Source organism: Barbus barbus, assembly GCF_936440315.1.
Source record: "Barbus barbus genome assembly, chromosome: 41".
Taxonomy (NCBI): Eukaryota; Metazoa; Chordata; class Actinopteri; order Cypriniformes; family Cyprinidae; genus Barbus; species Barbus barbus.
In genome coordinates, this window is record NC_136719.1 from 27,376,909 (window position 1) to 27,448,997 (window position 72,089).

Sequence of the window (72,089 nt, forward strand, 5' to 3'; positions counted from 1 at the left end):
TATGCACACATCATACACACGCACACACATCATAATGAAAACTCAGCTGATTAATTAGCAGCATTAACATGGCATGAATAGCGAGGAGAAGAAAACAGAGACGCTTTTGATTTGATAAAAGTCTTCATTTAAGAGTTATAATCCATGAATCAAACCAACCAGCTACGAGGAGAATCACAACATTACATATTAGATTTAAAGCAAAAAATGTTTGATAATCAGAAAGACAAAGATACAAAACTATAAACTTAACGACTTCAATGAGGGAAAAACTACAATCCCATGAAGCACTGCCGATGACATTATCAAATAAAAAACCATGGTCAAATATAAAACTGTGGATGGAGAAATCTAAAACTATAGATGCAAAGATGTTGATTATATGTGGAAACACTATATTGTAAGTTAATTTCAAAATATGTTTATATATAGAAATACTGAAGTGTTTTGAGAGGGTGGTTGGACTTGATAGGTTTGCTCTCTTTCTGATTGGTGGAATTTTCTGTAATGTAGTTTTTCACCGCAAAATCCACTGTTAAACAAAAATATGTTAAAATAATGTGAAATAACAGATGGCTTCAACAAAAGCATATTCCATCGATTAACAGCCTCAGAGCTCACAGTTGCTCTGTCTTTAAAGGTTTAGAAGTTAAAGTTGCCTAACAAGGAAAACTGAATGGAGTTTTTACTTCCAGAACCTAAACTGAGCAGGAACACATCTGCTTTCCAGCCGTTGAAATAAATGCTCAGCATATGACAAACCCCTTCTCCAGTCTCTTCATGGAATGAATGTGGGAGACTCAGGGACGCGTTTGTGAAGACAGAAACTGCAGTAATGATCCGCCTGTTTCTCTCTCAGGTACGATAGAGCCATCGATTTATTCACACGCTCGTGTGCCGGATACTGTGTGGCCACATTCATTCTGGGCATCGGCGACAGACACAACAGCAACATCATGGTGAAGGAGAACGGACAGGTACACACACACACACACACACACACACACATCGCATTAGAATCAATTACAATGGGAGCCAGAAATGACAACATTACAACAAATCACGTAAATACAAAGTTCTGGCATGAAACTCTAGATGGCGCAGTCCATTAGATCCAACTCAGTATGACATAATGACATCATTATCACGTCACAGCTGATTGGTTCTCTCCTGTATCGGTAGCCAATGAGCTCGCTGCTCAACATTCAAATACTTGGCAGTGTTTGCTGTAGCAGTAGCAGCACACTTCTGAAACCCTCCACCTTCCCCAGCTCCACCTGTATTGATCTGCTATGATCATTTATGCTATGGAGATTATTCCATCTGTGTCCCGGGAGCAAAAAAGCAGTCATAAGTAGTACAATACATTGTATGGGTCAAAACTATTGATTTTTTCTTTTATGCCAAAAATCATTATGATATTAAATATAGATCATGTTCCATGGAGCTATTTTATAAATTTCCTACTGTAAATATTTTTGATATTTATATACAACTTCATTTGAACAACTTTAAAGGAGATTTTCTCAATATTTAGATTTTTTTGCTCCCTCAGATTCCAGATTTTCTAATAGTTGTATCTCAGCCAAATATTGTATATATCTATCATAACAAACCATACATCAATGGAAAGATCATTTATTCATCTTTCAGATATGTTATATGTGCAGCAGCAGTGTTTCTTACGTGCTCACAGCAGCATGTTGTGGATGTATTGGCAGCAGAAGCAGCGTAACAGATCTATTCCGCCAAGACCAAACACATTAACATTGTCATGAATATTACCATACAAATCACTCCGAGAGTCGTCATGACAGAACTGTACATAATGCTATTGGAATGACCAACAAGTCACCTTTATTTCTATTATAGAATACAGATTGATTCACAGCAGCTTCACAGTAATGAACAGGAAAATAAAAATATAAGTGGCCATTCACAAAAAGCGCATCTTTGTGTCTAAAAATGCGAGACAGTGCTCAAACATGTTTTTTAGAAAAGCACAGCACTGAATGCGAGGGTCTCGATACATGCTTTTGCAAAATGATGCAATAGCAGTTAACATGCAAACTCGCTACTGTAAGAAAGCTATGCTTGCCCCGCCTCCAGGGTCTTCTGATTGGTCCTCTGTTTTGGAGCTGACATTGATGAGTGGCACTGCGTGTAAAAGTTGAAATTCTTTTAACTTGACACAGCGTCTTAAAAACGTGGCACTGCAAAAGACATAAGACACGAGCGCAGCAGTCATGCACATCCATCTAGTGCGTTTACATAGAAAAACAATGGAAAAGTGAGAATGAGAAATGTGTTCTGTGTGAACAGCCCCATAATATTATAAAATTCATCAATTATGAAACTAGTTCAATTTCAGCTGTAAAGCAGCTCTACAGAAGACAAAAGAGTCATAATTCAGATCAGTTCAGATCAAGTTTTGTTCTCATCTGACAGTGTCAGTGCATTAAATCGATGATATTAGAGAATATTAAGTGTCTTTTGAACCCAGAGTGTGCTCAGACTCATCAGAAACTGATCGTGTGATGGTGTTTCCTGCAGCTGTTCCACATCGACTTCGGTCACTTCCTGGATCATAAAAAGAAGAAATTTGGATACAAGCGAGAGCGAGTTCCTTTCGTTCTCACGCAAGACTTCCTGATCGTCATCAGTAAGGGTGTGCAGGAGTGCACAAAGACCAAAGAGTTTGAGAGGTGTGAACATGCGCACACACACACACACACACACGCGCGCGCACACACACACACACACACACACACACATTGAGAGGTGTGAACACGCGCACACACATTCTTGTATTTGTGGCTCACAGGGACTCTCCACAGGCGTAATGGTATTTCTGCTGTAGAGACTGTATTTTAATATCCTCTTTCCCTAAACCTGCACCTCACACAAAACTACAGGCACTTTGAGATTCTCAAAAACTTCTGTATGATTTATAAGCTGCTTTCCTCATGGGGACCTCAATTTAGGTCCCTACAGTGACATGAGTCCCATTGAGTCTGTGTGTATCCAGGTTTAAGTCCCCACTGGGATATATAAACAGGTACATACTCTCTCTCTCTATTACACACACACACACACACACACACACACACAAACAAACAAACACACAGGGTTCCTACACAGTTTGGAAAAGTATGGAATTTGATTTCAGTCATTTCCAGGTCTGTTAATGTATGGAAAAAATAAAGCAGAGTTTGAAAAAATATTTGCATTTCCAGACTTTTGCCCCCATTTAGTTTTCTATAATAGAAAATAAGATTTTAATGAAAATAAATTTATCATACAAGAAATCCTTTTAGAGCCTCTAAAAGGAATTTTGCAAAAAATAAATAAATAAAAAATATATATACAGACTTTGGTGTGCACAAGAGAAACTGAGCTTAACTGTGCCATCGGCCCATCTCAGTCATTGTTTCTCGGCCACCACAGAGGATGCATTACATTGAACATTATAAAACTAGAAATTGTAATGTGTAAGCATGCAAACACAATTCCCATGTGCATGTGAATAGTTTCCAGGTGCATGCAAAAGTCTGTGTTTTTTAGGGGCTTTGTGTGTTGTCACTTTGAGAAAATCAACTTGTACAGGACTTGTACAACATACCAAATATAAAGCCTCTATGAACCTTATACAATCACCGGCCACTTTATTAGGTGCACCTGTTCAATTGCTTGGTAACACAAATTGCTAATCAGCCAATCACATGGCAGCAACTCGATGCTATGTGTGAAGATGTGGTGAAGACGACTTGCTGAAGTTCAAACCCAGCATCAGAATGGGGAAGAAAGGGGATTTAAGTGACTTTGAACGTGGAATGGTTGTTGGTGCCAGACGGGCTGGTCTGAGTATTTCAAAAACTGCTGATCTACTGGGATTTTCATGCACAACCATCTCTAGGGTTTACAGAGAATGGTCCGAAAAAGAGAAAATATCCAGTGAGCGGCAGTTGTGTGGACGAAAATGCCTTGATGATATCAGAGGAGAATGGGCAGACTGGTTAGAGATGATGGAAAGGCAACAGTAACTCAAATAAGCACTCGTTACAACCAAGGTATGCAGAATACCATCTCTGAACACACAACACGTCTAACCCTGAAGCAGATGGGCTACAGCAGCAGAAGACCACACCGGGTGCTGCTCCTGTCAGCTAAGAACAGGAAACAGAGGCTACAATTCACACAGGCTCACCAAAACGGAAAAACATTGCCTGGTCTGATGAGTCTCGATTTCTGCTGCAACATTCAGATGGTAGGGTCAGAATTTGGCATAAAGAACATGAAAGCATGGATCCATCCTGCCTTGTCTCAATGGTTCAGGCTGGTGGTGGTGGTGTAATGGTGTGGGGGATGTTTTCTTGGCACACTTTGGGCCCCTTAGTACCAATAGAGCATCGTTTAAACGCCACAGCCTACCTGAGTATTGTTGCTGACCATGTCCATCCCTTTATGACTACAGTGTACCCATCTTCTGATGGCTACTTCCAGCAGGATAATGCACCATGTCACAAAGCTCAAATCATCTCTGACAATACCTTGCTGAATCTATGCCACGAAGAATTAAGGCAGTTCTGAAGGCAAAAGGGGGTCCAACCCGGTACTAGCAAGGTGTACCTAATAAAGTGGCCAAAGAGTAAATATGGTCTGAAAATCTATTGAGAAGTTGAGTCTGAAATCTGAGTCTGGAAAAGTATGGGATAGTCAGATGGAAGATGTGTAGGAACCCTGCTCACACACACACACACACACACACACACACTCACTCTACAGCACCTGTGTGTTCAGTGTGATGTGTCTCTCAGGTTTCAGGAGATGTGTTATAAAGCATATCTGGCCATCCGTCAGCACGCCAGCCTCTTCATTAACCTCTTCTCTCTGCTGCTGGGCTGCGGGATGCCTGAGCTGCAGAGCTTCGATGACATCGCATACCTGCGCAAGACGCTGGCGCTGGAGAAGAACCAGCAGGACGCTCTGGAGTACTTCACCAAACAGATGAACGACGCTCACCATGGAGGATGGACCACTAAGATGGACTGGATCTTCCACACCATCCGACACATGCCCAATGAGCACTGACACACACACACACACACTTCAGTGTGCTCAGATCGCTGTGATGTACAGCTGCCGACATAAGTTTACATCCCCTTTACTGAATATGCAAAATGTTAATTATTCCTTAACTGTGAGACTCTGTGAGACTATAACTGAGAGAAATAGTCTTTTTTCCCTTCAGAATTGGACTTGGATCCGTACAATTGATCAAGTTGAAAATGGTTATACCCCTTCTTTGGGTAAAATTGTAACATATTCTTCAAACATAACTCATAACCAAACAAATATGGCCACCAGCAGCCAATCAAACCTCAGCAGCTCATAAAATCAGATTTGTGATTAAGAAGTGTTAAGAAGCATGGCACACACGTGGAAGGTGTCTCGATTAAGCTGTATGTTAAATTTAGTAAGAATCAGCCAAAAGGTGGCGCTATATTTACACAAAAGACCCAGAAGTTTACATAGCCTTGAATATTAACACTGGTTGCCTGTTTGTATGTTCCAGCGTCTTCTGCACATTTGAGCTCTTCCCAGCAGTGACTGTATGATTTCTGAGAATGAAAGAGGGACTAAAGCACAACTATTATAAAGCTGCAAACATTCACCGATGCTCCAGAAGGAAGCACAATGCATTAAGAGCAGGGGGTGAAAACTTTTGAACTTCTTGACACTCACGCACAACTATCACAAAACATAAGTACAGTCACTGATCATCATCATAACGACACAGTATTAAGAATCAAGCATATAGAAACTTGCAAACAGGGTCATTTGTGTCAATTCAGTTATTATTTTTCTGAACATCAACATCTCCAACTGAAAAAAAACAAAACAATAAAACCATCACAGAAAATGTTAATGGTTTCCACTACAAATACGTCAATAAAATCAACTTTTAACCATTAAAACCATTAAAAAATGGTTTTCTGTAGTGTGTTTTGGGACATATTCCATTAGGATTTATTGGTTTTATAAAGCCACCAATAGAAGGTGACCAATTACCAGTAGAGACCCACAGGATCCATTACAGTTTCCAGTAAAACCAGTACAAATTTTGTGATGGTGTCTATTGTTTTTTTCAGCAGGGTGGTGTGTGAAATAGATTATTCAGGCCAGCAATAAATAAAACATGATGTTTCTATGATCCCTGTGATTCAGTACAGAGGGTGTGTAAACTTATGACCAACTGTATTCATATTCCACCCCACAGTCACAAGCAACACAGACGTTATATATTCTATAAAAACATTATTATATGTTTTACATTTTGGCATTATTACTGTCCTAAAACACAACTAGTCCAAATTCTCATTACAGTAGCATGACAAAAACAATGATAGGTAGTATTTATACACCACAGTAGTGTTTTTTATACTGTTTTGTATTTTTATTTTTGTAGTATTTATACAGTAGTGTGATTAATTAGAGTTGTAGATGTTTAAATGTGAAAAAAAATCCTTTTTCTTCATGCTAAATCTGATTGATTTGTTTTTGATTTTGGGGTGAAAGTGGTTTTCTCTGCACACGTGAATGGACACGCTAGCTGTTAGCAAGGTCAAATCACGACTCAAGATCTTCCATGTGAGAGTCACATGGCCTTCAGCAGGACGAGCGCTTTGATGTGTCCCAACTTCCTGTTTCAATAGGAAATACGTCACCACAGGAAAGAAACCGTGGGCAGCTGTGAAAATGAAGTGCACTGAACGCTAACCACACACACACACACACACACACACACACACCCCGTCTGATACTGCGACAAACCACCGAGACGCAACAGAAAGCTCCCAGAACAGTACAGATTTCCTCAGAAACTGTCTGACACCGCAAAGGCTCATGGGAAACCCCTACAGGGAGCTAATCTGATGATGATGATGAAGAAGATGAAGAGTCTGCGGTCGCTTCAGCAGAGTTTACAGTCCTCCTCAGGGTATCAAAGGTCAAAGGGCAAGCTTTGATTGGCACTGCCACCTTTAAACCAAACAGCAGGAGAGGTCATATCAAAGACACTACCCAGAATGCACTGCAGCTGACGGCTCTGGCCCTCCGCTAGTCTTCCACACAACTAAGAGCTTATGCATTGCTGGACAGAACAGTTAGCATGTTGGGAGAAATTCTATTGCAATTCTATTTTCTGTCTTGTTTTGATGTGACACTGAGACGCCAATCGAAATCTCTGCGAGTTTACAATCAATCAATCAATCAATCAATCAATCAGAAGCTGTAGAAACCAGCCAGTACAAATTCTGCGATATACAATCGACCAATCACTGCCGAGTTCATGGTTTCACTTGCTTTCACCTCTCATTGTTTAAAGTAAGCGCATGAGTCTGTTTTGTGTTTGTGAAGGAGCAATAACACTGATCTGGAGCAGTAGATGTAGGACAGAATCGCTGTACTGTAATCATGATCATGGACCAATCAGGAGTGTCTGTTAGTGATTGTTTAGTGTTACGGTCGTGAGTCTTTTAATAAACTTTTTCAAATATTAAGGGTGCTTGCTTATTTCTGTTTAACTCTTGTGCGTCCTTAGGGACATTTTTTCTTTTATTTAATGCAAACATCAGCATATTTTTTTCCAAAAATTTTAATATTTCACCTTCATTTCCTTTGATAAATCTATTTTTCATGAGGTAAAAAACAAATAGACACTCAGGACCTTCAGGACAAAAACGATACACATTAAAACAGCAATATTTAATAAACCCAGAGCCATTTAAGCATCAAATCATGCATTATCTGTTAATTCTGTTTGATTTTTTTTAGTGCTGTCAAATGATTAATCACGATTAATCGCATCCAAAATAAAGGTTTTTGTTTACATGTTTATTATGCGTATATAAATACACACATATGCATGTATATATTTATATATTAAATATATTTTTTCAATTTAATTTATATATAATATATTTCAATATAAATATAGACATGTAAATAAATGTAAATATTTCTACATATATACATGCATGTGTATAATAAAATACACAGAATACACACATATATTGTGCAAACAAAAACTTTTACTTTGGATGCAATTAATCATTTGACAGCACTAGTATAAAAAAATAATCTGACTGCAAAAAAAAAAAAATCAATAAAATTAAATGTCATAATTTTTTTAATATAAATAATGTTGCTTGATTGATTTGTGTGTGTGTGTGTGTGTGTTCTGTAAACTGACATTTAAAGGGTTAAAATGCTGAAAATGAAAGAATAATGTTTTTTTGATCATTTTTAGACAAACTGATTTTGTCCTCCAGGAATCTCAGTGTAATTGTTTAATTGTCACAGAAGGGTTAAAGGCCCTTTCACAGCAGCTGTGTTAACTCTCTCAGCGTCCAGAGCAGCGACGTCAGGCTGTTTATTCAGAGCACTGCAGTTTTGTCGTCTGTTGCTTTAAATTCTGACTGTCTGTCAATGTTTTTCTCGTTCATCATTCTCAAAGCGATTCCTATGATATTGTTCCTCTGTTTCGATATCGTTATAACTGTGGTGTGGACCTTGCTGTTATTAAAACTGTATGCTTATAATTATTATTTATGCTAAATGCATAAATGTAAATGTAATCATCCTGAACGAGGAGTAATTCAGCCCAAAAATAAATCTCAAAACCTGTATGAAGTCAAAAACAATAGAACTGTTTGATTCCGCATGAATCATCTTCACACACACACACACACACACACACACACACACACACACACACACACTCACACAACACACCACACACAACACACCACACACACACACACACACACACACACACACACACACACACACACACACACACACACACACACACACACACAACACACCACACACACAACACACCACACACACACACACACACACACACACACACACACACACACACACCACACACACACACCACACACACACACACACACACACACACACACACACACAACACACCACACACACACACACACACACACACACACACACACACAGACACACACACACACACACACACACACACACACACACACACACACCACACACACACACACACACACACACACATGTTTTAGTGCACTTCTCAATTAAATATGTACAGTGTCACATGACCAGAGCAACTGCACCTTGAGAAGATGATAGCTGCATCAAAGCTCCGAAACAAAAGGCTAGTAAAGTATGTTAACATAAAGATATGACAAAGATTTTTGGTGCACATTATCTTTAAGGTGTCTAGTATTAATATATTCATTCACATATATTTAGTTTTGTTGAGTGTGGTCATAGAAGGAGTAAACATCTTGATGGTCATAATAGTGACCGCTGGGATAACAGGGAACTTAGGAATACAATATAAACCCAGTTGCAGTTGTTAGTGAAAATTGCAATAAAATGTTGCAATGACAAAATATTGCACTAAAAAGTTCAAATGTTACAAATAAGTTACAATATTGATGTAATACTGGTAGCACTAATATAAAAATGTGATGATATATATTACAAAAAAGTTACAATTTTGAAATACATGGATGGTTGTCTTTTAACTCTTCCTGTCAGTGTTGTATAAGGTTTTTATGCATAATAGTAACCCTAGAATGTGATCTAACAGTTTAAAACAACTGGGCTGAGATATATAACAATTTTTATGACTGCAGAAATATGATAATTCAGAATCCCACCGGTCACTGTGACTGACCATAAAACACAATTTTTCACACTTTTCCAAAAAAAAAAAAAAAGATTATTGATTATTTCAAAGGGTCACTAATGACACATCATTTGGATATTTTCATGTCTGGGAAAAATGTGGGATTAAACGGGTTAACTAGCCACTCAAATGACATGTGCCATAACAACACCTTTTTACTATAATGAAGGAGAGGAGGTTTGTATCCAACAATTCATTAAATGTCAGATAGAAACAAGGCTTCTGAGCGCAGTGATTTGATTGGCTGTTTGGGCTCTCAGTCATGTATCCAAGTCCAGTTTGACCTTTATTCTGTCCCATCAGCCACTCCTCTGCGGTCATGGGATAAATATCCTGATGAAACCCCTCAGACTGCTGCCAGATTAAACACAATGTTGAAGGATTAATCCCACATATATTAGACATTGGCCAAGATAACAGATATTTTGAGGCTGATATGATATGTGCAACAGAGACATGGTTGAAACCAAATGATGTTAGTCTTGCTGGGTACCATTTCCATGAAAAAACACGTAGTGCTGCATATGACAGAAGTGAGGATGTTTTTGCTAAACTAAAAGAGGAAAATCATGGTGGTGTTGGTATATATCACAAAGAAAAAGTTTCCATGGATTTGCCATGCATTAACATTGAATGTGTAAGGTGCAATATTGAACATTTGAATACAACTGTGGCAGTATAGACCACCATCATATAACATGCCATCGTTTAAAGAGAAGTTAACTACTTTAGTCAATGAAATGAACTGCTTACCAGGTGGGAAATAATTCTAGGAGATTTCAATGAAAACCTTTTCAATTACTCAAGTATTCATGATCTAATGCAACATTTTGGTTTCACACAAATTGTTGAGAAACCAACAACTGAAAATAATACACTAATTGATCATGTATATGTGAAAGACAATGACTTGGATAAAATAAAGATTGATATTATGCCCACTTACTTCAGCTATCATGATTGTGTTGTGCTAAAATGTTTAGTATAATCCAATCGTCCAACAAGACGGGGATACAGCGGTGGACGCCTCTGTGGGAAAACATGCTGCCTTCACATGCTATCAGAATCAGTGGTGTGCACCAAACTCCCTTTAAATCTGGGGCCTCCTTTATAAAACATTGTTCAGAAATGTGCCTGAAGTTGTTTCAACTGACATGCTTCCCTGCTCTCTATTCCCAGCACACAGCAAATCAGGTTTATTTAACTTAAGAACACCACATTTAAGGTATCTTCAGCGTCTTTAGACACACACAAATCTGACCACAAAAGTGTTTTCTTGTGCAGAGCAGGGGGTTAAAGTTCCTGTTGTTTCACATGGAAGAATAAATGGCATATTCTGTAGTGCTTGCTCAACATTATCTTCTTTGAAATCTTCTATGATGAGTCCATCAAGAGAAGTCACTCGACTTAATGCTACATATGCTTGTCCTGCAGCAAATATCTTTTTCATTGAAACAGCAGCTTTGTCCACTGTTAGGCCTTGTACTTTATGAACTGTGCAAGCCGGAGCTGATCTGATAGGAAACTGCCTTCTGACACCACCATCGCCTGATACTTCGTCTTCCTCAGGTTCGATTGGTGTTGCTTTCTCCAGTCCAGGTTTTAAACATGGATGTTTGGCTCTCACTTCTTTACCAACTTGCTCATCGTCAAATCCAATATATATTTTCGAGGGAAATGTTTCGTCATCATTATAACAGAATTCTTTAATTGTCCCAAAAATTCCATTCACAAGACCATCTGAAACACTAATATTATTTAGAAGCATTACTCGAGCATCAACACCTACTTCAAGGGATTTTTCTAAACAGCTGTTATGAATCTTTTTTTTGCATTCGGCCAGTTTTAGCATTTCTCTCAAAGTCTTGTGCTTTCACAATAACTGTGTCAGAACATACTTTGTGTAGCATATGTATATTATGCACATCAACTTCACTGTTTGTTGCATAAATGTGGATATCTGTGCTATCATCACCATCACCTGTTTCACAGTTTTTTAAGAACAGCAACATCATCTTGTAACAGTGGTTCATCCTTTTTACGTAACCTTAAACGATTTAGTAATTCAGCAAACTCTTTATCCTTCTGCCTCATGATTTCTGTAAGTGCAACAAAACTAAAATTAGTTTCCCAAAGATTGACACTGTTCACTGGTTCAGTATCAAGTGCTTTTCCTTTGACGGGAGAAAGTTGATAAAAATCTCCAACGGCTATTACTGAGACTTTGCCAAATGCTGAATAATCACCTGTTTGTTTGATTTGTCTCAATCTGCCATGAATATATGCCAAAAGTTTATGATCAGCCATTGAAATTTCATCAATTATTAATATTTGCAGTTTTCCAAATTTTGCTCTCAAGGAATTAATTTTTTCATCTGCTAGTGGCTGATATGGCAATGTAGCATTCGTTCCAATAGCAAAACCTGAATGTATTGTTTGAGCATTGATCTGAAACGCGCTGACTCCAGTCGGAGCTGTTAAGAGCACATGTGTCTGATCTGGATTGTCTGATCATTTTGATAGAATGCGAGATGTTTCATAATGCATTGCTTTAATCAACACTGACTTTCCAACTCCTGCAGGCCCAGATATGAACACATGAAATGGATCTGGGTTTTCACCTTGTACTTTTGCTAGACACCACTGGCGCACTTTATAAAAGATTTGTGACTGTTTGTCATTCAAAGAACGCAGCAAGCCCATCGCATCTTTCTTTGTCATAGCACAAGGATTCTTTTCTAATGTGAAACCATTAACATTTGGTAATAGATCGGGAATGACATCATCACCTTCCTCTGTTTCTATTGGTTGTTCTTTTCTAATATCCAGACATTCTAAAGACAGATTTGGGCCCAAGCATCTTCCATTGGTCCATGTTGTTCTAAGTCATCTTGAGCTTTTTCTATGGTGTCTGCTTCTTTTTCAAATTTTGACCTGTTTGTGTCCACAATGATCTTCACTGACTCCAGCTCATTATTATACAATGCTACAAATCCAGTTTCATAAAAATCTTGATATGAAGTGAAATTTGGTGGTTTCAGTTGACTTTGCAAAAAATGAGGCAAAAATAATTCCAAAATACTTTGATAGTAATTTTCAGGATTTTTAGTGGGTGAAAAACGAGCATATCGTACAACTGCAAAATCTGTACGAGTTCTTTTTCTCACAAACCCCATGTCATTTTCCAGTTTTACCCTGTCTGAGCAAGACTTTTCAGATGTGGACAGAACTCTGTATTCTGATGCAAAGGACGCTAAAGACATTCCTGTCAATTCTTGTGTTTTTGGACGAGCTCTGTATCTTTCTGTGATACTTTTCATCCATATTTCATCATTGTCAGTTTCTTCCTTTTCAGCCTTTTTATTTATGATATTCAAAGGTAAACTCATTCTTACTGTATTAATACCAGTTGGAATAAAAACCACTTTCCTTGATCCTTCTTTTAATTTCATATTAGTCAAGCGATAAACGCTCTCTTGGGCAGACACTTCTCTATTGTGAAGAAAAACACTTCCAAGTTTTCTTAAAGCTTGTTTTGCATCCATATTGCCATCCTTGTGTGCTTCTTTCTGCGCATTTGCCAGCAGTAATCCCATTTCTCTCTTTTTTGGCTCTGTAATCACGTGGTGTTTCATATATCCACACAATATGCACATCATTTGATAGATCTCCTCACAATGAGCAACTTTTCCTCTAGAACCATTGCTGTCAATCAAATCGTTCATTAATTATTCAGAAATAGGTTTATAATCTATTTTTACGAACTAGTCCCTGGTTTTTGCTCAATCTCAATCAAACCACTGCAGTAATAATCTGTGGACTCTAGATCAATAATTATCGAAAATATGTTGAATTTTGTCCTTTGGTTAGCTATAATTGGCTCATTTAAAAAGGGGGCATGGCACATATACCCAAAAGCCTATAAAACCTAAACAAAAACTTGAAACTTTATGAAAGTTGGTAAAAACATGTGCAGTGGTGTGAAGTAACAAATTACAAATACTCACGTTACAGTAATTAAGTAGTTTTTATCAGTAATTGTACTTTTTTGAGTTTAAAAATTGTGGACTTTTACTTTTACTTGAGTACATTTTAAGTGATGTATCGGTACTTTTTCTCCGCTATTTTCCTCCGTTTGTGGTCATTACATGCTTATTTTAATTGTATTTTTATCCATTAATGTGATTGGATAGAGAGATAGTGTTTCGTGACTTTCGTCAAATCAATTATGCAGAAAGCTTTAACCGCCAGCTGCTGTCTATCACGGCTGCTGGAAGTGCATTCCTCAAGCATCAATGCAGTCACAGCTTCCTCTAATATGTTCAGGTACATTATGGATTTCTGCTTACTAAATGATGTGTATATATGCTTGCCTCTCTACACGACCTGAACTATGCTGTGAGGTTGCGGGTATTGCGTACAGTGTTAACTCCCGCAAGTGCCACGTTCAGTAAATTCACTGAAGAGCCGCGCGATCTGCGCTGCTTCTCTCTCTCTCGCGCGTTCAGCTGCAGTCACTCGGATAAGTCGTTGCTTGTTGAACTTGTTGACTTTTGATGAGTTTGGGCGAGTGATGCGCTGTGAAAAGGTGTGTTGGAAACACTGTAAAACAGTTTGCAATATTGTACTCAAATTGAGGACCAATCTGCACATTATTGATGACCTGTGGCGTTAATACTGCAATGAATTCGATTCATATAATTCAATGAATCGGATATAATTCAAAGAAATCTAATCCTGTTTAAATTTACTACCTAAAAGAATCCATTTAAGTGTAGATGTGTACTCATAAAATGTTTCATAAATTTTGTTCAAACCCATTTTACTGCAACATATTCCCTTTAGAACTAGCTTTCAGTGCTATTTTAGTATAATTTATATTCTACTACATTTGTTTTTTAGTTAATTTATTTTTGTTTTATTTTCTATTGTCATTTTAAAATAGTTTTTGTTCTTTTTAAATATAACTTCTTTTGTTTAACTCATTTTTGTTTATTTCCAATTAGTGAAAATTTTTATTTTTAAAATAAATGATAAAATTTATTTGAGCTTATTGCTAGGGCAAGATGTCCATTTTCATTTAATGTAAGTTTTCATCTAATATATATACATTTTTAAGTTTTATTGCAATTAATAAAGAAATTTTAATGTCTTAGTTAATGATAATAATGCTGCCTCTCACACAATTCAAATGAAAAACATAACATTCATCAATAATCTACAGAAAGCAAACACTGACTGTGAATGTGTTCATTTTTACCAGGCCGTTATTGTTTGCAATGAAATGGTGGATTAATGTTATTAATGTGAAAATACTACTGGCTGTGGGCACATATTTAGGATTGTGGGTAATAGTTAAAGAATCATATTGGCTTGTGGGTTGATGGCTTTTCAGTGTCTGTCTGATCTCAGTTTGAGTCAGAAAATATGATTTCTAGAAAGTTCAGACGAAACACTCCAAACATTTCTTGAGAATCAGCTTTAAAGGGAAAGTTCGCCCAAGCATTTACTCATGCTGAGGTCATTTCTCAAAATAGCCTCTTTTGTGTTCTGAAGAAGTCATGTTTTACAATTTGAAGAATTGATTTCTAATTAATATGAATTCTTACAATCTCCATTTTCGTACGACCTGTTTACGCCCCAGTGATGACTTTTGTTAACTTTTTTTCAGTACAGTTCAGTACAGTATGAATTGCACCTCGTAAAACGGTGACGTTTTCCTGTGAGGCTGGGTTGGTTTGACGAGCAAATGGGTGATTCAACAATCGCAGATAAATTTGGTGTTCAAAGTCATTATTTTTTTCTGCTTTTTTCAAATGGCTATATTTTTTTATTATTTTTAATAATTTCTTACTCATTGTGAATTACAAGATGTTACAGTCCACAACAATATAATAATTTTATACTGTAAAAAGTGTCTAAATATCTGAAAATCATTAATTCTTGTTGTCTGAATTAGTCCGTGTATTTTTTCCATCATGAGTCATTGTGTAATCAAAATATTTTATAGTACTTTTCGTTTGGTAATATGTCATTCATTTTATTTTTAAAAACTCTAAATTAAATTGTTTAAAAATAACTTATTTCTTATAAAAATGTGTCCATAAATCTTGCGTCAACTCTGTTACCGTACCATACTTTGCCTAAATTAGGGGAATTATCGCCCACAGCTATGAGAGAAAAATGCTTAATAGTCTTAGTCACATTTTAGTCATTTGAGTCTTTCATAGTTTTAGAGATACAAATTTAACTAATTTTTCAGATACAGTAGGTTTATATAACAAGTATACATTTATTTAACATCTTTTGTTGGTTAATATTAATGGCATAGATAGGTAGGCTATTTAATTATGAATGCTGTCCATTTAAGACGGATGCATGTAATACTGACACACATTCACATTTCACCCACCTGTTTACGTTCACTTAAACCATAACCGACTGTATTTGCATGAGATGCTCTACACGATAGACATGTGGACTGCTGTGTGTGTATGTGAGAACTGATCGCGCGCTGTATGAGAACTGAGAACTGATCGCGCGCTGTATGAGAACTGAGAACTGATCGCGCGCTGTATGAGAACTGAGAACTGATCGCGCGCTGTATGAGAACTGATCTGAGAAAGTGGAGCACTTCTATCAGACTGATTCCGCCTATCGCACCTTCACTATCTTTAAGTTAATCAACAACGAATTGTGACTCCTGGGAAAAACGGGATGTCTGGTCACCCTATCCCTATAACCATTCAGGTGCTGAGGCCATTGTTTCAGATCGCTAGTTTGCGTTTTGGTAGCGTATCCGCCCTGCGGCTGCCATACTGAGACTAGATATACAAACGCCCCTCATCTGATTGCGATCCAGTGACAGAGACGCATATTTTAAAAGACAAGACAGTTAATTTAGCCTATAGGATGTATTTTGAATGTCCGGTAGTCCTAAAATAACATTTTAGTCCAGTCTCGTCTTGTTAACGAAGACGCGCATAAATTTCGTCATAGTTTTTATCATCAGATATTAGTTTTAGCTCATCAACGTCTCGTCTTAGTCACAGAAAAAAGGTTCGTTAACGAATATCTTTCGTCGTCCTCTTCCTCAACGAAATTAACACTGCTGAACAGTCTGTGCGCTCTCTGAGAAAATATTTTAATCTAAAAAGTTCTTACACCAAGAGTTATTTTATAAAACGTCAACACTGTTACCACAATATTAAAAAGAACAAAGTTATCACTGATCACACATTGGGTTATTTACAAGTCTTTTAATCCTGATTTCATTAGTGCCATGTGTCAAAAATAAATAAATAGTCAATTCTGTTACCATCAAACTCTGCTGAAAATGGTTCATAAACAGAGTTGACTCTTTAAGTAACAGAATTGGCAGAATTGTTCGGTGGACTGTCTTAAAGGGTCAACTCTGTTTATGAACTATTTTCACAAAAAACAAAACAATAAAACTGTTGTTTAAAATCCCATAAAAAGTATTGATGTATTTTGGCACCCTTATAATATTTCAACAATATATATATATTTTTTTTTACTGGATATTGTATCATAACAGGAAAAATCCTTCTTGCTTCATTAAACAAATAGTCCTTACTTTCTAACACTTGAAACGGAGATAATTTCACCTATGGATACTTAAAATAAAAAGCCCATCAGAACCATTCACATGGAGCAAATTATTATTATTGTTAGTTACACGTTGCCTAATTTGTCCGTAACAGAGTTGACAAACAATACCATACAGACATCGTTTTTTTCATTAAAAGTGAAAAAAGGAACTTGTGTTTGGCAAGCATTATATTATTAAAATGTAATATGTATTCAATAAGATACTTGAAAGAATTACTGTCAGTGAACTTTTTTTTTCTTCACTTTCTGAAATGCCAAATATATCTCCAATTATAGAATCACCCAAATGATTTGTGTGAGCTGTGCCTTTAAATTAGTGTACCATCAGTATGAGTGTAATGTACTTAAGTGACTGGAAGCTGCTGAGGTAATTAAAGAGGAAACGCTTAAATGTGCTTCTCAAACAGCATAAAGCTTCACTTGATCCCAATAAAACGCTCCGCTCACAGGAACGTCACGACACAAAACGTGCAAAATTCTCCCCGAGCGTCACATGCAGATCAGAGGCGCTTTCACAAGAACTGCTGTTTCCACACGAGCCACATCCTTCCGGTCAGCTTCCTTCTGCTTTCTGAGTGTGTTTGCCTTCAGTCATGAGGAACCCGACATCACCTCACCGACCAACACCTGTAGCAACAAGTTTGAGTGTGTTTGCTCCGGTATCAGGAGGCACAGCTGATTAGCCTCAGTGTTCATGAATTAACAATGATGATTGAAATGAACGAGGAAAACAGTGAGTTCAGTGACACAGACTCCATCAACATTCGTCTGAGGTTTATTTGACGCTTTACAGCAGATCAACACACATTCAGACTGACTCAGTCACTGCAGGGAATACAGTCATAAATACAGGCTCATATGAGAAGGAATCGAGCGTCTCGTTCAGGCTCGGATCCGCAGGCGTGACCGGTGAAGATCTGGATCTGCGGTGCCGGCCCTGAACCCACAGAGCGGAAGAGCTTTCATGAGCTCATCACTGGATTGGAGCGTCAGACCGTCCAATCAGAGTTCAGGACGCAGGTCCGTCGGCTTCCTCCAGCTCGTCCGTGATCATCAGTGAGAGCTCCGTGAAGCTCGGCCGCTCGTCTGCTTTCTGACAAACACACACACACATTTCAACAGCCTCGTTTTCGTGAGACGAGAGGGAAAACATCGTACACACAGGATACAAAGTTACTACACTTTTTGTTAAATTTCATTCATACGCACGTGAATGTGAATTTCGCTGCATTCTGATGTTCACGTTTAGTGAACTTTGACCTGTAACTTCACATCAGGTGACGACGTGGCTAAAAGTGTTCACGCCATATCGAAATGACAAGATACCAACTTGAAAAAAAGCGTTCATGTCCTCGTAGAACTCGTAAACTAGGATCTTTCTGAGAGCTACGTGACCGCTGCACCTCACATGGAACCAGAGAAAAATGGCGGCGCTTCCAGTAGTAAAATGTAATTAAGTAATTATTTAGTAATATTTGTTTTAAAATTTGTGTAATTTACTTTTTCCAATGCAGATGTATTCATACAAAAATAATGTGAACATAAGACATGCAGCACGGAGTTAGATATCTAGGATATACCCGTAATAACAATCTAAAGAAATAATTATAAAGTGTAATAATAATGCATTTGCATTCCAGCTGTTACTTGTATTGTGTTTTACAGCTGCCAGTAACATTTTCTCATGCGGGTTTATTTGTTGACTGTCGCTATAGTAGAGGTTACATGGACTAGTCGACTAACTGATTAGTCGATTTCAATGCTCTGCCGTGATAATTTAAGCTTGACGTTGACTAGTCTTTGGTCCTATAGAGGGCGCAACAGGATAAGAAATCTTTGAAGTCCACATTTATGCTCCGTTTCCAAACAGTTAAAATGACTAATAAATGCATACTCATTCTGTAATTCCTCAATTATATAGCTTAGAAACTGAAATCTTCTAGCATATATTTCTTAGTAAAGGAAACCCACAGCTACTTTATCTGTGTCTGATTTAGAATGAGCAGAAATCTGTTAGAAATATAACGACCCAAAGACAAAACAACTGATAAAAATGAGCTGTTATAGGAGCAATAGCTATGTGGGCAGCGCTGTGTCGTATGCTATATCTGTGCACAAGTCTTAGCTCAAGGTTCAGGCTTATTTGTGCATTAATGACGTCATCAGCGACTAGTCGACATCAACTCGACTTTCATCACATAAATGTCAACTTAAAAAGAAATCTGAAGTTGTTCAACCCTTTCGCTATAGAAGCGGATAATCTCCAGTCCGAGGACATGAACATCTCTGAATTACGGTAATTACGACATGGCGTGAACGCAGCATTATAGTAGATCGATACGTCATGGTGTGAGCTCTCAGCTGAATTAAAGGTAGGGTAGGCGATTTCGGAGAGGCTAGCAATAGCAAGTAGGGATGCACCGAATGTTCGGCAACCGAAATTATTCAGCCGAAAATAGCAAAAAAAAATCTCTTTCAGTGTTCGCATGAATCAGCAAGGCTGCATTTATCTGTACAGTAAAAAAAATACATAACTGATTTAAGAAGGGGGGTCTCAAAAATGGCCAAAAAATATTATTTTACTAAATTATTAATTTTAAGTTAAACTGTGCTTTGGGATAATGTCTTCTAGAATGTTTATAATGTTCAGTGTTAAATAAGTATTTTTAAATTGTTTTGTAATAGATTTTTTTCTTTGAAAAGCAAGACAAAACAGTAAAAAGCCTTCTGCCTTCTGCCCAGTGTTTCAATTTGTTCAGCTTCGGATTCGGCCAAGGATTTTCATTTCAGTGCATCCCTAATAGCAAGCTAGCTTTGATCCAAGCATAAGATCCCACCTTCCCTGCAAATCATTCTCCAATGGTCAGATTAAATGATGTTTTATTAACAAAGTTCGGGAGCAGCACGTTCAGATAATTAACACAAGTGGAGAGCACTCAGCAATCAATGGTACGAGGTATATATACACTCAGCAGTCTCACCTCATTCCACTGACAGTTTGCAGCATCCCTCCACCACCCCCTCTCCACGCTTCTAGTCCTAAGCACTTACATGGGGGGGGGAGTACTCTGGGTTCGGGCCGAACTCCGAGCTCGGAGCCCTCCCCCCAGACAGCATGCCAAATACGCATTAAAGGCGTAGGACCAAGAAATGTTTGTCCAATCAAAACACTGGGTCCGAGTGTTTTAATTGGCTTTCCTACCTGCCTGTCAACATATGTATTTGCATACCTCTGCGCACCCTGTTCGCTCAGACAGATACGTCATCAGCGCGTTCATACATGCTGTGCAGACAGAGCGAGAATGGCAGACAAACATCAACAACCTAATCTTCCTTCCTGGTATTGTAGTACTTTTACTAACTGTGCCATAAAGTTTTCTCACCGTTGAATGATGCATGATGTAGCCCAGCGCTTCCCAATTCCAGTCTTCGAGCCCCCCGCTCTGCATATTTTACATGTCTTGCTTAGTTAACACACTCGGTTCCGATAACCAGCTCGTTAGAAGAGAGCTATGTGCATGAACTGTGTTCCGATTGACATGCTCCCTACACAGTGTTCATTGCTCCCTACTCCCTGAGCAGGGGAAATCCATTGAAGTTTAGCTAGGTCTGGAATTGGGAACCGCTGATACAGTAATGAGCGTATGCGTTCAGGGGCGTGGCTTTGGATGGCGATTGCAGGGAGGGTGGGACGTTCGCTTTCAGTGCTATCAGGCTAAAGTTAGCATTTTCCAAGATCTCCTACTGCACCTTTAACTCATGTCTCGTTCACCGCTCAGAAAATATTACAGTACAGAGCGCAGAATATTACAATAATAGCTTCCATTCTCGCTCACTCTGCAATAACGTAACGGAACGCACTGACGACGTATCACGTTTGCACGGACATATGCAAATACATACATTAACAGGCAGGTAGGCCAGCCTATCATAGCACTCGGACTGTGGAATCTGATTGGATGAACATTTTATGGTCCTATGCCTTCCACAGATGATATAAATACATATAAGTGCATTTACACCACTTAACTTAATGACTGCTATAGGGATGTGAGGAGACTTTCAACCAGCAGAACAAACAATGCTGAACCAAATCACTGCCTTTAAAAGAATGCAAACTTTAAGTCTGCAGGTCTGCAGTGTTGCAGTAAAAGGGAGTAGAGTACATGTATTTAAATCTTGCATGCATTATATGTTGAATTATGTTTTTGTAAAAGACTCAGCAGCAGAGTGTAACGTCACATTAGGACTAGTGTTTTCAGAAGTCTAGCGTGACCGCGGCGTAACACTCAACGCAAACAAAAACAGTTACCCGAGTCTCCAGCTGGCTGGTAACGTTATTTAGACTGTTTTCAACATAAGAATAATAAAAAAGAGTGATCAATCAAATCAAAGGAATGTGAAAGACACAATTTCTCATGTCCTTCTTCATTTGTAAAGCTGCGTTCACACTAGAGAATGCAAAATCGTCTAAATTACATCTAAAATGTAAAAACATACAAATCTACTCCACTTTCCTGCAGTGCTGCAGTTTTAAATTTGTTGTTTTAATTCAGATAGGAGGTCATGCTGTGACGTATCGATCTGCCGTTGGTCACACAGTATCACGTGATGCGAATTCACAGGCCAGAGTTCACCAAGCTTGAACTTTGCTATGCAGCGAAATGCAAAATATCTTAGAATGGGCTTGTGTTTCTGGTCTAACGCATTCGCATGCGTATGAATGGAAGTCAATGGAACAAAAAGTCTAGTGTGACTGCGGCATTATTATGGTGAAGCGTGTTATCAAATGCAGTGTTGTCAGTTTACCTAAAAGAAGACGAAACTCTTAAAGTCCCCCTGTAGTCAGAAATTGTATCCCTTAAAACTCATCTTTGATCATCAAAATTACATATTTAAATGTTTTTTCTTTTGAAAATAATTTTCTCATACCTTAAAACAGCTTGAATGTAACTCTACACCCTTGCCTCATTTATTATACGTGAATCTATGAATATGTAAATTAGCCCCGCCTCCACTCAGTCACATCAGCCAGGGCCTCCTGATTCACGGATAATAACGGATAAAACGGAAAAAAATGTTTTTAGTAGCGGACAACTACAGTGGATACTGTAACAGTCATTAAAGTTACTCACTTGACGATGTTTTGTCCTCAACATGCCTTGAACACTCGAATGCAGCCAAGTTTGTGATTCTTAATCCGCGGCCGTGAGCACACACTTGTGAAGTGCAGACGCCGATACGGGAGAGGTGGGTCTGACTCCGGGCTACTTTTACACTGTTGCCGCGGGTTATTCTGCAAGTTATCGGTTCTAAATTCACGTTAAACCATGGCTTCATGGGTTTTTTGCTCTATTTTATTTTTGTGCTGATAATCCTATTGGCATATTTTGCATGCAATCTCTATGATCTCTATGCGCGCTTCGTTTGTGTGAATAGAGAGAGGGATATGCTAGAACTCTATCCCTTGACGTGATTGGTTATTGAGTTTTGTGACGTAGCAAACCGAGGCATTTCTGGGTCAGCCTTTGGAAAACTACAGTTTTAAGGAGAAAATACTGAGCAATGGTGTTGATTAATGGATTGGAACATGGTTTGTCTAAAAGCAAATTAAAAATACTACATAGACAAATAAACAACAAAAAACTTGATGTTCACTACAGGGGGACATTAAGCACCACTTGTGTGTGATTTGGAGCAGGTGTATGTTTTGAAAATACAAACACTTTCATGAATAATTTACATCAGAACAAATTAACAAACGATTCCCCCAACAATGCATCCTGCTGGTGTTTCATGAGTGTAAATAGTTAGATTTACTAGATTTACATCACTTCATCATCACCAAACGCGATTTCAGCAACTCTCATCCTAGTAAACAAAATAAGCGTTTCCTAGCAACGGCAAATGCGCTAAACACTGAGACATAACTTTTTAGTTTTAGTTACTTTTTCTTATTTGTAAGTCGCTTTGGACAAAAGCGTCTGCTAAATGACAAAAGTAAGTAAAGTAAATAAATCCTGAACACACACTGAGGTCCCTAATGTCTGTGAGGCTGTGAAGGACTCAGTCGTTACCTCCATCCAGCACATTGTCATGATGCTGTAGATGTGCGGAGCTGCTTTCTGGGGCCGATAGAGCCGGTGTCCCTGTGTGACCATCATCACCACCTCGTGGTTCTGATTGTGTTCGTACGGCATCTTCCCCTCCGTGAAAACCTCCCACATCAGCACACCTGAGGAGCACACCATCATCATCACCATCATCATCATCACCACTATCTTCACCATCATCACATCATCAAAACCATATCACCACCATCAACACATCATCACATCATCACCATCACTTCTTCATCACCATCATCATCACTATAATCATCATCATCATCATCACTATCATCATCATAATCCCCACCACCACCATCATCATCACCATCACTTCATCATCACCATCATCACATCATCATCACCATCACTTCATCATCACCATCATCACATCATCATCACCATCACATCATCATCACCATCACTTCATCATCACCATCACATCATCATCACCATCACATCATCATCACCATCACATCATCATCACCATCACTTCATCACCACCATCACAAGCTGATCTACAGACGCTACTGACCGAACGACCAGACGTCAGATTTGCTGCTGTATTTGCAGAAGTTGAAGACTTCGGGCGCAGACCACTTGACGGGGAACTTGGCTCCGGAGGAACTCCAGTACTGATCATCCAGAACATACCTGCAGGAGAACACAGACATGAAGTCCTAGCGGCGCTAGGGTTTCTTTAGCTACAGTCACAGCACTGTACTGTCGATTTCCACAGACAAGCCTCTGACTAATATACTATATTTTGATTCAATAATATTTATTCTTTCATATTTTGTATTTTGAGGGGAGTTAGGGTTAGGGTTTTTCACTAGACAGTGTTCACCTGTAAATACTTCAGCATTTATATCTATATACTGTAAAATAATACAAATATTAGGAAATCTATTTGGTGACACGGAGTAGTTTTAATGCATTAATTATGCACCTTATTATGCATTGTATGATCTCATGAATAACTGTAACCACAGTTATAATACATTATAACACCGATCTAGTTGTTGTTACACTTTTAAAAAGTATAATTCATTAAAACACACAACAAACAAACTTTCAAAAATTCTACTGCATTTTAACTTTGGTTCAAATTATTTATGAAAAGATATAATGCATTACAATGTACATTAAGAATACCTTTATAATGCATCATAAGCAAAGTTAAGCAGAGTGTTACCAAATATTTCATAATATTTTTAGTGTTTAAGTTAAAAATATAGCAAAGGTATTTAAAATGCAAGTTTTGATATATATTCATTGCGGCTGATTTGTATATTGCACAAAAAAAAACTGCTCTATTTTCCCATTTTCCCATTGATTTCCCATGGTGGTCCGTTTTTGATCATGAAGATCACAAGTATGACCATTTAGAAACCATTTAGTCTTTTCTAATCATGTCTGGGATCTGTTCTGTGATCGTGAGCTGGTCATAATTTGTGAACGTTTCACTCGTGATGCTCAGTGGAGACTGACAGCGTGACACAGATAAACATGAATTATAAAATAGATGTTCAGATACCTGGTCATGCCGAAGTCGGAGACCTTCACCACCAGCGAATTGTTGACCAGGCAGTTTCTGGCCGCCTGAAAAACCCCAGAGAAGTGGAAATAATCGAAGAGGAATCACAGTTACAGTCCAGACACAATCACACACACCGACTCAAAATGACATTCACTGCATATCGTGTTGTTTAACAAGCATCATAACGGTCTGAAGAGCCTCAGGATCCATACAATCAGTCCCTGAGCTTAAACAAGACTCTTCTTCAGTTTATGACTTTAAAACCCTCCGGAGAAATCATTTCTTCTTCTGCAGCAAGTGAAACTGGTATCTCAACTGGTATCTCTTGATTGTTCAACAGTTGTTGCTTAATGTCAAATACAAGCACGACCTATTCAAATATTTGGGGTCAGCAAGAAATTTATACTTTTATTCATCAAGGACACATTAAATTGATCAAAAAAAGACATTTATAATATTACAAAAGATTTTTATTTCAAATAAATCCAATTCCAGAATCGGATACTTAAGGTGCACCCTCTTAATGCGATTATGATGAGATTTTGGCAATATTGCGATTTAAACTTCACCTGATGTAAACGCAAAACTTCGATCTAAATAATGCGATTAAGTTCATAATCGCAGCAAGCATAATCGTATTAACATAGGTGGCGTACGCCGATTTCATACGAAATATACAGGCGTGTAAACAGCTTAAATCGCAGTATTGCCGCTCTGACCAAAGTGCGCATGTGCTCATGATGTACATGAATGACGGGACGCGCTCCTGTAATAATACCAAAGTCATATAGTCTTTGATAATACGCAGATTAGAAACGATGGAGGGGAAGAAAACATCGCACTTCTGGGGAAAACCCAACTCGCTGCCACCAGTCTCTGTTCCTTACCCTCATCCAGAAACAGCGAGAACGTGACGGCAGCGTATAGGCAAACAAATTCCATCACATTTCTATGGCGTCGAAAAAGCGTGGAATACAGTCATACAAAATCAAGTAAGTAAATTAAAACGGCGGCCAGTAAACACACCTGCTCTTTCTGAGTCCATCATTTGTGCTGTGCAATGGGGTATGTGAATAATGGCAGAAAAAAAAATTACCACAATTCTTAGCGAATAATAAGAATAATGTAAACGGCATAAACGGGAGTAAGAGCTTTGCTCATGACATGTAAATATCATAACGCGATTACGTCCTTACTCAAATTATTGGAAATAATCGCATTATTTATGTGCATTTAAACGTAGTCACTGATTCATCCAGTAATGAAACAAGTCAATCTTCAGTGAGTCATTGAACCATTCATAAATTCCATGAGATTTTTAGTTGTCTAATATTTTTATTTTATTGTGAGACAACTACAACCTACATTAAAAAACGTCTCAATTTATCCAGAATCGTGCGGCTCTATTTCGCACACATACAGCTCTTAATCGATTCCAGTTTTTATGTAGATGCTGGTTTTTATTCATGGTATTCAGCAGCTTTTAAATGTTTTGTAAAAAGAGACACAGAATTTGCATTGTTAAAAGCGCTATACAAATAATATTGACTTGACAGAATAAATGTGTGTGATACCTAAATATTTGAAAAAAATTTTAACCACATTGGAATTGAAACGGAGAATCGATAAGAATCGGAACTGGAATTGATCAAATTCAAACGATACCAACCCTACTGTTTTTATGGGTTTTTTTGGTCAAATGTGCGTGTGTTTTCTGACCAGGTCTCTGTGGATGAAGCCGTTCTGCTCTAGATGCTGCATTCCCTGGCTGACGTCGTGGCAGATTCCCAGCAGGTGCTGCGATCCTAGCTTTCCTCTGCGCTGACGCAGATAGTTGAGCAGGCAGCCCAGCTCCATGAACTCCGTCACCAGGTAAATGGGCTTCTGCTGCGTGCAAACACCGTACAGCTGCACTAGGTTCCGGTGAGACAGGTTCCTGAGAGCACAGGACAGACGTGAGGAACATCTGCAAACGTCTGCCCTACAGTGATGTTCATGTGTGTGTGTGTGTAAGACGCCTACATCATGATCTTGGCTTCCTCTATGAAATCATCTTCACTCATGGCTCCTTCCCTTATGGTTTTAATGGCCACTTTATGCTGCGCTCTCCATTTTCCCAGCCGCACCACTCCAAACTGACCGCTGCCCAGCTCCTTCATGAAGGTCAGCTCAGACGGATTGATCTCCCATTTATCTGCACACAAACATCATGCGGTTTCTTCACACATCACACCATCATCATGCTCTCAAATGCCTTCGACAGTCAAACTCCTTTCCCTGAAACGTCAAGCTTCAATAATTTAGTAACACATTCACAAGCTCGTTGTCCTCCGATGTCGGTTAACAATCACATGACATGAAGGTTAACAAATATATTACAACCCAAATTCCGGAAATGTTAGGACGTTTTTTAAATTTGAATAAAATGAAAACTAAAAGACTTTCAAATCAGAGACTCCCAGAAGTAAAGATGGGCAGAGGCTCTCCATTCTGTGAAAGAGTGCGTAAAAAGGTTGTGGAATACTTTAAAAACAACGTTCCTCAACGTCAAATTGCAAAGGCAAATCTCATCATCTACAGTGCATAACATCATCAAAAGATTCAGAGAAACTGAAGAAATCTCTGTGTGTAAGGGTCAAGACCGAAGACCTTTGTTGGATGCCCGTGGTCTTCGGGCCCTCAGACACACTGCATCACTCATCGACATGATTCTGTCATTGACATTACTAAATGGGCCCAGGAATACTTCCAGAAACCACTGTCGGTAAACACAATCCGCCGTGCCATCTGCAGATACCAACTAAAGCTCTATCATGCAAAAAGGAAGCCATATGTGAACATGGTCCAGAAGCGCCGTCGTGTCCTGTGGTCCAACGCTCATTTAAAATGGACTGTTTCAAAGTAGAAAAGTGTTCTATGGTCAGACGAGTCCAGATTTGACATTCTTGTTGGAAATCACGGATGCCATGTCCTCCAAGCTAAAGAGGAGGGAGACCTTCCAGTGTGTTATCTGCGTTCAGTTCAAAAGCCAGCGTCTCTGATGGTATGGGGGTGCATAAGTGCATACAGTATGGGCAACTTGTATGTTTTGGAAGGCTCTATGAAGTCGTGACGTATTGTCAAGTATGGTGACCCATACTCGAAATTGGTGCTCTGCGTTCAACCCATCCAAGTGCACACACACAGCAGTGAGTAGTGAACAAATGCACACACACACACACACACACACACACACAGCAGTGAACACACACACACCGTGAACACACACCCGGAGCAGTGGGCAGCCATGCTGCAGCGCCCGGGGAGCAGTTGGGGGTTCGGTGCCTTGCTCAAGGGCACCTCAGTCGTGGTATTGAGGGTGGAGAGAGCGCTGGACATTCACTCCCCCCACCTACAATCCCTGCCGGCTGGAGACTCGAACCCACAACCTTTGGATTACGAGTCCGACTCTCTAACCATTAGGCCATGACTTCCCCACTGAATGCTGAAAGGTATATAAAGGTTTTAGAGCAACATATGCTCCCCTCCAGATGACGTGTATTTCAGCAGGACAATGCAAAACCACATACTGCAGCTATTACAACAGCGTGGCTTCGTAGCAGAAGAGTCCGGGTGCTGAATTGGCCTGCCTGCAGTCCCAATCTTTCACCTATAGAGAACATTTGGTGCATCATTAAATGAAAAATACGTCAAAGACGACCACAAACTCTTCAGCAGCTGGAAACCTATATCAGGCAAGAATGAGACCAAATTCCAACACCAAAACTCCAGAAACTCATAACCTCGATGCCCAGACGTCTTCAAACTGTTTTGAAAAGAAGAGGAGATGCTACACCACGATAAACATGCCCCCGTCCCAACTATTTTGAGACCTGTAGCAGGCATCAAATTTGAAATGAGCTCATTTTGTGCATTAAATTGTAAAATTTCTCAGTTTAAACATTTGTTATCTATGTTATATTGTGAATAAAATATTGGCTCATGTGATTTGAAAGTCTTTTAGTTTTCATTTTATTCTAATTTAAAAAATGTCCCAACATTTCCGGAATTTGGGTTGTATTTCATCTTTTTAGTAAGTGTTTATAGCTCAAGTTTATAGCTTTTTTATTTCATTTCCTGAAAGCAGCATGGTAACAGCATTTAAACAATAAACACAATACAAAAACACATTATAACACACATAAACACAACATTTAACCCTCTGGTGCTCTGTGGTCATTTTTGACTGAAAATAATAATTTAACTTCATCAGAACGGTTGGAAACTTGGTAAAGCTTTTAGCACTTGCTATGTCAACACAAACAAATGATGGACATGATTCAAAAAGAATAAATGGTCTTGAAAAAGAAAGGCACACTTGTACTGTTCATAGTCAGAAATTATGGCATTAGAAAGGAATGGGAAACAAATTTCACCTAGTGGAAATGTTTGGTTCTGCGCCCATATAAAATCATGTTTTGTGATTATTAACCTCAAATTTGGAACAAAACTTTAGATTTATGGCTTTGATTTACTCTGTTTTAGAGTAAAACTTGTTTTATAACATATTTGAAAATATATATATAAAATCACATCAAATTTTAAACTTTCATTACTTTGAAAAATAAATTACATTTAATATGTAATAAGTGGATCATAACTATTCCATTGTTGACCGCCATGCAAGCAGCACCAGAGGGTTAATACAGTAAACTCCTGGAAACTTTCAGAATTTTAAGAGCTCAGGTGATAAAAGATTTAAATGTTATTTTAAAATGATGTAGTTACATTAATTTTACATTTTAATTATCTAATTAATGCTATGCTATCCATAAACTCACAGCACATCAAGCATGTTTGATGTTTTGAGCTGTTTTTAGACACATATTGTTTTCATTTGTCATAAACAAATGCAACAAATGTTTTTATTTTCAGTCATTTAGTGTGTGATGTTCAGTTTCTCTATGTAACCACTGTCAAACTCAGTAAGAGTGTTGATGGTGTGTTTTCCAGCCGTTAGTGTGTGACTGTGTTACCGTAGCTGAATCCTGCTGTTTTAGGAGCTTCTCTCGTCTGATCGCCGACTGGATGACGGAGCCTGGAAACAAGACCTACACACACACACATTTACACAAAATGTGTCTGCTTTGCCATATCTTACTGCAGAGAAAAATAGGAAATAGTGTGTGTGTGTGTGTGTGCATGCGTGTGTGTGTGTGTGTGTGTGTGCATGCGTGTGCGTGCGTGCGTGTGTGTGCATGCGTGTGCGTGTGTGTGTGTGCATGCGTGTGCGTGTGTGTGTGGGTGTGGTACCTGCGGCGTTGTGTTTGTGGTACTCTATGAGTTCAGGAATGCTGCTGAAGATGTATTTCTCGGCCAGGTAAAACTGTTTTGGTGAGCTGTTTGTTTCTTTAATCTGGTAATGTCTGACTGTAGCTGCTCCGTCCCTGAAAACCAGCAAAGACCATCCCATCACAAACAACACACACCATCAGAACCACATCGTGTGTGTGTGTGTGTGTGTGCCTCACCCTGTGTTCCTGGTGTATAGTGACACAGTGTACGTCCCTGTATTGCTGGACACTCGAACCATAAAACCACCATCTTTAGCCTAAACACACACACATATTAATAAAAAGTGTTTAACACCCATATAGTATTTAACAGTCACACTAATACACACACACACCTCTATCCTGAGCTGCTCTTCAGCTTTGTTGCGATTCACATTTTTACAAAACCATCTGAAACACAAATAAATAAATGAAGTTTAAAATCTGACCATAAAATACAACCCTAACAAAACATACAGCAACATATGAGAAACAAAATATAATAAGTACATGTAGTTAATTAATATTACTCAGTACTTAAATACTAATAATTACACTATAACAAGGACACCTTAAAATAAAGTGTAACTCAAACATTCAACCGCTCATGTTTGGACACACCTGAACATGTCAACAACATCTGAAGATGATGATTCGTGTGAAATCTACACTGAAAGAAATCTGGATTCACTTTGAAAACACTTTCACTCAGAAATACAAAAATAATAATTGCCAAAAATCAGCAAGTAACACAATGACGTGGCTTGACAGAATAAATGAGAGTTGTAGGTAGAAAAACAGAAATAGTATTTTCTTGTAAAACATAACACTAATATTTTTTTTAATTTTGAAAAATATTTTTTTTTTACAGTGTATATGAAGCAGCAGCTCAAATATAATATGATTCCATAACAGTTTCATCACTGCGCTGTTACTGTAATGAAGAATGAGCAGATGCGTCTCTGATTCACTCACATGAACTGCTCCAGCGTGTCTGATTCCTTCTCTGTCACGTAGTTGCTCGGGATGTAGCCCTCATCTCTACAACACACACACACACAGACACACACAACAACAACAATCACACAATGAGTTTAACTGACTGAGATTAAAATCCGACTATTTAGAGAAAATCAGATGAAAATCTGAGGACATTTCAAAACACATTTTTCACTGAAAATCAAGATGTCGGCCGGCTGGACAAATTATGGGAAGATTATAACCATTATCATTATCATTAAATGATGTAAAACGTGTCAGGTCCTGTATGGCCAACCTTCAATAATCTAAACTAAGATGATAAAAACATCACAATAATCCACACCACTCCAGTCCATCAGTTAACAGCAGAAGAGACGGACGGCAGCTCGCGTAAGTGTTTTAAATACTTGGTCGCAGTTCTATTGTTTAAATTATTTACTTGCTGCTAGGAAGGAATAGTTTGTTTCCTACCTATTTCTTTTACTGCATTTTCGTTGAGGTTTTTATGTTTGATTGCACTTACTGGTAATTAGAATAATTTGCGCCTCAGCTGAGAACGAGCCTGTGTGATTGTGCTAAGTGTTAGTTTCGTCTTGAGCTATTAGCAGTCCTACCTTATTGGCTGGGCTGATCAGAAGCCGGCCACAGCTGTTTTCACTCTAGTTTCTTAGACTGTATTTATTTGATGTCAGAGCGGAGGCGTTCAGCCGTCGTGCTCAGTCTCCTCGTGTGAAGACCAACGAGTGTAAAGACAGACGACTTTTTCCTGCGCGACTTTAACCGAGCAACGACACAGAGCGCACACTTAAGTATCGTTTTTATATTCTCTCACACTTTCCTATCCTCTATCCTTCCACGTCTATCATGTGTTTCCAAACCATTCCGGTTCACTCTCAACCTCGCTCTAAAAACACACGCAGAAGGCTACGTAACCCTGCTAAACTGCGCCCTATCTCTACATCTTCCACTGCACCTCTTTCTTTCTCTGTGGGTCTTTGGAATTGCCAGTCAGCACACCTGGTTATCCGATGTTCTTCGAGAGAATCGGACCAAACTCAGAGCGGCAGAGAGAAAATGGCGCAAATCAAACGATCCGTCGGACCTGAACAGGTATCAGTCTTTGCTTTCATCTTTCTCTACTGAAGTCCACACTGCCAAATCCTCACATTTCCACAACAAGATCACCAGCGCTCCAGACATGCGTAATCTCTTCAGAACATTTAATTCTCTCCTCTGTCCCCCTCCTCCACCTCCCACCACTTTGATAACCGCTGATGACTTTGCCACTTTTTTCACAGACAAAACTAGAACAATCAGTAACCAGTTCTCAACTCCGCAGGACCTCCGATCAACCACATCCACCGCTCTAGCTCCCATCTTCTCCTTCTGTCCCCTCACGGAGGCAGAAGTATCCAAACTTCTCCTCTCCAGCCATCCTACAACATGTCCTCTCGACCCAATCCCCGACCCAAAGTGAGCGACGCCTTGTGGTACCATCACAGAGAGGCTCTAAATCACTCTCCAGAACATTCTCGTTCACCATTCCTGGCTGGTGGAATAATCTTCCCACCCCTATCCGGAACGCTGGATCCCTGGCAACCTTCAAGCAACAACTGAAAACTCATCTCTTTCGGCAGTACTGGACGTCATCCTAAACTTTAAAAAAAAAAAAAAAAAACTTACTCTTTCCCTCTATCTTTCTCTCCCTCCCTTACGAGCTTGTACTTATTTGAACAATGACTGAGACTTGGTGTTACGAGCACTTCCTCTGTCTGATTGCCTCTTCAAGATGAATCGCTTCTTGTATTCCCCAATTGTAAGTCGCTTTGGATAAAAGCGTCTGCCAAATGACTAAATGTAAATGTAAATGTAACATCTGGAGAAGACAAAAACTGAAACAAATCCAGTATTAAGACGTTTTTAAATCAAATATGAGACTATAATCCATAATAACGCTTACTTCAGTGAAAAAGTGCATCTCCTGTTTCTCACATCAAAATCCAGCCACATATTTGTTTAGAGCTGTTTTGTCTTGTAAACACTGCTTGATCTGTGCAGATTTCTCTCCTGATTCAGACCAGAACACTTTTTCACTGGAGGAAGAGTTATTATGGATTATGGACTCTATGGTATTTTATTTAAAAACATCTTAATGCTGGATGTGTTTCATCTTTTGTCTTCTCCAGATGTTAACTGATGGACTGGAGTGGTGTGGATTATTGTGATGTTTTTATCAGCTGTTTGGACTCTCATTCTGACGGCACCCATTCACTGCAGAGCATCCATTGCTGAGACACTGATGCAGAGACACATTTCTACAAACCTGATGAAGAAACACACTCATCCTAATCTTGGCCGCTCAAACCTCTGTAAATCCGTGAATCATGCGAGTTCATTGAGATCGCCCCCTAGCGACGAACTATTGAACCAGCGTCTGGTTTTTGCCTGATCTTGGATCACTTTCATCAATTTGTAGACATTTTTAATGAAACATTTGTGTACCCAAAAGGATGAGTAGTAGTTAATAGTATCTTACTGGCCTCTATATACAGTTGCGGTCAAAAGTTTACATCCCCCTTTCAGAATCTGCAAAATGTTAATTATTTTACCAAATTAAGAGGGATCATACAAAATGCATGTTATTGTTTATTTAGTACTGACCTGGATAAGATATTTCACATAAAAGATGTTTACATATAGTCCACAAGAGAAAATAAGTTGAATTTATAAAAATGACCCCGTTCAAAAGTTTACATCCCCTTGATTCTTAATACTGTTACCTGAACGATCCAAAGCTGTTTGTTTTGTTTAGTGATAGTTGTTAATGAGTCCCTTGTTTATTCTGAACAGTTAAACTGCCTGCTGTTCTTCAGAAAAATCCTTCAGCTCCCACAAATTCTTTGGTTTTCCAGCATTTTTGTGTATTTGAACCCTTTCCAACAATGACTGTATAATTTTGAGATTCATCTTTTCACACTGTGGACAACTGAGGGACTCATTTGCAGCTATTACAGAAGAATCAAACGCTCACTGATGCTCCAGAAGGAAAAAACCATGCATTAAGAGCTGGGGCGTGAAAACTTTTGAACAGAATGGAGATGTGTACATTTTTATTTTATTTTGCCCAAGCATCATGTTTTTTTCATTTAGTACTACCCTTCAGAAGCTACGAAGATGTTTCCCAGTAGACAAAATAAGTTAAATTTACCCTGACCTTCAAATTCAAAAAGTGTGTGGAGTTTCAAGCGCCTCGAAACACTGAATCATTTTGCGAAGCAACTGGTTCAGTTGATTCGAAGCTTAGAAAAGGTTGGTTTCTCCCCTCACTAGTAATATCTGCGTTCATTCAGAGCGTCAGACGCACCCGTGTTTGTCCCGCGCTTTGTACCAGTTCATGTCACACTTCTCCACGATCACGTACTCCTCGCCCTTCCTCAGCGTCAAATCATGAGGCTCCAGCCCCTCGAAGTCATACAGAGCGATGACCACTTCCTCTCCAGGGCCCGCCTCTTCCCGTGCAGTCTCGTCTGCGGGTGGAGGGGGTGGTGGGGGCCGTCGTATCTGGGGTAGAAAGACTAATTGGTTACTATTTATTTTGATAGTCCACTTTAGACATTCTACTAACTCTAAGCAACTACGTGTCAGCTAATTCTCCTTCATTTGCAACTACATGTCAGCTAACTCTCAGTAGGGTAGGTTTAGGGTTAGTAGAATAAGTTGACATATGCTTGCAAAGTTTCTCATAGTCAGTCTGTTATATGTTGTGGACCCATAAAAATAAAGTGTTAGCAGATATTAAGCGGACAGTCTTCTAATACTCTAATGACTGCTAGTTGACATGTACTTGCAAAGTTACTTACTGTTAGTAGTGGACTATCGAAATAAAGAGTTGCCAACTAATTAATCGTGTTCAGATGGTTTGATGAAGTAAATGTGTTAGTCTGAGCTCACCGTGCTGCTCTCGTCTCCTGGAAGTCCAGGAAGAGGTTTGCGCGAAACTGTCAGATGAGAAATAAACATTTCTGTGATTGAATGAGGGCTGTTTAATGTCTTAAAAAGTCATCTTCCTGAGGTTTTTTTAGCCACTTCCTGTGGGTAGCGCTAAATTAAAGATTCTCACCAGCTGTGTGACCTCATCCCGTCACGGACCGAATTGTAATGATCCACACAAGGATCAGTGTGCAACACCGGCACATTTCGGTTGGGTTGATAGTGAGAATGTTTAATCAGAGGCTAAACGAATATAAATGAAGTGTGAAGGATCAGGTAGTAACCACCCTGATAGCACACGTACATCTCCGAGACGTCTATTTGATGTCTGCATTTACATCTGCAAGACGTATTTAGGGTGTTTGCTCATCTGCAAGACGTCTATAGGACGTTTCCTTTTAGATGTCAAATAGACGTCTATTAGATGTCTTTAAGATGTTTATGATTTAGAATGTATGTAAAACTGACATCTGAAAGACGTCTGCCAGACGTTTGTAGACAGCAGATGCTTTCCAGATCAAGAGATTTTTAACAGACATCTTGCAGACGTACGTGTGCTATCTGGGCAGCGGCATCTAGCAGAATTGTGAATTTGAGTTTGATAATGCTTCTACAGACCCAAATAAATAAAACGTTGAAAAGATTAAACAAAAGGAAGTAGCGAGCAATCTTTCATCTGTATTACAACATGAAACAGATGAACAAAAACTAAAGAATGGGGGTGGGGCTTGATTCTGTGCACCGTTTGTTAATTGGATGTTGAGATGTGGACCAGTGTTGTTTCAGTATCGTTGGAATATTTTGAATCAGTTTTCATTTTTATATTTTTTGTTGTGTTTTTGTAATTTGTTTTGTAGTTTAAGGGCCAGATTTACTAAACAGGTCACATTAGCGTTAGAGCGCAATTCCATAAAAGCGCTGATGGGAGGGAAAACTCTGCGTGTGATTTACTAACAATGCACACATTAAAGAGCACAGATCATTTCCATAAATGATCCAGCCACAGCCATATCATCCTGCAGCCCAAGACCGGTTGCCCACTGAAGCTAAGCAGGGTTGAGCTGGTCAGTACCTGGATGGGAGACCTCCGGTGAAAACTAGGTTGCTGTCGGAAGAGGTGTTAGTGAGGCCAGCAGGGGGTGCTCACCCTGTGGTCTGTGTGGGTCCTAACACCCCGGTATAGTGACGGGGACACTATGCTGTCAAAAAGCACCGTCTTTCGGATGAGACGTTAAACCGAGGTCCTGACTCTCTGTGGTCATTAAAAATCCCATGGCACTTCTCGTAAAGAGTAGGGGTGTAACCCCGGTGTCCTGGATAAATTCTCTCTACTGGCCCTTGTCTATCATGGCCTCCTAATAATCCCCATACACTTGATTGGCTCTCTCTCTCTCCTCTCCACCTGTAGCTGGTGTGTGGTGAGCGCACTGGGGCCGTTGTACTGTGGCTGCTGTCACATCATCCAGGTGGATGCTGCGCACTGGTGGTGGTTGAGGAGAGACCCCCACATGATTGTAAAGTGCTTTGGGTGTACAGCAATACACAATAAAGCACTATATAAATGCATCATTCATTCATAATGACCAGCGCAATCTACTAATTACTGCCTGCTTTAAGACATGCTTTTTTTTGGCATCAAACAATGGCGCAAATACCAGTAATTTGATGAGCGTGATTCATTTTAATACTCTCCTCCCATATATTTTGCATCTGAAAGGGAAACTCCTGTAAATGCATATTCAATGAGATCAGGTGCAAAAATAACTGTCCATGCCCTTTCAGCGCAATTATTATTCACTGCGCGTCTTTAGTAAATCCTGACAGAACTATTTTAACGCCAAAAGACGCTTTGAGCTGGCGCAAGCTGATGGTAAATCTGTCCCTTAAAGGTGTTGTAAGTTTTTGACTCTACTAAAGTATAAAAATACCATAATATTTGCAGATATTTAAGAAACATGCTTAGTTAACATACTTGTTTATCTGAAAAACAAATGCTACAGTCAGTTATTCTCCTTTGAAAATGTGCGTTCCGGGCCGGAATGTCTGTCTCTGTTTTGGTTTGAGAAACCCGGCCACTGCCAGTTTACCCAATTGTATTTTATTTTACTTCAGTTAATGTTTATTTTATTTCATTAACAACATTTGCATGGTTTTAATTTTAGTTTTGTTAACTATAACAGCCCTGATGTGGGCATGGCTCTAAGAAATAGAGGCGGATCTAAATGTGAGCTTGCAGTGGATTTTAATAAAGGAGTTTAAAAAACACTAAATGATTGGAGAAACTCTGCATATGATACCAGAGAGAAAAAGATCCAGTTATGACATACTGATTAAACATTAAACAAAAAAAGTTAATATGTATGGATGATTCATTTACAATAAGATCATTTTACATGCAACACACATTTAGAAAATAAATAAACATATAATTTTAAACATGTTATTACAGTTTTTTCCAGCTGCTTACACACTAAATCTTCACTTGTCACACAGTTTCTGAAAGCTGTCACTCAAACAGCAGAAGCACACACCACATCTACAAAACCAGACACTAATTCTCAGCCTTTGACTCAGTTTCAATTTCATAAAACACTTTTTGCAAAACACAACACACAGTTCTCTATGTAACATACAAAAATCTAACAGGAATTAATATTATGGCAAAGGTGTTTGCAAATGTTTGCTTTTGAGATGTGCTTGTGATATTTTGAATGCGAATGAGATGTGAGGCATTTTGCATTTTGTGTGCAATTCTTAGATTTGTGCGTAAAGTTTTGAAAATGTGTGTAAGCAGTTGGAAATAAAAACGGCAAAATACTTGGTAGTTATGCTGCTTCTGCATTAATTTTAGAGATCCAGTGTGTAAGCTGTGATGGATGGGTTCATATGTTGTGTATTGTGAGCTCTGCTGGAAACACTGAAGGAGTCTTACTGTCTCCAAACAGGTTGTAGCCCTCGCAGCCCGGGGCCAGTTTATCCAGCTGTCTGCAGCACAGCCACTCGCCCTCCTGCCAGAACTGAGGGTGGAACTTCGCTGCGATCTGAACATTATTCTTGATCTCTGCAGGACAAAACACGCCAGAAACACGTCACATCGTCACACCATCTACAGCTCGACCCAACACACACACACACACACACACACACACACACACACTCTCATGACTGTCAGTCTGCTCACAGCCAAACCACCACAGTCATTTAATCATGTGACACACATCAGCATCGGCACATTAGCTAATATTAGGCCCCTTTTGCATATTAATGTGTGTGTGTGTTACAGCGGTGGCCAAAATGATTAGAACACTAGTATTTTCAGCAGCTAAAAATGGTTTTAAGTCAGATATTTGTATCTTCTACTGTAGTGTGTCAGTAGGAAATATCAGTTTACATTTCCAAACATTCATTTAGCTATTATTGTAATAATTCAGTGAAATTTTTGTGCTCCACACAGAGATCTGATCTGATCATCATCCAGTCTGTCTGGAATGAAACAGAACAAACTGAGACTAAATACAGAAGAACTGTGTTTGCAAGTAGCTTTCTTGAAGTAGAGACAGAGAGTTCTTCTGGATTTATTCTGTCTCAGTTTGTTCTGTTTCCAGACAGACTGGATGATGATCAAATAAGACACAAATCTCTCTGGATTATTAATATTAATGGCTAAATGAATGTTTGGAAATGTAAACTGATATTTCCTACTGACACACTACAGCAAAAGATACAAATAACTGACTTCAAACCATTTTTAGCTGCTGATATACTAGTGTTCTAATCATTTTGGCCAGCGCTGTATATGATGTAGATGTTTATGAGCACACATGTATGCAATGTATGTCAATAAGCTCTCGCATATATACACATGACACTCAAAACCACTGAAACCTCTGAAGAAACAGTCACACTACCACAGCGAAGTACTAACACACTGACGAGAATGAAGAGGCACGTATGCATATTCACAGGAGTTCAGAAACTTTCCATTACATACAGTGTCTTCACAAAATAAGAATGATTTTTCAGATGATATATATATATATATATATATATATATATATCTCCATCAGCTTTAATGAACTAATCAAAATAACAAAAGCAGTCAAATGTCAAAAGTTTTCAGAATGCATAATTGTTTTTTTACTTACATTATGCAAAAGAGTGGAAAAAGTAGAAATCAGGGTTAAATAATGGGCTGAGAACTGAACAAAAGGTAGTACTGTGGCTCAGATTGAGACAGGAACCACGTGTTTGCGTTTTTTTCTGCAGATTAAGCGAAACTGCAAGACTTCCTCACCACAAAAATGCTTGTCAAAAGCAAAAATCCTATAAAATGCATCCTATTTAGTGAGAAAGTGTGACATAAAATAGCAAAACATGCATTATATATATATATATTTATATACAGTGCCCTCCATAAGTATTGGAACAGTAAAGACAAAAGTGCTCTGTTGGCTGTGGAGTCAAGACATTTACAAATATGATTAAAAGATGAATATGAGACAAAACTACAGAATGTCACATTTTATTATTAGCCGTTTCAACACATAGATGTTTTACCAAATAAAAAGAACAGCACTTTTAGAGTTCATCCCTCTATCTGATGTGAGCATAAGTATTGGAGCAGTTGCCTCACAGGTCTTTCTAAGTGATCAGCTGTGTCCTGTTGCATTAATTCTTCAGATATTAAAAGCAGGGAATGTGTCGTATCAGTTATATCCATTACTTCTGTATTCTGAATCTTGCATTCGATGATGACACACAAACCAGGATGAAGATGAGGGAGCTGACTTTGAGAGAAAAGCAAGCAATTTGGATGCTAAAAGAAAAGAGGAAGTCAGTTAGAGCTCTAGCAAAAACAAAGGGCATGGAGAAATCAAGAGTTTGGAAACCACCAGCTACACCAACAACGACCTGATCGGCTGAGAAAACAACAGTAGTTGATGACAGACAAATCATAAAAGCTGTGAAAATGAATCCTAAAAGATGTGTCTGTAAAATCAGCAACAACTTCCAGAAAGCTGGGTGATGCTCTGACAATCTACTGTCCTCAGGAGACTTTGACACAGAATTACAGATGCTACACAGCAAGATGCAAACCTCTGACCAGCACCAAACATAGAAAGACAAGATTAGAGTTTGCAAAAAAGCACAAAGATGAGCCAGAAGAGTTTTGGAACTGTGTTTATGGACCGATGAGACAAAGATGAACCTTTATCTAAGTGATGGGAAGCAAAAATGTGGAGAAAAAAGGGAACTGCAATGATCCCAAGCATCCAGCCTCATCTGTAAAGCATGGTGGAGGTGGTGTCATGGCATGGGCATGCATGGCTGTCTCTGGAACAGGCCCTCTCAACTTTACTGATGACTTAATGTATGATGACAGTAGCAGAATGAATTTGGAAGGGTACAAAACCATCTTGCCTACCAATATTCAAGAAAATGCCACCAGATTCATTGGGAAGTGCTTCATATTGCATCAGGACAATGACCCAAAACACCCTGCCGGTTCAGTCAAGGAGTTTATAAGAGCAAAGAAATGGAAAGTCTTAGATTGCCCAAATCAGTCTCCAGATTTAAATCTGATTGAACATGAATTTCAGCAGCTGAAGAGGAGAGGAAAGGCAGAAACTCCCCAAAACAAGCAACAATTGGGATTGGCTGCATTAAAGGCTGGGAAAAGTATTTCAAAGGATGAGAGCAAGAGTCTGGTGATGTCTATGGGTCACAGACTCACTGCTGTGATTGTGTGCAAGGATCTGCAACTAAATAATAGCTTTTCATCTTTTATATCTGCCTTATGTTCAACTGTCCCAATACTTATGCTCACATCAATGAGTGGGATGAACTCTAAAAGTGCTGTTCTTTTTATTTGGTAAAACATGTATGTGTTGAAACGGCTAATAATAAAATGTGGCATTCTGTAGTTTTGTCTCATATTCATGTTTTAATCATATTTGTAAATGTCTTGACTCCACAGCCAACAGAGCAATTTTCTTTACTGTTCCAATACTTATGGAGGGCACTGTATATATATATATATATATATATTAATAAGCACTCCAGTAAGAAACAAGTATTGGATTTCATTCAGCAGAGATGAAGCAGGGTCATGTGATCAGCCAGAAAACAGAAATTAAATTAAATATGAATCATGAGAATCTCACTGACCTTCCTTGAGGTTCTGGACCCAAATGCTTCGACTCTCATTACTGGGAGCAAAAATATACAGCATGATGGAATCATGAACAACCTGACGAGAGACAAAGAGACTGTTCAGTCCCACACGACTGCTGATGTGTTCATACTCCTACACACTAAAAGCTCACGTCTCGCTGGTAATGAGCAAGTACATACTACTCAATACAGCAGATACGGACATACTATAAACATATGTGACCCTGGAGCACAAAACCAGTCATAAAGGTCAATTTACAAAATTGAGATTTCTACGTCATCTGAAAGCTGAATAAATAATCTTTCCATTGATGTATGGTTTGTTAGGATAGGACAATATTTGTCTGAGATACAACTATTTGAAAATCTGGAATCTGAGGGAGCAAAAAAATCTAAATATTGAGAAAATCTCCTTTAAAGTTGTTCAAATGAAGTTCTTAGCAATGCATATTACTAATCAAAAATGAAGTTTTGATATATTTACGGTAGGAAATTTACTAAATATCTTCATGGAACATGATCTTAATATCCTAATGATTTTTGTCATAAAAGAGAAATGTATAATTTTGATCCATACAATGTATTGTTGGCTATTGCTACAGATATACCTGTGTTACTCATGACTGCTTTTGTGCTGCAGGGACACATATGTCCTCATAACACACTCATCTGGTGTAGAAACAGTTTTCACTCAGAAATTGCTAGTAAATTTCACAGATATTTTATAGTTTTCATTCTGACCTGGAAGGGATATTTGTTCTGGCAGGGGATGACGGTCATGCTGTTCTTCACGATCTCCACACACCTGATCCTCTGCAGATCCACCGAACCCTTCTTGAACCTCTTCTGCAAAACACACAGAGACGTGAAGACGCTGCTAAGTGTGTCGGATGCATGTTATCTTCAACATAAGATTGTCATGTATATCTCGCTCACCTCGGCTCGGAGCTCATAGTAGGTCAGCTTGCTCTTGGTCAGCACAAACACTCTCTCTTTATAGTTGAGCGGAGACGTTCGTTTCTTCTGCTGAGAACGTTTGATCAACGTTTCCTCAAGAATGGGTGTCAGACTCATCTCTGAACGCCCAGAACTGCCATGGACCTTAGGAAGAGACGGACAGAATGACGGCTGAGATCTTCTGCTGACGCTAGTCCGTCTCAAGAGCTGCTTTCTTCAACACTTTCAATTTTCCTAATCGCTTTAGCTCTGTGTGTTGGTATTGGCAAAACCACCAGTTGGTTTATTTTTATTTAACCACAGTCTTTGTGTAAATATGCACAACAAATGATATATCTGAGCTGAAAGATTCACATTTGCAGTAAGTTTATAATGCAGAGGACTCGAGTCCTAAATCTTAAGGAGTATCAAAGTAAATATAGGGCACATACTTTAAGAATTTCCTTAATTATCATTTGCATTTGGGTCTTTCCGTGTGTCAAATCAACCACATTTCAGAAGCGTCCCCAGCTCAAATTTTTGATTTTGCTAATATTTTTCCTGAAGAAAGATAGACATGTATAGTGAAGAAAGCCAACATATGAAATGTCATGGATTAATATTTTCTGAGTAATCCACTATTTTTTCAGAGCCAAATTACAGGGGGTTAAAATGACTTCAGAAAGATGGCAGCCTCATAATATTACTTTCAGACAGAGATTAGTAGGTTTGTTAGTAAAATCGGTTGACTTTAGCAATCTTTGTTGCATTATGTGCCAATGGTGACAGTTAAAAAATGGGGAAACAACACTTTTCAAGTTTTTTCTCCAAAGTTGGCATGTCTGTAACTCAAGAAGTATTAAAGATATGCCCTTTTAGATATTGGGTCTTAACAAACTTTCCTTTTGGCATCTTCATTTTTAAGGCCCTATATGGTCTGGTTCCAGAGATATTGCAATTTCAATATGGCTCCAGGTGTAAATCGTTAAATTGTACACATTTTCAATCATCAAAAACCAAATGTGCGTCTCTCTGCAAAAAAATTATGCTTATTCTTTTTTTTTTTTCTTTAAAGAGGAATGTCTGAAGAACAAATAATGTTGAAACCAGAGATGTATCTTGTTTCCTTCTGTCAAAACAACTGCACTGAACATTTTGCCCCCCCTCTACAAAAAAGTGGATTACTCAGTAAATACAACGCCTCTGTACTTCTGATTTCTCCCAATATGAGGACAGGAGACTTGTCAGTCAATAAATGGTAACACAAAGTAACTGGCTTTACTTTTTTGAAAAAGTAACTCTGATATTTTGTTGTAAATTAAAAAGTAATGCGTTAGTTTACTAGTTACTTGAAAAAAGTAATCTGATTACGTATCTCGCGTTACTTGTCATGCGTTACCCCCAACACTGTATATTAGTATTGCAAAACTGCCAGTTTTTATTTTTGCTTGGATTAACCACAGCGGCCGGATCTATAGAGCACATGGACATACACACTAGACTTTCTTTTACTCCAGTCCAAATGCCAGTATCAAATCCCTCAAAAGTTCACTTTTAGGGTCACATTAGGAAGAGTTCAAGTCCTAAATTTAATCTTCAGCACATTGTCAAAAACTATATAATGACCATTTCATAGTGACTAATGATTTAAACAGGTTTTATTATGACTTCACTTCAGTATAACACTAAAACATCAGCACTAAATGAATAAATCACACATGAGGCGAATGATCCCGCTGACAGCAGTTATGACATTCAGATTAAATATGAATTTACATGAATCATGCTTCATTCAGCCTACTGTTTGTTTGTTTTTGTTTGATTGTTGAACAGAAACTCAAATAACCGCAGATAAACTCCTTTCACACACATCTGAACTTTCATTTCCACATTAAACTCCAGCAGAGATCGAGGAATAAATGCCACGCTTTATTTGACGCGCGACTCGAACTCGGTCCGAAAAGCAATAAACATTATAAGATTTCTTACCTCGCACACAGTTTTTCCGCGTATAGACGTGTGTGTGTGTGAGTGTGTGTGTGTGTGAGTGTGTGTGTGTGTGTGTGTGTGTGCGTTCAGTGATCATCAGGAAATATGAATCAAGGAAGTCCAGAGACTCACTTATGTCTGTTTTTATTCATCTCAGTGCTTATATGTGACACACATGATACCTGATTCTTCACTGTTTTGTTGATAGTGAACATCGGAGTTTAACAGTTAATCTGACAGCTGATGCACGGGTTAATTTGACAGACCGACGGATGACGTAATTTCCCTCGGGCCACACGCTCGTGCTAGTGTGTGTGTGTTTCCTCTTTATTTCTGTATTTCTGTAGCTGCTCTTAAATGTATCTGTACAGTAATTTCTGTCTACACACAAAGTTCTTCTTCTTCTGTTTTATGGCGGTGTGCGAACCTATTGCATCACTTCCGCCGCCTGCTGGAACGGAGAGTGAAGCGACCAATCACAGTTCGGTCTTTTTCAAACTTTCGGGCTTTTACATAATTAAAAAGTAAACATATACAATCATTGTTCATATTTTGCAGTATATGTGTAAGCATAATTATAATAATGAACCGAAATTCATATGACGTGTAATTTTAACTCGAAAGGGAAGCTTTAACCCTCTGTCTATGGTACAGCGTTGCTATATGACAACATTTACAGTTTTTATCAATCGATTTGACACATTTCTCAAAACTCAGGACACTGTTTTCAAAACAGTTAACACAATGATCTGGACACTTTGTAATTGTCCTAAAAAGATTGTACGTTTTCATTCATTCCATACAAAGCATGCAAATAATTTTCTCAAAACAAAGTGCACAAAACTCTCAAATGTTTTCATAATAGTTAAAACAACCAACCAATACTGTAACATCTGAAAAGGTTTTACACACATCACAAACATGTATCCATTTGTCCAAACACAACAAACAAAACTCTGTAATTTGTCCTTATATCAAATAAACATGGTATATATTCGAATGGCCCTAAACTGATAACTACTCAGTGAATCATACACTCATAATCATACACTCATAATCATACATCATACACTCATAATCATACATCATACACTCATAATCATACATCATACACTCATAATCATACACTCATAATCATACATCATACACTCATAATCATACATCATACACTCATAATCATACACTCATAATCATACATCATACACTCATAATCATACATCATACACTCATAATCATACACTCATAATCATACATCATACACTCATAATCATACATCATACACTCATAATCATACACTCATAATCATACATCATCATACACTCATAATCATACATCATACACTCATAATCATACATCATACACTCATAATCATACATCATACACTCATAATCATACATCATACACTCATAATCATACACTCATAATCATACATCATACACTCATAATCATACATCATCATACACTCATAATCATACATCATACACTCATAATCATACATCATCATACACTCATAATCATACATAATCATACACTCATAATCATACATCATACACTCATAATCATACATCATACACTCATAATCATACACTCATAATCATACATCATACACTCATAATCATACATCATACACTCATAATCATACACTCATAATCATACATCATACACTCATAATCATACATCATACACTCATAATCATACACTCATAATCATACATCATCATACACTCATAATCATACATCATACACTCATAATCATACATCATACACTCATAATCATACATCATACACTCATAATCATACACTCATAATCATACACTCATAATCATACATCATACACTCATAATCATACATCATACACTCATAATCATACATCATACACTCATAATCATACACTCATAATCATACACTCATAATCATACACTCATAATCATACATCATACACTCATAATCATACATCATACACTCATAATCATACACTCATAATCATACATCATCATACACTCATAATCATACATCATACACTCATAATCATACATCATACACTCATAATCATACACTCATAATCATACATCATCATACACTCATAATCATACATCATACACTCATAATCATACATCATACACTCATAATCATACATCATACACTCATAATCATACATCATACACTCATAATCATACATCATACACTCATAATCATACACTCATAATCATACATCATACACTCATAATCATACATCATCATACACTCATAATCATACATCATACACTCATAATCATACATCATCATACACTCATAATCATACATAATCATACACTCATAATCATACATCATACACTCATAATCATACATCATACACTCATAATCATACACTCATAATCATACATCATACACTCATAATCATACATCATACACTCATAATCATACACTCATAATCATACATCATACACTCATAATCATACATCATACACTCATAATCATACATCATACACTCATAATCATACATCATCATACACTCATAATCATACATCATACACTCATAATCATACATCATACACTCATAATCATACATCATACACTCATAATCATACATCATCATACACTCATAATCATACATCATACACTCATAATCATACATCATCATACACTCATAATCATACACTCATAATCATACATCATACACTCATAATCATACATCATACACTCATAATCATACATCATACACTCATAATCATACACTCATAATCATACATCATACACTCATAATCATACACTCATAATCATACATCATACACTCATAATCATACACTCATAATCATACATCATACACTCATAATCATACATCATACACTCATAATCATACATCATACACTCATAATCATACATCATACACTCATAATCATACACTCATAATCATACATCATACACTCATAATCATACACTCATAATCATACATCATCATACACTCATAATCATACATCATACACTCATAATCATACACTCATAATCATACATCATACACTCATAATCATACATCATACACTCATAATCATACACTCATAATCATACATCATACACTCATAATCATACATCATACACTCATAATCATACACTCATAATCATACATCATACACTCATAATCATACACTCATAATCATACACTCATAATCATACACTCATAATCATACATCATACACTCATAATCATACACTCATAATCATACATCATACACTCATAATCATACACTCATAATCATACATCATACACTCATAATCATACATCATACACTCATAATCATACATCATACACTCATAATCATACATCATACACTCATAATCATACATCATACACTCATAATCATACATCATACACTCATAATCATACACTCATAATCATACATCATACACTCATAATCATAAACTCATAATCATACATCATACACTCATAATCATAAACTCATAATCATACATCATACACTCATAATCATACACTCATAATCATACATCATACACTCATAATCATACATCATACACTCATAATCATACATCATACACTCATAATCATACACTCATAATCATACATCATACACTCATAATCATACATCATACACTCATAATCATACACTCATAATCATACATCATACACTCATAATCATACATCATACACTCATAATCATACATCATACACTCATAATCATACATCATACACTCATAATCATACACTCATAATCATACATCATACACTCATAATCATACATCATACACTCATAATCATACACTCATAATCATACACTCATAATCATACATCATACACTCATCATCATACACTCATAATCATACATCATACACTCATAATCATACATCATCATACACTCATAATCATACATCATACACTCATAATCATACACTCATAATCATACATCATCATACACTCATAATCATACACTCATAATCATACATCATACACTCATAATCATACACTCATAATCATACATCATACACTCATAATCATACATCATACACTCATAATCATACACTCATAATCATACATCATACACTCATAATCATACACTCATAATCATACATCATACACTCATAATCATACACTCATAATCATACATCATACACTCATAATCATACATCATACACTCATAATCATACACTCATAATCATACATCATACACTCATAATCATACACTCATAATCATACATCATACACTCATAATCATACAGCATACACTCATAATCATACATCATACACTCATAATCATACACTCATAATCATACATCATACACTCATAATCATACATCATACACTCATAATCATACACTCATAATCATACATCATACACTCATAATCATACACTCATAATCATACATCATACACTCATAATCATACATCATACACTCATAATCATACATCATACACTCATAATCATACATCATACACTCATAATCATACACTCATAATCATACATCATACACTCATAATCATACATCATACACTCATAATCATACACTCATAATCATACACTCATAATCATACATCATACACTCATCATCATACACTCATAATCATACATCATACACTCATAATCATACATCATCATACACTCATAATCATACATCATACACTCATAATCATACACTCATAATCATACATCATCATACACTCATAATCATACACTCATAATCATACATCATACACTCATAATCATACACTCATAATCATACATCATACACTCCTAATCATACATCATACACTCATAATCATACACTCATAATCATACATCATACACTCATAATCATACACTCATAATCATACATCATACACTCATAATCATACACTCATAATCATACATCATACACTCATAATCATACATCATACACTCATAATCATACACTCATAATCATACATCATACACTCATAATCATACACTCATAATCATACATCATACACTCATAATCATACAGCATACACTCATAATCATACATCATACACTCATAATCATACACTCATAATCATACATCATACACTCATAATCATACACTCATAATCATACATCATACACTCATAATCATACATCATACACTCATAATCATACACTCATAATCATACATCATACACTCATAATCATACACTCATAATCATACATCATACACTCATAATCATACAGCATACACTCATAATCATACAGCATACACTCATAATCATACACTCATAATCATACAGCATACACTCATAATCATACATCATACACTCATAATCATACATCATACACTCATAATCATACATCATCATACACTCATAATCATACACTCATAATCATACACTCATAATCATACATCATACACTCATAATCATACATCATACACTCATAATCATACATCATACACTCATAATCATACACTCATAATCATACATCATACACTCATAATCATACATCATACACTCATAATCATACACTCATAATCATACATCATCATACACTCATAATCATACATCATACACTCATAATCATACACTCATAATCATACATCATACACTCATAATCATACACTCATAATCATACATCATACACTCATAATCATACAGCATACACTCATAATCATACACTCATAATCATACAGCATACACTCATAATCATACACTCATAATCATACAGCATACACTCATAATCATACACTCATAATCATACATCATACACTCATAATCATACATCATACACTCATAATCATACACTCATAATCATACATCATACACTCATAATCATACAGCATACACTCATAATCATACACTCATAATCATACATCATACACTCATAATCATACACTCATAATCATACATCATACACTCATAATCATACATCATACACTCATAATCATACACTCATAATCATACATCATACACTCATAATCATACACTCATAATCATACATCATACACTCATAATCATACAGCATACACTCATAATCATACACTCATAATCATACATCATACACTCATAATCATACATCATCATAAACTCATAATCATACATCATAAACTCATAATCATAAACTCATAATCATACATCATACACTCATAATCATACATCATACACTAAACATGTATATCGACTCTCTGTATATCAACAAAAACAGTTTTCCTAATCGTTTACAAATTTATCACAATTGCTATAGATTAAGTAATAACAAAAGGGAAAGTATACAAAGAGCAAGAACGAATATGTAAAATAAATAAAATATAAATAAAATAAAATAAAAACGGTGGGGGGTGTAAGTCTATAAGGCAGTGGAGTGGGTGGAGAAAGGGGTGTAATGAGAGAAAAGAAGAAGAGTGGAACAAGTAGAAAGAGATGAGCAGAGAGGAAGATGTGAGAAAAGAGGAGAGGAGAAGGAGAGGGAGAAGAGTAAGAGATGAGAGAGGAGGGCACTGGTGGAGTGGAAAGAGCAAGAGCAGAAACTGTAAGAAGACATGGACAGAGAGGAAGTGGACAGCAGGGTGGAAGGAGAAGTAGAAGGTACAGATGAATTTCAAATGAAATCAGAATCATGGCCTCTCCTTCAGAGAAGTGCTGTACTATGATTGTTGATGGTACACATGTTTAATCCTCCTGGGACAACTTCTGGTATTTACAGTAAATGTCCAAATGTTTTTCAGAATTTAAGTTTGAGATAATTCAGGTGGACAATCAAGATTATTTTGAATGAAACAGGAGCATTGTTGACATGGTGGTCCTGAACAGCATCACCAGCCAAAAAGGAAGAGGTCTGTGGAGATGTTCCCTGCAAACATGTTCTTGTGGGGCCCATGCTGGCTTTTTGTGGGCACAGTGGGCTAGGGCCAGCCTGCATCAAACCTAAGCATGCCCAATGCGGACTTGCCCAGGCGGGGCCCAGAGCTTTGGACTCATCGCAGGCTCTCTGTGAGCAGCCCACACTAGCGGACTGTCCACATTAATCCCATAATGGCCCAGTGTGGGCCGGCCCAGAGCAACTTTTGCACCTTTGGGCCCATACAGGTTTTGTGTAGGCAGCCCTGCAATGTAACTAGGAGAATACAAACAACATCCCACATAGCAAATCTTTTCTGGCCCAGCTCCAGGCCACACAATCACTTTTCCCTCGGCCCAAGTACTGCAAAGAATGATGGCCCTGAAGTGGCCCTGGCAGAAGTGGATTAAATGGGCCACACATGTCTGAGAGCCCGAGTGGCCTCATCAAGCCAGGGCTCAGTTTTCGATTTAGCAGATTTAACTGTTAAAGGAGCAACAGAGTTTAAAATAGAAGAGCAAGAAGAGTTAAACTCATTTAATAACATCTCCACATCCATATGGGAGGGGGGATTCTCCAAGAATTGTAGTAAGAGGGGCTCGAATAAACAGACGTTCAAAGTGTTCAACAGCTGTAGAGTCTAATTTCCAAACATAAAGAGTATGTCACGGAACGCTGCGAGGGTGCCGTGGAAATGACAGAGTCTGGGTCCAAATGCAGGTAAGGCTCTCTTTTAATAGAAACAAAAAGGCCAACACGGCACAACAAAATAAAGTAGTAACGGACTGGGATACAAGACGGCAACACAGTGCATGTATCCCAGACCAGAGCAAACACTAGCATACTGCATTTAATGCAACCAGGCAGAGTGGTGAGAGAGGGGAGACTATATAGTCTGTGGCAATGGGGAACAGCTGAGGGTGTAATACTGAGTGTCAGGTGAATGATGCAGCAGGTGTGTGCAGTTAAGGGGAGTGGAGTCCGGGAGGATGAGAGAAGGTGACCTCTAGTGGAGAAAGGGAGAACTGCAGCCCGGACTCGTGACAGGACCCCTCCTCTAAGGAATGGCTTCCAGACGTTCCACCAAAACCCCAAAAGTCCGGAGGGAGGTGGAACAGGGGGAGGGATAGCGGGCCAGGCCCGTGAAGCGGAAGAAGGCCTGGAGATGGAGGTAGACACGGGTGCCAGGATGGTGCCAGCAGAGCAGGAGGTGTTGTGGAAAACGTGCTCTCGTCGATGGTCTGGATCTCAGTCGTGCAATTAGAAAGGCTCAAAAACAGCAGAGTTTCAAATGTGAAAGAAAAGACTTTATTATAACAAGACAATAAAGTCGAGAAGCAGCTGTCCCATTGACTGATTCTGATTCTGTGAGTGTCGGTACAGAGTATATATATGTTTCTTATTGCCCATATTTGGTAGTTCCTGTTATTCTCATTGTCTATGTCTGTTTGATTTACCACATTTAATTACTTGTTCACCTTGTCTATTTTTTAATGGTGGCATTCGTCTGTATTCGTCATTTTTAAAAAGTAAAAGTTCTTCTTCTACTCCCATTGGTTGGCAGTGATCCCAGACGACATACATCACAGTTGGTTACATGTATCTGTCATATTCCTCATATTCTGGAAATCACCCAAAGTTCCCCAGGTTATCCTAAGTTTACTGTACTCCTTGACCGGTGTATACGGCCTATAAAACATCTATACTCAGTATGACCAATAGATGGCACTCTAAGACCATTTATCAGTATTCAGACATCCAGTACAGTAGGATATCACACTTTTGCATAGACTAGTACATGTTTGCATAGAACAGTGCATGAATTACATTTTTAAGCATGTTTTATCATTTTGAATAAGATAATGTTATAGTGAGTAAACAAAAATATACAATATATTCCTCTCTTTGAGACTTTACTAAGTCTCACAATCATGTTCATTACCTAGAGTGCAGTTCCATGAGTCCACCCCTCAGTTTATACCCTCTTTCAGCCAGCGTGCGGCCTCTCATAACCTCTTGTCAGATTATTTCTTCATGATACCGCACTCCAGAGGAAGCCAGACCCAAACATCTCTCCTCACCTTTGACTAGAGAAGAGTAAAAGAATCTGTCTTCCTATCCAACCATACTTTTCGGGATTAATAATTCAATCATTAATGTGTGTGTAAGCATGTGCACAAAATGTTCAAGCCTTGCCCATGGTTGTCATGGTTATGTAGAATATATGAGTGATTAATCAATACATCTAGAAAATAGATTTAAAACACTGGTTTGTCCCACGCAGCCAGAGGAACTCTAGGCATTTCCGGTAGCCTAGAGCGCTATCTGGTGTTGTTATCCTTCGTTGCCAGAGGAGCTTCCTCTAGCCCTATCTGGTGTTGGAGTAGATGGTGGGTTTTTAAACCCCAGTTGAATCTACTCGTGTTGCTAAGCACTGAGGTGCTCGTCGATCCTTCCTTCTTCCTTTCTGACAGCATGTTCCAGTGTATACAGCAATCATTGTTATAGTAACTAATGGAATGTTAGTGTAATAGCATAAAAAATAAGTATAGAAAAAATACATATTGATCTCTGAAGGCCGGGCTAAATGAATAAACACTGTTATTGCACTCCTGACTTGGGTCAGACCCTCAATCACCTTTCAGATTTCAATTAATCCTTCTGTTTCATTCCCTTTTTCTGGTTGCAATGCCTCATAACATGGACAATGACCTGCTTCATACCCTTATCGTTCCCTTTTTCTTTCAGTATTCACATTATACATGATTAGTAAATAATTTCAATATAAATGATATAAGGAGTAAATATAAATGATATAAGGAGTAAATGACTTCAGGAAGGGGCATATGCCAAAGGAAAATACATAGTACCCCTATCTCTCTCCCTACACTATCCAACACCTCTAATATATCTACAAAAGTGAAAATAAAGAAGTATAAAAAATTAAAAGGCACCCCTTCCCTACCACTCCGTCGTTCTTTCAGGAAAGGTTTCACAGAATAGTCTCTTCCAGGTCAAAGTCGTCTAGTTCGTCCAGTCCAGGGCCCACAGTGTATCCGTGAGCATATCCAATGTCAACTCCGGTTGGTCTTACTGATATGCTTAGCATCTGTTTGGCTGCAGCACTGGCTAGCATGGATCTGATGAAAGGTATAACACAACAAAACAGTGCAAAAAACACAACAATAGCAATAGCTATTACAATTCCCACCTTAATCAACCACCCTTTCCAAGACCCAAAAATTGAATTTAACCAGTCTCCAATCTGCAGATCTGTTCCAGCATTCAAGGTCACTTCTTCCCTCAGATTTTTCAGTTTATCCATCGCTTGGGTGAACGATCCATCTGGCGCTGTATTATTTGGGATATAGGTACAACAGTCAGAACCAAACATTACACAAACTCCTCCTTTCTCCGCCAACAGCCAATTCAAAGCTTGTCTATTTTGCCATGTCATTTTGCTTGTTGCATCTAATTGTTCTCCAAGAGCACTTAAGGCATCATTGGTGTAATTAATGAACCTCTGCTGATTATAGTAAATGTAATTAATCCATTCAGTGTTTTTGTTGGTGGCTATCCATACAAGTAGAGACTCAAAGCCAGACTTTACCTCATTTCTTGCTTTAAATTTATCTGGTATTCCTCTAGGTTGGCCAATTGCATCTAAGTACACCTTCGGGTCTGGAGCATACGCTCTCTTTGCTCTGCTTACTTGTGATTTGGGGTTCTTTACACTATCTATGTTTCCCTCTATTATTGTTATTCCTTGCATCAATCTTACTCTGGTACAAATACCTTTCCAATCTTTTGGGAGTGTGGTTCGCAATCTTTTTCCTCCACACATCCAATAATAATCTGCCACTGCTTCTGTTTGATCCATTAGATAATAAATAAAAGGAAAGTGAATTGTAGCTTCTGCACATTTGTCTATTAATCTCACAATTGTCATATTTGTTTTTATAGTTGCGGTAGCATACATTATACTATCAAACTTAGCTACATGTGGATTTCGAAACATGAATACATCCATATGCCAAATTACCGCACAGTTGCCCCCAAATTCACCCACATCTTGTTTTCCGTTGGTTCTGTTGAAGCATTCATAATCTAATGTGTAGTCAATATCATAGGCTGATGGGATCTCTCTTTTATTTCGAGCAACTCTAATATTCATCTGATTACACTCTTTTCCTATTCTTATTTTGCCAAAATCTCTATAGTAGCCCTTGTTTCCTAGCATAAGTAAGCATTCTGCTGGACAATATGTGGCATTTAGAAAACGTATCCCTTTAGCTTTAGTGTCTTTACAATATTGAGCATAATGTTTACCACATTGGATGAAATCATAGGGACTGGGCACTACTGTTAATTTTTCGAGAGGGGATGGAGAACAAAACACACAACTATCCATTCCTGCTACTTTTGCAGTGTATTCTGCCCATTTGAACCACTCATTGTCATGGGCTGCACCTAGCAGTCCTTCTTTCTTTAAATCTGATGTTTTAGCATTGTTTTCATTATCGTTAGCCCTACTTACTGACCCCTTTCTAACATGTTCGTTTGCATAAATACCTGGTTTCTGATCAGTCATTTTAAGAGAATAATTCAGCAATGGTGTTTGGATCAAGCGTGAGGAATTCATCAGGTTGATATCTGGGTTGAACACTAGTTGATGGCTGTGGTTCGAATGGTCTTGTGGATTGCCCCGCGTCTTGGGCAATCTCTGCAGCAGATATATCATCACCAAGATCACGATCAGTTTCACCCTGACTTTCATGTTCCACTTCCGGAGGCTGCACCCCATCTTCAGTCAGTGCTGCGGCTTCTGCGCGCTCTGTTTCCCTGAAATGAGGTTCATCAGCATTACTTTCTTCCCCCTCCCCGTTACTTTCAGGACTCTGCTCTCTTGGAGGGGGCCCTACTTGCTCATTTTCTTCCCCACCTCTCTCTGGACTGTGCTCCCTTGAAGGGAGCTCTACTATCTGTTCTTCTCGTCTTCTGGGTCTCAATCTGGGTACTCTGGTACAATGATTTAAATGGTACCAAGTTGTGCTACCTTGCACCTGTACTGCTGTTGGGGTGGCTCTTTCTACAGTGTATGGCCCTTCCCTTCTTGGCTCATTCCATTTCCTTCTAAAGACCCTCAAATATACCTGATCTCCAGGTTGTATAACACTAGGTGTTTCCTCTTCCTCTCTTGGACCTCTATTCTGTTCTTGTGTATGGATGGCTTCATGAATTTTCGTCAGCTGTTTCATATATGCTTTTAACTCCATTTGCAACTGTTCAAGGGGCGGTCCTTCATATGGACCTCTCAAATATGGGACTGGCATTGGTCTACCTGTCAGCATTTCATGTGGGGTCAAGTTTGTTATCCTATTTGTTTGCATACGATAACTCATCAACGCCAGGGGCAGTGCATCTACCCAATTTAATTTTGTATCGGCGCAAATTTTGTTCAATTTCGCCTTGAGAGTCCCGTTAACTCTCTCCACGATCCCTTGGGACTGAGGTCTATAGACGCAACCTAGACGTTGCTTTACCCTTAACTGTTGTATTACTGCCTTTACTGTTCTTTGAATGAATGCTGACCCATTGTCTGAACTAATTTGGGATGGTATTCCAAATCTGGGAATTACTTCTCTGGTCAAAAATTTAATCACTGTTTGAGCCCCTTGGTCTGCTGATGGAACAGCTTCCACCCATCTACTAAATCTGTCAATTATAACCAGTAAATATCTTTTACCTCTGACAGTTCTTATCATATCTGCATAGTCCATTACCAAATGTTTGAATGGCCCTTCTGGGACAGGAATGTGACCTACGGGTGCGGTTGTTCCCTTTCTTACATTATTTTGGGCACAGACGTCACACTCAGACAGATACTCGTCCACCATTGCTTGTAAATAAGGTGACCAAAATCCTTGGCGTTTTACCTTTCTAATCACTTCCCCCCTCGCGCAATGGTCGAAACCATGCGCGTCAGAGATCAGGATTGTAAGCAATGGTGTGGGAGCTATCATTTGTCCTTCATGTGACCGCCAAAGCCCATTTGCGTCTCTTGTCGCTCCTCTCTGTTGCCATACACTGAGTTCATATGGGGTAGCTTGTTGCTGCATCCGTGCTACATCTGCTAATTGAGGCTGAGGTTGAATTAGAATGGACGGAGCCATTATTGCTGTAGTGCAGCCAGATGCTTGTCTAGCATATTTATCTGCTTCATTATTGCCCCTAATCACAAAGTCATTACCCTTCTTGTGTGCTTGGCATTTAACGATGGCCAATCTCTTTGGATGCATCATAGCTGTTATTAGATCAATTATCTGATCACCATGTTGTACTGGTGTACCATCACTTTTCTTAAATCCCCTTTGCTTCCAAACTGCTCCAAAAAGGTGACATACACCATGAGCATACGCAGAATCAGTATAAATATTTGCTGATATGCCTTTAGCTAATTTACAGGCTTCAGTAAGAGCTTTCAACTCTGCCAGTTGTGCTGAGCATGGTTGTTCACAATGCTGCACCACCACTGGAATAAAGTCATCACTGTCACATCTAACAATTGCAAATCCTGCGTGATTACCCAAATGGTCTCTGAAGCATGATCCATCTACAAAGTAATCAACCTGTGCCTCAGAGATGGGTGTTGATTCTAAATCTGGTCTTAATCTGGTGAATGCTAAGGAGTCAGCTACACATTCGTGAGGTATTCCCTCATCTTGCAAAGGCATGTGATTGGCTGGATTGACTGTTGTGCATCTCTTTATCGTTATATCTGGAAAGGTCAATAATGTTGAATATGCCAGACACCTAGAAGGGGTAAGAACGAATTTACCCTGTTCCCACAACTCCACTATCTTATGATGTGCATATATTATGACTGGATAACCCATAGTTATTGTAGAGGCTTTTTCATATGCAAAGTACACTGCTGCTAATCCTTGTTGATAGCATGGCGGGTATCCTTCAGCCACACTGTCTAATTTTGTGCTGTAGTAGGCAATTGGTTGTTTTTTCCTTCCACTACAAGTCTCTTGCATAAGTACTGCAGATGCATAGCCATCTTTTCTATTTGCAACATACAAATGAAATACTTGGTCATATGCTGGTGTTGCTAATGCAGGTGCAGACTGCAATTCTCTTTTTAATGATTCAAATGCTATTAATGCATCTGTTGTCCATGTCAGTGGTGCCCTAAGATTTTGATGACCCACTTGTTTCATTAAGGCTCTTAACGGGGCTGTTTTAATGGCATAGTCTTCAATCCAATCTGAACTAAAACCTGTCATTCCTAGAAAAGTCATCATCTGCCCTACTGTTTGAGGTTGTGGTACTTTGCTAATGCCCTCTAATTGACTGGGTGATATTGCTTTCATCCCATGTGATATTGTTCGTCCTAAGTACTCAACCTGTGGCAGGCAATATTGGAGCTTGTCTTTGGAAACCTTATGTCCCCCCTCTGCCAATTTAGTAAGCACTTTAATTGAGTCCTGATGACATTGTTCCAGAGTTGCAGAAGCAAGAAGCAAATCATCTACATACTGTATTAGGGTACTATCTAACCTGAGGTCCTCTAGATCGGTTTTTAACACCTGATTAAAAATGTGGGGCGAGTGCTTGAAGCCCTGGGGCATTCGAGTATAACTTAATTTTTTACCTTGATAGGTGAACGCAAACAATGGTCTGCTTTCCTCTGACAGGGGAACACTGAAAAAGGCAGAACACAGATCAATCACAGTGTAATAATTAGCAGTAGATGGAACATTGGTTAGCAGCGTATGCGGATTTGGAACCTCCGCAGGCCAGTCCTCCACAATCTCATTTACTGCTCTCAGGTCATGCACCAGACGCCATTTGGATTTATCTGCTTTAGCTACTGGCAATATTGGAGTGTTGCTAGGACTATTGATTTCAATTAGCACTCCTGCTGTCATTAACCCCTCAATTGTCTTTTTTATTCCTTCTACAGCTTCTGGTTTCAAAGGGTATTGTTTTTTCCTAGGTACTGTAGCTCCAGGTCTAAGTATTATTCTAATTGGGTTGGCTGACTTTACTAGCCCTACATCAGTATCATGTTGTGACCATAATTCTGATGGCACTTGCCTCTCCATTTCTCTTATTAATTCAGTCTGTTTTGTTTGATGTTCCTCAACTTTTGGTTTGTTTTTTGTATTTACAATCATTCTAGGAACTCCCATCATTGGAGTTGCACATAAAATCTTAAGATACTGGTCATCTGTTGATTGAAATATTAGAGGATTTTCTGTAACTTCCCACTTACTTTTTTCTGCTTTTTTCATCATGGGGCCTAAGTCTTTGGAAACACAGTCTTTATTTACATACAGAGTAACATGGGGAACTGAGTTAGGCACATCAAACCACTCATCAATGAATTCTTCTCTATCTACCTGCAGAGCTGCACCTTTTGGTCCTATCACTATATATTGTGACATCATGGGGATAGTTAGTTCTTTTGTGTCTTTTAGCCACCTTTTTTCAAATTCTGGCTCTTTGCTTTCATCATACTTCATAGTACAATGAAATTCAGTTTTTGGTAGACTTGGTTCACAAAGTTGTTCTCTTATGTATCTTCCCCATTTGCTAAGTGTTTTTTCTACATCTTCATACAAATCCCCTAACCAATATATATTAGCACATGGCTCTTGTGTTTGTTGTACGTCTGTCAAATTCATTTGTCTCACTGCTCTATCATTTATATAAATTCCATCTGGAGTACACCATATTTGCATTTTCAATTTACATATAGCATCCCTACCTAACAGGTTGACAGGTGTATGTTCTGAAACTAAAATTGGTAATCTTATTTCTGTGTCTTCTAAGCTTATGCTTACAGGGGTCGTCATAGGAAGTAGCTGGGTTACTCCCGAGAATCCTACTGTCTTTATATATTTTCCAGACATGGGGAGGTGCGAGGCATATCTTGGATTCAAGCACGAGTACGATGCCCCTGTATCAAGCATAAGAGTTATTGGTTTTCCTTCAATATTAACTCGCAGCATTGGTTCTTGATCGGCATCCGAAGATATCATTGGAAGTTGGTTCCTCCCCTCAGGATTCTCTGGGCAGCCCTAGTAACCTTGATTAGGACCACGCCACGGGTTGACAGGTCCTTGAACTCGGGTCTGCATTGGTTGTTGTTCATAACCAACCCCTGTTGTCATCAGTTGGTCTTGCATCCAAGGATTGGAGGGACAGTCTCTTTTAAGATGTCCAGGCTGATTGCATCCCCAGCATATTCCTGGTCTCTGTTGATTGTTGTTGAATCTGCCTCTACCACGACCTCCTTGTTGCGGTCTGTTCCAATTCCTGTTGTTTACTTGCTCTGGCTTGAGATATATGACCACTGGTTGCTGTCCTTGTGGTGCATTCCCTGGTCCAGCAGGTGGCGCCTGTGCTGTCACAATCTGATTTGCTGGTGAAGCCACATTCATTGGTGCTGGTGGATTAGCTGGCACTGAAGTGTTGACAGGTGCCATAACAGCTGAGGAGTCTTCCTTTTGCACTGCAAGGATCCTTTTCTTTTTGTTCAGGAGCTCTTCAAGTTGCATTTGGGTCAGCTTTCTTTGTAGTTCTTTTTCTTGATTTCTCATCTTCAGTTCTTGCTTTCTGTATTGTTCCACAGCATGAACCACATGGTCTCTGAATTCTTTGTGTGACTTTGAATTCAGACCTACCACATCTTCCAGCTTCAGTTTTACTGATGCAGGCATGGCTTCCACAATTGCAGTCCTGAAGAGTGCTGTCAGTACTCTGTCTTGTTCAGGATCTCTTTCCAGTTCTTCTTTCCATCGTCTCAGTTGTTTCTGTATGTAGGTGGTAGGATTTTCTATTTCTCCCATTGGCTCTCCCTTCAGGCAGCTTGGGTCAGTTTGCATTGGGTACTCAGCTCTCAGCACCCTCCAAATATCACGTCGATGTTTGTCAAAGGAGGTTCCATCTGCTTCAGGTCTGTCCACTGCATGCAGAAGGCCAGACTGCTTTAGGATGTCATTCATCTTGGAGGCTCCTAGGCACTTTACAAGCAATGCTTTGATGTCACCTAGTGCCAACAGCTTTCCAGTTGTTTCTTCTTCCACTGTTTTGATCCATTTTCCAGCTCCTTCATGAATATCTGGGAGACGGGACACTAGAGAGTCCAAATCTTGACTAGCCCACGGTATATATTGGGCATGCCCTTGCTTGATGAGAATTGGGCACTGATGTCTTGATTCACCATTCTTGGCTTCTTCTGTTGTTCTTGTTGGAGATCTCATCGTCCGTGCTGATCTGTCTTCATTTCTTTGCCTTTGCACTTGATGCTGATCTTTCAGTGGCTCTATGTCCTGTAAGGTCAGTATCCCTTCAACTTGTTTGTACTGTTTTCGCTGAACTGGGTAACGCAGACTTGAATGAGGCTGCTTTGACTGAAGATGCAATAATTCATTTGCTTCTTGTTGTAATGATCTCTCTACCTGCTCATATTCTTCTCTTGTCATGTTAATAGCTTGCTTGATTTTCTCTCTTGTCCTGTTGCATCTTTCCTCCATCTCAGCCAGTTCTTCATTCTCTGTATTGAGTCAGCAGAGGGCGCGCCTTCCTCAGATGATCTTTCTGACTCACTCTCCTCACTTCTCTCACTGCCGCCACCTGCTGCTGTTTCGCGTTTATAACGCTCTTCCATCTCCTTTAACATCGATTCAAGCTCATGACGTGTGGGAGGTGCTCCTGATTTATTTTTCTTCTTGTGGGCTCCAGCCCCCCTTCCTTCAATTCTTGGCTCTTCTTTGTAGATTGCTGCTCTCTCTCTCTCTCGTCTCGGCTGTGGTGCTGGTGTAGATGTCCACTGCCCCTCCTCCTGCAGCTCCAGCCTTTCCTCCTGTGGCTCCAGCCCCTCCTTCACGACCCTGCAAGCATATTCTTTCTCCCTGCTTTCTAATGACAATGATTCTAGGCAGCTCTGCTCTTCTCTCTCTTCATCTGAGCTTGTTTCATGTACATACCCCTCAAATTCTATGGGTCCTTTTATATCTATTTTTCCCTGTATGATTGGCATCTGATTGACGACCTGGTCACAGCAAGGAGCATATGGAGGTGGTCTTTCTTCTTTTACTTCACCCGTTTTGTTTCCCCTTTCCAATTTCCATAATTTAATCCCATATTGCTTGAATAAATTCAACACCCCTAATTCTTGTTCCCTCTTGTCATTTCGTTTTCTAGATTTGTCATTGGTCTTGTGATTTTTAATCAGCACTTCCATCTCTCTACACATAGCCACATTAAATGTTCCCTCTACCGGCCACTTGGTGGCCAATTTCTTTGTTCTCTTTGCCCACTTTTTTGAGAGCTCCCCTATATTTTCTTTACATGCTGGATTTTCAGAGGCCAATAATTCTACTGGACTAGACATTATAAAATTTTTCCCTATCAATTTATTTAGCAAATAGTTTTTATCTAATTATTTCTCTGTTTATTAGGTGATTTTACCTCTATAATCCCAGTGGTTTAAAACTTAATAGCTAATTCTTCACCAAGCTCATCAGACGAGGATCACTAAAAGTATCCGACCCCTGATTACACCTGGACTTGTACTGGGCTGAGGACTTTATCACCTTTTTTAAGAAATCTGGTTAGTGTACCTCAAATATTTTAGAATAATCACAATGTGTTTTCTGGTTAATAACTTAAAAGGTAACCCAAAGCCCTTTGTTTCTTTTATCCGAAGATTAGCTTTTGTCCAAATGATGTGTTCCCCCAAGCTGAAAGCTTCAAAACTCCACAGTCTCCTCTCATGAAATTTGCGACCTGTTGCTGTCAATCCTCCTGTCCAAATTGAGTAATTAAGAGATGGCATTAATTCTATACAAAATTCTTTTATCCTAATTATATTGATATTCAATTCATTTCTTGTGCACCACATCGGATACAGAGGTTCCATATAGTCAATCAATAAGCTTCTTTCCGGCATTGTTAAAATTTTTCTACCTCTTTTTCCCCTTTTCTTTTTTCCCTTTATTTCCCCCTCTGCCATCCTTTCTTTTTCTTGTCTTTTTTTCTAACTTAATGGAGTATTGTTTTTAGCAATTTGCACTGAGATGAATCCGATCTTTCCTGATCTCCGTGAATCTCCACCCACACGTGACGTATGCACTGAGGCTGCAACTTCTGCTCAATCGTCACTAGTAGGCGCCTCAGAGTTCTGCCAGTCACAAAGAGAGGCTGCGCACTTCCTATCTCTGGTGACTCAAACAACACTCTGGACGTCCAAATCACTTCTCTCGTCTCAGCTTCCACTCTGAGATGGATGTTATCTAGAATTGTAGCTCCTTTTTCGAGCACTGGCCAGGGTGCCCAACTATTTTTAATATACGGTGCTACAACTGGTTCAACTGGGATGTCAATTGCATTTGACTCAGCTCCCATCCAAGGAAGAGCTGCATCCCAAAGTCTAAACAAATTGTATTTCAATCGCCGAATCGTTATATGTTTCATTACCACATCTTCCCACTTTATTCCTGGCCATTCAGCTGATTTTTCTCCCAAATTTGTAATCTTAATCAATTTTCTGAAAAAGATATTTTTCTTGTATTCTGTCAATTTCTGTTCATGCCCATAGAGGTCAATAAAGCTGGATTCCAACCAAAAATGATTGCGAATACCTTGTGTCTGTACCAATACTGCCTGAAACTGATTTTCTTGTTCAGTGTCAGGGTCATTCAAATCGATGTGTTTTATTTTTTCTGTCCGCTTCATGTCTCCGTATGGGCAAACTCAGAATAACAGAATCTCTCTCTCCCTCTCCTTCCTTTTCGCACACACACACACACACTGCTCGAGCACTTCACACACACACACACTCTTTATCAGTCCACACACACAGAAAGCCTCAGCTCCCACCCTCGCGGGTCCCTTCTTCTCTCCCTGGCGCAACAATGGGAAGACAGGCGCTCAGATTGCCTTTTTCAATTCTTTTCTTTTTATCAACAATTTAGTTTCACAATTTGGATCACAGCGTCGACACTGTGGAGAATGCCCAAACAAACGACACAACCAATTTTTTGGGGTGTTTCTAGTTCTTTCAATTTTCAATAATCCGTTAAAATATTCCATTCAATACAATGTGATCTTTTTCAAATCTTAACGTGATTTTTCTCTGCAGTTTTATCAAATAACCGTGCACTTTTACTTTTAGACAAACATATATTGCTCAAGTGTACCAACACTTACATATAACATATAACATATAACGAACAAAAACTAACTGTTTCGATTAGAAACGGACCTGTCCGAGCAGTCACCCCCTATCCCGGGGCCGGTAGCCACAGATCCCCACGCCTCTCAACTTAGGCGTGTGCCGGCATTCAGCATCCCTCTTAACTAGATGCTTTTACACTTCTAGCCCTTCTTCACTAGGCTTCTTCACTACTACTTTATATTGGCACTATCTGTGCTCTTTTAACTAATGGGCATATTCTTTAACACTTGAAACTCATCAATCCATATGCATTTTTACATTTAAATAATTTTAAGTCCGTTGGCTGGTGAGGCCCTGTCCTAAATCACCGCCACAGGCTCAACCCTTAGTCAACCAGCAAACAATCTCCTTATATCCAAATATATAAGCAAAACTTGCTTACCTTGAGGCCTCGTAATTTCGGATTGTTTGCGTGTTAACCCAGGTCCCTCGCCTGCAACGGCCCTTCAGGACACCGGTGCCTCAGTCCAGTCCCATCTGGGGTGCCACTTTTATGTTGTGGAAAACGTGCTCTCGTCGATGGTCTGGATCTCAGTCGTGCAATTAGAAAGGCTCAAAAACAGCAGAGTTTCAAATGTGAAAGAAAAGACTTTATTATAACAAGACAATAAAGTCGAGAAGCAGCTGTCCCATTGACTGATTCTGATTCTGTGAGTGTCGGTACAGAGTATATATATGTTTCTTATTGCCCATATTTGGTAGTTCCTGTTATTCTCATTGTCTATGTCTGTTTGATTTACCACATTTAATTACTTGTTCACCTTGTCTATTTTTTAATGGTGGCATTCGTCTGTATTCGTCATTTTTAAAAAGTAAAAGTTCTTCTTCTACTCCCATTGGTTGGCAGTGATCCCAGACGACATACATCACAGTTGGTTACATGTATCTGTCATATTCCTCATATTCTGGAAATCACCCAAAGTTCCCCAGGTTATCCTAAGTTTACTGTACTCCTTGACCGGTGTATACGGCCTATAAAACATCTATACTCAGTATGACCAATAGATGGCACTCTAAGACCATTTATCAGTATTCAGACATCCAGTACAGTAGGATATCACACTTTTGCATAGACTAGTACATGTTTGCATAGAACAGTGCATGAATTACATTTTTAAGCATGTTTTATCATTTTGAATAAGATAATGTTATAGTGAGTAAACAAAAATATACAATAGAGGCCAGGGCGGATATGGTGGATTCATCCAGGGAGGCTCGTGAGCGAACACCGCTGCCTCGGGAGGAATGTGAGCGGGCATCCCCGTCTCGGGAGCCTTGTGAGCGGATACCGCTGCCTCAGGGGAACTGTGAGCGGACACTGCCGCTTCGGGAGATCTGTGAGTGGGATCCACCGCCTCGGGCTGTTAGAGCTGTTAAAATCATCAAGGACTCTAATCACCCTGGTAACCATCTATTCACTTTGCTTCCATCTGGTAAGCGCTTCCGTAGCCTGATGGCAAAAACTGAGAGACTTAGGAGGAGCTTCTTCCCCCAGGCCATCAGGCTCCTAAACTCTAACTCTGTGTCATAACATCACTTGACTCCATGTAAATATCACCATATCAATAAGCTATTCATAATTTTTCTCTACCTCATATTGCTGCTATTTAAATACCCTGGACAACTTTTTTGCACATTCCTCTTATTACTATTTAAGTCAACAACATACTGACCTGCACATTTATATTTTTTTTAATCTTTTATTTTATTTTATTCTACTTTTTCTTAATATTTGTATTCTATATAATTGCACTGTCCTTGGAGCGGACCTGACTTACATTTCACTGCTGGTTATACTCTGTATAATTGTGTATGTGACGAATAAAAAATCTTAATTCTTGAATCATATACACACAGTTATTCAAAACCTAAAGCTTTTCTTTCATGAGCTCCTGTGTACATTTCTGCACAAGATTGAATGTAAAGAGATGAAAAATTCCATGCACAATTCATAGTAAACATGAACGCAAGATTGAAAACAAACAATTTTTTTACTGTAAGCACTTGTGGTGGTGAATACAGTATTGCAAAGTAAGTAAGAAAGGAAATACATTGTTTGCATCCATTGTTAAAAACCTTACAGTTTTTCTCAGTCACTTTGGTGCATTTCTCGAATCATCTTTAGTGTAATACTGGCAAAGAAGTATGTGCATTTCTCAAAACAATTTGTGCAAACAGCACCACACAATGGAATACCAGCAACAACCTGTAACTTACTCAAAATCTGTAGTTCATCTCTCAAAAGTGTTTATGTCAATGAACAAATCGGTGCTATCAAAATGAAAAGTCCTTGGCTGTTTCTCAATTGCAAGAACGCAAAGAACGGACTTGTGTTCTCGTGGAGGCCGGTCTTGCCAAGCTTCCTTGGAAGCATGAACTGGGAAGGACGCGAGAACACAGAACGCACACTTATGAGAACTGAGATGTACTGCGTTCCTGCTTAACTTAACATAGTCTCAGCATAAGCAGCGGCCAATGAACAATCAATATTACAAAATGTCATAATTTATTAAAACATTTCATACTATTATATATATATTACTTAATTGTATTGTGTTTTATTTTACAGCATATGTTTTATTGTTAAGATTCATTTTAATATGCCAATAAAAATACAGACTTTCTCCGGGTATTATAACTTTATTAAAATTAACCAAAACAAAATGATAAATGTTTACTTTCAACTTCAAGAGCCGTCAAGTATTTGTATTTTCGTCAAGTTTAAAGCTTACAGGCTTCCGTACACCGGCCGCCCACACCGTCTTCTGGGATTTCTAACGGCTCGATTCTCTTAAGTCTGCACTCGATGCATCCTCAATTTCAAGAACATATCCGGGCACTTTCATGCATCCTTACGTTCTTGAGAATTGGAACTGAACTTCGGCGGTTAATGATGACGTAGAACGAGAACACAAGGACGCAAGATCGCTGAAGAACGCATATTGAGAAACAGCCCTTGATTCAGATCAGGGCTTCAGACCGCGGATCGCAAATTGCAAATCATTTGATTCAGTTCGAGGCTTTAGAGCTATGGGATGATATTAGACTCAAAATGATTAATAGATGCACGCACAATTCTCCATGTTCTGCATACATTTTATCAGGGGCGTAGATTACGCGGGGGACGTGTCCCCCCCACTTTTTATAAAGTCGTCCCCCGCACTTTTTCATCGGACAGTTGTGTGCTCGACATGTTGAGGTTTTAATGGAGCAATGTATATAAATGCAGAATGATTTAAAATTCAAAGAGACAAGATCATTTATACATGACGTTTACGTTTCCATGGCAATCAGTCACTCAGTTTGTCAGGTCACGACATGCCCAGGATCATAATCTAGTGCTCGCTGATGTTCTTGGGCTCAGCTGCGTGTGGATCGCGAGCTGTGTGTGTGTGGATTGGGCAAGGCTAAACGGGCGGAACGAAAGCTCAAAATTAAATGAATCAAATAGAATCGACTCAGAAGAGATGTGAATGAATGCAGGTGGGTCGCCTGATCCACAAATGCACATTTTAATCGCTGCATGCACAAATTATGATAGTTTAATACAAACTATAACATTTGTATTAAAAAATAAGTCTCTATTTGTACAAAATGCTGCACATTGATGTAATTCTTAACTCTGCAGACACTGGCTGAAAAGCATTTGTTTCAGTGTAGTGATGCACATTTGCGAATTTTTCAAATCGTGTACACCTTAATGAATTGCACTGGGCTTTGTTCATTGGTAGCTGTGTTTGTGTGCGTCGTGAAATGCTGCAAACTGCGAAAATGAAGTCTCAAAATCCAAATGAACCGAACAAGATTAATGCAAACAAGATGTCAATAAATGCACCTGTGTCACCTGATTCACATATGCACGGATTCCTTTTTGCATGAGCAATTTATGATATATTAATGCAGATCACAATGTTTTTATGCTCAAACATGTCTGTATTTGTTAAAATAATAATAATAATAATAATATATTTATTTTGTATAGCGCCTTTAAAAGTAGCTTTCTCAAAGCGCTTTACAGACAAGCATAACAACAAAGGAATAACAAAATGTAAATACAAAAAAAGAATAAACACATAAAATTAAGATCATGTAAAAGCAATCCTAAAATAAAATGTTTTAAGAAGAGATTTAAAAGACACTAATGTATTTGCTTCCCTGATGTCAACCGGGAGAGAATTCCAGAGCTTAGGAGCATAGACAGAAAATGCTCGGTCACCCCACGTATGAAGCCGTGTCTTTAGAACGACCAAAAGACCACTCTGAGAGGAGCGCAGATTACGACGTGGTGTGTAAGGGATTAATAAATCAGTCAAATACTGAGGTGCCAGATTGTGCAGAGATTTATAGGCCAGCATAAGGATTTTAAAATCAATACGGTACCTAACAGGTAGCCAATGCAGGGACTCCAAGACCGGGGTTATATGGTCCCTGGCCCTGACCCCAGACAGTACTCTAGCAGCTGAATTTTGAAGATACTGCAATTTATCCAAAGACGATTTAGATACCCCGGCTAGAAGACCATTGCAGTAGTCGATGCGCGAGAAGACAAAAGAGTTTATCAGCTTCTCAGCTACCGAAAAGGACAACATAGGACGAAGCCGGGCTATATTTCTGAGGTGATAAAATGATGTCTTAACTGTATTCTGGACAAAAGGCTCAAATGACAGTGTGGGGTCAAATATGACACCCAGATTTTTTAATTTGGTCTTAAACTCCAGTGCAACACCATCAACAGACAGAGTAAGAGACCCAACCTTTCGCAGTTGATGTGGAGATCCAAGGAGCATAACTTCTGTTTTTGAGCCGTTTAGAGACAGAAAATTATTGGACATCCAAGTCTTTATCGCAGCAATACAGTTAGAAAGATGCCCAACATTCACTTGCTGACCCGGTCTAGTGTGTATATAAATCTGTGTATCATCAGCATAAAAGTGATAGTTAAGGTTAAGAGATTGTAGTAATTGACCAAGTGGATAGATGTACATACTAAAGAGTAGGGGACCCAAGACTGACCCTTGTGGAACACCCGTACAAACAGAGCCAACTTTAGACCTATAACCACCCATATAAACAAAGTGACTGCGGTCAGTGAAATAGGACTTGAACCAGTCAAGAACAGTCTCTGACAAGCCAAATACATGTTCGAGGCGATTGAGTAACAGTGCATGGTCAATAGTGTCGAAGGCTGAACTGAGATCCAAGAGAATGAGAATGGACGTGGAGCCGGAGTCGGAGGCAATTAGTAAGTCATTAGCGACTTTCACCAACGCAGTCTCAGTACTGTGTAATTTTCGAAATCCTGATTGATGAGGCTCAAATAGTTTATTTTCAATTAAGTGTTTGTTTAATTGGGCTGCAACCACACCCTCCAGGATTTTAGACAGAAATGAGAGATTTGAGATTGGGCGATAATTTGACAGATTTTTCACATCAGAATTTTGCTTTTTTAAAACGGGAGTAACCGCAGCAGTTTTAAGTGCTGCTGGCACCTCCCCAAATGATAAAGAGTCATTTATTATAGCAAGAACTGAAGGACATAAAGGACCAAAGCAGGATTTAAACAGGCTACCAGGCATGGGATCAAGTATGCAAGTGGTAGCTTTCATACTAGAAACCTGGTTGCAGAGCATCTCAGGTTGTAATAAAGTAAATTTGGATAAAGGAATGCCAGAGAACCTAGGAGTATTAACTGTAAGATCGGCAGACTGCAAGGTATGGATATTTGTGCGAATATTGTAAATTTTTTCACTGAAAGATTTGAGAAACTCATTACACAGCCAGTCAGATGAAGTCAGAGAACTGACACTATCTGCTTTAAGCAGACTGTTAATTGTATGAAAGAGCTTCCTGGGATTGCTTTGATTATTATCAATAATGTTTGAGAAATAAGCAGATCTTGCAGTTTCAATGACAACTCTGTAGTTTGACAAGCAATCTTTCCAGGCCTGGTGGAACACATTTACTTTACTTTACTTTTTTACTTTTGTCATTTAGCAGACGCTTTTGTCCAAAGCGACTTACAAATAAGAAAAAGTAACTAAAACTAAAAAGTTACAACTCTATAAATACTATCTACCCACATATTTAAGAAAATAAAGAAATTAAATAAAATTAACACATGCATATAACAACAACATTTCAATAATAAACATATCAATGAAAAAATTAAATAAAAAGCTACTACTATCCCTTGCCGGTGTCCCTGCCCGGTGGAGTCGCACGGTAGAGTCGATGGTCTTTACACTCTTTGGTCTTCACACTAAGAGGGCTTCACACGACGACTGCCGCGACCGCTGCCGCGGTATAATAACCTTTATTATACCAAACCAACAAATTTAAACCAGAGTGACGCCATTTTCGCTCTAATTTCCGGCACACAGCCTTCTGTATACGCAAATCACCATTATACCAGGGGGCTGACTGTGCAAATGAAACATTTCGTGTTTTTATGGATGCAAAGATGTCCAAGTTGGCTGAAAGGACATTATTAAATACTGAAATGTTTTCCTCAAGAGGAGCAGAAGACATGTCAACTAAAGAAGAGACAATCGAGTTTGCAAAGGTAGCATGATCAATTGATTGCCATTTACGGAATGAAATAGTTCGTGAAATCTCTCTACTGGAATGAACTGTCTCGATATTAAAGAAGATAGCTAGATGATCAGAAAGTCCAGCATCCACGACAGAGAGATTAGAAAGAGATGAGTCATTTGCAATAATTAAATCTAACGTGTGTCCTTTACAGTGAGTGGGGATATTTACAAACTGAGAAAGATTAAAACAGTCCAAGAGTGATAGAAAATCCTTGGCCAAGAGACAGGCTTTCTGATCTACATGTATGTTAAAATCACCCAGAATCAAAATTCTCTTAAATCTGACAGACAGTATAGAAAGAAGATCAGCGAACTCAGACAGAAAGTCCTTATTCAGTTTAGGAGGTCGATAGATAGTGACCATAGCAGAATGGAGAGCAGAGTGAGTATCAGACACATTTAAAACAAGACATTCAAATGTTTTAAAAGGAGGAACGGACACAGGGTGAATCTTGTATTGTAGTTTGTAAACAACTATAATACCACCACCTCTACCTGTAGTTCGTGGAACGTCAATGAGTCCAAAGCCCGCTGGAGTCAGCTGATTAAAAAGAAAACCATCGTCCTGTTTATGCCATGTTTCCATGATAAAATCCGCCAGCAATAAAGCTTTGTTGTTCACAGAGCGCGCGTTAAGTAGCGCAGCTTTTAAAGGGCTTGCAGACACCACATCACAGAAATGCCGCTCATACGGCAGAGCAGAAAAGTTAGTAGGATCAACCCCAGAGGAAGACAGTCTTGTAATCCTTCGCCGGCAGTTCAAAACTGGGATGGAGGACGACGAGGAAGAGACGTAGCTTCGTCCTGTGCCCCGATGAATATACCGCTTGGGCCGCAGTAATCCAGCCCTGTCACAGTAGTCGTAGGTGTCCCCCGACAGATAGTAATTCCGCTTCAGGGATAAGAGCTGGCGAGAGGTGTACTGTAAGGCCATGTTCAATAAAGCCTCGTCTGCACCAGCTCCCAATAAGCCTATCTGTGAGTCCACAGAGCCGATAGAAAGCAACCAGGCCAACACCAAGAAAAGCAATCTCCCGTCAAACATGAAGAAA

At 38.7% G+C, this 72,089-nt stretch overlaps 2 protein-coding genes across 3 annotated transcripts in view; one reads left to right on the forward strand and one right to left on the reverse strand.

Annotated features, from left to right (window-relative positions):
- Positions 1-7,559, forward strand: part of LOC306860312 (phosphatidylinositol 4,5-bisphosphate 3-kinase catalytic subunit alpha isoform) — a 48,680-nt gene extending 41,121 nt beyond the window's left edge. The window contains exons 20-22 of the mRNA XM_079401947.1: positions 860-977; positions 2,554-2,705; positions 4,818-7,559. Coding sequence (XP_079258073.1) covers positions 860-977; positions 2,554-2,705; positions 4,818-5,091 — 544 coding nt within the window. The 3' untranslated portion in view covers positions 5,092-7,559. The remainder of the gene's footprint in view (positions 1-859; positions 978-2,553; positions 2,706-4,817) is intronic.
- Positions 7,560-18,129: 10,570 nt separating this feature from the next.
- Positions 18,130-44,540, reverse strand: LOC306860314 (tyrosine-protein kinase Tec-like). Of its 2 annotated transcripts, none has more exons than XM_079401949.1 (18): positions 44,419-44,540; positions 42,430-42,594; positions 42,235-42,339; positions 41,488-41,569; positions 38,252-38,380; positions 35,281-35,327; positions 34,694-34,890; positions 31,324-31,389; positions 30,705-30,759; positions 30,547-30,626; positions 30,329-30,462; positions 30,052-30,126; positions 27,059-27,230; positions 26,756-26,972; positions 25,034-25,098; positions 24,032-24,150; positions 23,467-23,624; positions 18,130-18,482 (listed from the first exon to the last, which is right to left on the reverse strand). In XM_079401949.1, the coding sequence occupies exons 2-18, from the start codon at positions 42,565-42,567 to the stop codon at positions 18,399-18,401; spliced, it is 1,923 nt and encodes a 640-aa protein (XP_079258075.1). In that variant the 5' UTR covers positions 42,568-42,594; positions 44,419-44,540; the 3' UTR covers positions 18,130-18,398. The 2 variants fall into 2 exon arrangements, 1 of the variants encoding a protein (XP_079258075.1); XR_013783373.1 differs by lacking the exon at positions 18,130-18,482 and adding an exon at positions 22,199-22,228 and having other exon boundaries at positions 22,322-23,624.
- Positions 44,541-72,089: the final 27,549 nt, after the last annotated feature.

What these genes read in the sequence shown, in the direction of transcription:
- LOC306860314 (XM_079401949.1), bottom strand. Translation starts at nt 42,567, where the DNA reads ATGAGTCTGACACCCATTCTTGAGGAAACGTTGATCAAACGTTCTCAG. An exon ending in GCTTCATCCACAGAGACCTG is followed by an intron (nt 25,099 to 26,755) that starts GTCAGAAAACAC and finishes GGGGTTTTTCAG; the next exon opens with GCGGCCAGAAACTGCCTGGT. An exon ending in TCCGACTTCGGCATGACCAG is followed by an intron (nt 24,151 to 25,033) that starts GTATCTGAACAT and finishes GTTCTCCTGCAG; the next exon opens with GTATGTTCTGGATGATCAGT.